The sequence below is a fragment of the Colobus angolensis genome, unplaced genomic scaffold (assembly GCF_000951035.1).
Source record: "Colobus angolensis palliatus isolate OR3802 unplaced genomic scaffold, Cang.pa_1.0 Scaffold99, whole genome shotgun sequence".
NCBI lineage: Eukaryota > Metazoa > Chordata > Mammalia > Primates > Cercopithecidae > Colobus > Colobus angolensis.
This window is the reverse complement of record NW_012123931.1, coordinates 4,181,968-4,252,708: the sequence shown is the minus strand read 5'-3', so window position 1 is coordinate 4,252,708 and position 70,741 is coordinate 4,181,968. Positions and strand designations below refer to the sequence as shown.

At 50.0% G+C, this 70,741-nt stretch overlaps 2 protein-coding genes across 8 annotated transcripts; one reads left to right on the top strand and one right to left on the bottom strand.

Moving 5' to 3' along the window:
* Positions 1-5,434: 5,434 nt before the first annotated feature.
* Positions 5,435-19,129, bottom strand: LOC105505217. Its single transcript, XM_011933012.1, is given in 11 exon segments — positions 5,435-5,534; positions 6,369-6,438; positions 7,022-7,136; positions 7,241-7,341; positions 7,943-8,038; positions 10,189-10,308; positions 16,180-16,308; positions 16,607-16,646; positions 16,872-16,937; positions 17,158-17,229; positions 19,082-19,129. Coding segments are annotated over 11 exon segments (957 nt in total).
* A 27,525-nt stretch (positions 19,130-46,654) lies between these two features.
* On the top strand, positions 46,655-54,468 carry ISLR2 (immunoglobulin superfamily containing leucine-rich repeat 2). 7 transcript variants are annotated; one of them, XM_011932934.1, is made up of 4 exons: positions 46,655-47,618; positions 48,222-48,289; positions 48,875-48,984; positions 50,427-54,468. In XM_011932934.1, the coding sequence occupies exon 4, from the start codon at positions 50,435-50,437 to the stop codon at positions 52,670-52,672; it is 2,238 nt and encodes a 745-aa protein (XP_011788324.1). In that variant the 5' UTR covers positions 46,655-47,618; positions 48,222-48,289; positions 48,875-48,984; positions 50,427-50,434; the 3' UTR covers positions 52,673-54,468. The 7 variants fall into 7 exon arrangements, with proteins under 7 accessions (XP_011788324.1, XP_011788326.1, XP_011788327.1 ...); XM_011932936.1 differs by having other exon boundaries at positions 46,655-47,635; XM_011932937.1 differs by having other exon boundaries at positions 46,655-47,749.
* Positions 54,469-70,741: the final 16,273 nt, after the last annotated feature.

Here is a 70,741-nt window from a genome sequence, read left to right as displayed (position 1 = left end):
CACTGCACTCCCACCTGGGTGACAGAGTGAGACCCTGTCTCAAAAAAAAAAAAAAAGAAAAGAAAAGAAAAGAAAAAAAAGTATAAAGTGGAAGCATCTGTATGCATTATTGAAGCCATGCTTTCCATCTATTTTTTCCACCTTCCCTTTTTTCTCTCTAAAACACTGTATCTTAAGCTTTTCCCAATGTTATCAAGTACTCATAAGCATTATTTGAATGGTTGTATCAGAATCTATTATCTGGACTCATTATCATTTAGCCATCTGCAGTTGCTGGAGATACTGCCCTTTCTGCCACACTCAGTCACCCTTCTGACCTTGCTGTGTCCAGTTATCTACTAATACACATACTGGTCATTTAGGACTTAAAGTTAAGAATAGTTATCATGGTTTCTAACACTTCAAAAACAATGTATCTTCCTAAAAGTAGAATGGCTTGGAGGTTATACTACTAAAGCAAAATAGACAAATCGATGTTGAAATTACTGTTTTACTTTCTTCTTGTGTCTATTTTCACTTCTCTGTCATTTTGATGGATACAGTTTCATTTGGAAGGATTTTTATTTCAAAACAGAAATGGCATATGACATGAGAATGGGAACTCTGAAAGGTTCAACTTTCTAGTTTACTAAGTTTGTCACAAAAGCTACTGATAGTCAGTCATGATTGGCCTGTATTGAAAGTGAGTTCACATTATGTACATCTTAAGCACTATACTTTCTATCAGATATAGAAAAATAGGTGGTGTGTTTGGAAAAGTATTGGGCTAGGAGTCAGGAAGCTTGATTGTTAGTCCCAATCCTGCTTCTTCAGCTGAGTGCCTGTAGGTAATAACTCAGCAGCTATTTCTTAAATACCTAATGAATTTCAGGCTTTGTTGTTGGGCTGGGAATATAGACATAGATACTGCATTCGTGATTCTCCAAGGCTCCCTTCCTCACCCGGCTCACAGTGAGCTTTCTTATGCATTGTGTAAATCTGTCTCCTAACCGGCCCCAACTCTCTTTCCAACCTGCTTCCCAGGGCAGTTGTGAGGATCAAATGAGGTAGAATATGTGTGAAAGCAAATTGAAAATGATTTTAAAATGCAATAAAAATATGATCCATGGAAAATTATTTAAAGATCCTTAGAATTTTAAATAAACAGTACATTAGGCTGGGCACTGTGGCTCACACCTATAATTCCAGCACTTTGGGAGGTCGAGACGGGCAGATCATAAGGTCAGGAGATCGAGACCATCTTGACCAGCATGGTGAAACCCCGTCTCTACTAAAAATACAAAAATTAGCTGGGCATGGTGGTGCGTGCCTGTAATCCAGCTACTCAGGAGGCTGAAGCAGGAGAATCACTTGAACCAAGGAGTCAGAGGCTGTGGTAAGCCATCATGCACTGCACTCCAGCCTGGGTGCAACAAAACAACAACAAAAGTACATTAACCTGAATTTTCTATGGTTTTGATTTTAAATAGATATGAAAATTTTACAATGGACCACTGATATCGTTGAAAATCTTGGCTTGATTATTCTCCAAGAAAATGATACAGTGGTTTGTATGATTAATTTTCTAAAATTGCTAACCAAAAGAAACCAAAGCCTTTTTTGAGTGGAGTGACTGGATCAAAGAAGCGTTGAACTATATAATGGAGAAATGTTTTCTGTGTTCACTAACAGCTTGCCTTTGTTTGATTCCAGCTGCAGCATATCGTGAGTGACGAGATCTGTGAGCAGGTGACTGACCTTTACCTGGCAGAAAATAATAATGGGGCCACCAGAGGCCGGCCAAACACACAGAACTCAAGGAGCCTCCTGGAGTCAATGTATCAGCAGAAAGCTGAGCAGCTAATGTCAGATGAGAATTGCTTTAAGGTGAGAGTGGCTCAGGTAGTCAAACACCTTGCTGGTGACAATGTAAGTTGTTAGGATTCTCTGAACCAGAAGTTAAAGCCGGGGTACTCTGACCCGTTACTTTACTCCTGGAACTTTTTAGAGTTCCCAATGAGTTCACCAGAGAAATACAAAGTGGAAGTAACTATCTTCCTGGACAATCTACTTTGTTTCTTTCTTCCTTTAAAAAAAAAAAAAAAAACTAGTTATGTATGATTTTTACAATTTTGTATTCTTTTTCTCTGAACATTTATCATAGTACACTTTGTAAATATTATTGTTAGAAAAATGGTGCATGAAATCCATGGTCATGGTCATTATAGAAAAGAAAACAGGCCTGGCACACATGGTTCACACTTGTCATCCCAGCACTCTGGGAGGCCGAGGTGGGCGGATCACTTAAGACCAGCTTGAGCAACATAGCAAAACCCCATCTTTGCAAAAAATACAAGAATCCAAAAATTAGCCCGGTATGGTGGCATGTGCCTGTAGTACCAGCTACTCAGGAGACTGAGGTGGGAGGATGGCTTAAGCCTGTGAGGTCAAGGCTGCAGTGATCCCTGATCATGTCACTGCACTCCAGCCTGGGTGACAGAACAAGACCCTATCTCCAAAAAATAAAAGAAAAAAAATGCAGATAACCAAAACAAGTCATCTTAGAATTCTTTCCTGAAATTAACATTGATTACATTTCTAGACTTTTCTATGTTTGAGTATATATTTTGAAAAAGTATATACTGGACAAATGGTTTTTAACTTTTTTTTGAGACAGGGTCACGCTCTGTTGCACAGGCTGGAGTACAGTGGTGAGATCATGGCTCACTGCAACTTCTGCCTCTTGGGTTCAAGTGATCATCATGCCTCAGCCACCCTAGTAGCTGGAATTACAAGCATGTGCCACCACACTGGCTAATTTGTATATTTTTAGTAGGGTGAGATCCCTGTGTCTCTCTGGGCAAGCAGGCTCTTCTCCTCTCTAAACCTCGGTGTTCCCCTTCTAGAGAATGCACAGAATTTCCTTCAGACAATACTTGCTCATCTGTAGGGTCCATAGAGAGGAATGGGGCATAGAGCTTTAGCAAGGAGCTGGACAGAGGCCAGAAGCAGTGAAGATCAGAGGCATCAGAGGGTTCCATCACCTCCCTGATTGCCCAGGACCTCAATGAGTCCTCATATGCATGACAAGATCTGTCCCACCAAGTCAGGGGCAAAAACCCTCAGCTCTGTCCCAGTACTGGGGCTGTAAGAAGCCCATATCTCCTCTTGGGGCCTCCTGATAGGATGGCTTCTCCCAGCTCATGCCATCCTAACAGGGAGAGCTGGTCTACGCCCAAGTTAGGAGAGCACTGGGCAAATCAGTCCCCTCCAGCCACATACAGCCTGAAGCTGCTCTCCAAAGACCCCTCAGTCACAGAAGGCGCTGGTCCTCCTACAGTGCTGCCCCACCCCCACCACCGCAGCCTCCTGGGGGTGCAGTCAGGGGTGCCCTCCTTCAGGCTCTGCCCTCAAAGCCACTCCTACACAACTACTCTCCCTGCCGGCCGCCCCAGAGACCAGATTTGTTTGGGCCTCCACCTCCACAGGCCTGAACCACTATCTCTTCTGCTCCCCAGAAACCCAGCTCCCGGCAGACAGGCAGCATTCCCTCTTCATTCCTCAACACAGAGGGCCCATCACAACCCTCTCAGCAGACGGTAGAGCTCCACACACATCCTCTTAAACAGGCTTCACCTTTGATGGCCACAAGCCCCAACACGACCTCCTCCCAGGGATTGAATTTGGACAAAATAAAACATAAAAGCAGCATCTATTAAATTACCAGCAACATTTCCTACTAGGATTAACTCTAGGAGTGAGCAGTGTATTCCATTAGATGGATCAGTGCAGGGGTTAGCAAGCATTTTCCGTAAAGGGCCAGAAGGAAACTCTTTAAGGCTCTGCAGACCACTGGCTTTTAGTCACCACCTACTCAAACCCTCCCCTGTAGCAAGAAATCAGCCCTAGGCAAGATGTCAACAATTGAGCGTGGCCACATTCCCAGAAAACTTTCTTTATGGACGTGGAAGTTTGCATGTCATGTACTTCTCATGTGTCACAAGATACTATTCTACTTTCCATGTTTTCTACCATTTAAACATATAAAAGCCATTCTTTGCTCGTGGGCCACATAAAAACAGGCAGCAAGAAATTTGACCGTTAGACCAGCGGCAGCTGACCCCTGGATGGAGCATTAGAGCTTGGGTGCATGTCCCACCCCAGGGCTTCCAGGAGAGGGAGTGCAGGCTGATGCCACCTCCACCCCCATCTCTCTAGGGGAGAAGGCGGAGCTGGTGCTGTATGAAGTTTGGCTGCAGATCCTGGGCCAGCACTACACCAAGGCCTTGGAGGACAAAACCAGCCCTGACTTCTGGGAACTTCAGGGGAGCTGACCGGATGGGTGAAGTCGGGGGGTCGGGGAAGAGGCCTCGGGAAGATGGGGGATGACTGGACAAGGCTTTGGTAGAGCTGTGACCCTCTTCATCCTCTCCTGACTCCCCAGCTGACCTTCGTCCTCAGACCTCTGCCAAACTTTGACCAAGTGGTGGTGGAGGAATTCCAGTGGGTCCGGGGTGGCCCTGGGTGACCCAGGGCTCAGACCTGGGTTCTGGGGTTGAGGGCAGGAGGCTGGAAGAGATGACCGCCCTTAGGCCCCCCAGGCTGCCCAGCCCCCTGAAGTCTGTGATAATCCTCCCGCCAGGCTGGACCCACTGACCGCCAGAGTGGGTGCCACCTTCTTCAGCGCGGCGCCAGCTCAGGCTCTTGTGTGGGACTGTGTGTCAGGGTCTGCACACCTGCACACCCTGGGGGAGGCAGAGGGCCTCTTGGTAGAGATGGTCATCCCAGACCTCGGTCAGTAACTCCTTCCCTCTGCAGGCCCCCTCCGTCTGTCCATTGGCCTCCTCCCTTGGGCTCGCTGCCTCCACATGCCCTAATCTGAAACCTGCCTCCCTTCCTCATGGAGCCCTCCAAGATGCTCGTAGCCCCAGCTCCCTGGTCCCACAGCAACTTCTGGGCCCAGCCTCCCTTCTCAGAAGTCTGGGAGGCAGGGCCCCCGCCTGGCCATAGCCTTCTTGGTCTGCTCTAGGCACTCCTAGCCCCAACCTGCCGGACGCCTCCATCCCCGGCTATGCTGTGGCTCTTCTCATTCTAGACCTCCTACTCGTCACATTTGCCCTTGTCCTAGTGAGTGTCTGACTGGGCCCAGACTCCTTCCTGAGGGACAGGCTGAGCCTTTGATGCCTTGAGCCCTTGAGCTAAGCTGAGGGGTGAGCAGACTCCTTTACACCCCTGATTCCCCCACCCAAGCCCAGCATCTCCTCACCCTCCAGCTGGGGCTGCAGGGTTTGGGGTCAGGGAGCTGGGTCTAATCCCAGTGACACTGCCCTTCTTGTCAAGGTGCTAAAGTGGAGGGCCTCCCATGGGGTGTTCAGCCTGGGAGCGTAGACACGCACAGTCAGTACAGAGGACCCTCTCCAGACAGGTAAGTGGTTCTCCCTGACCCCCCCCCACCCTAATTTTGTTCTGCCAGGGCCTTCTGCAAACACTCCCCGGGGGCTACTGTCAGCAGTGCCTTGGTGGTGCAGTCAATGTGCCAGAAAAGCTCCCCACTACTGTGGGAAGTGGCTCAGGCAGTCAAGTAGACTCCCCCAAGCAGGCCCCACCTACCCCTAGCCTGTTCCCAGCTGCCTCCCACCAACCCTAGAAATGATGCTGGGAGATGACAGAGACTGAACTTAGGTGCACGGGGGCCAGGAGACCTGGGACAGAGAACAGGAGGTGTGGGGAGAGAATCTTGCCTCCCCTACTTCCCACTGCATGAGAGCCAGACAGTGGCACCTCCATGTCCTGGAAGGACATGTATGGACCCAGTTCAGTTTCCCCTTTGTCTCATGGCCTTTCTTCTCCCTTGACCAGGGCCAGGTGGATGTGGGAAGAGACGCAGCACCATCCTGGGTGCACTTAGACTCATTCCTCACTCCTGGTCTTCACTCCCTTTCCTCTACACACAGGTAACACCTCATGCTGCTGATCCCTCTGCTGAAACCCAAACTCCAAACCTCTCCTCTCCCCACCTTCACCATGCCCCACGGCTTCCACAGACAGTGCCTCAACCCTGAAGCACTGTCTGGGGTTGAGGGCAGGAGGCTGGAAGAGATTACCTGCCTTAGGTCCCCCAGTTCCAACACCACTGACTTTCCCAGGAACTCAGAGCCAGAGAGGGCCAGGGATCAGCCCAAGGTCACACAGCCAGGGACTTCCTCTCTCCTACACCCCCAAGGACTGGACTTGCAGGGCTGGGACAGAGGTGGGGTAGGGGAAAGCAATGCCTTGTCAACCCACACAGGGAACCCCACTCCCATCCCCAAGGTACATGAAGTCAAGGAACACCCCTGCTCCCACGTCCATGCTCACTCGGGGCCCTGCTCCAAGTGCTTGGCACTCACATCAGCCTTACGCCCTCCATGCCACAGGTATTGGTCTTCTTTACAGAGTGGTAAATGGTGGCCAATACAGCTAGACCACACAGAGGACTTAGGCACAGCTCGGGGGGCCACAGTCTCTGCTGTCCCTCCTGCCACCAAAGTGTGGTCCTGCTCCAGGCAGCAGGAAGGGGACAGAAGCCCGCCCCAAAGAGGGCTGGGACAGGGCACCCTTACGCCTGCCTAGTCTGGCCCAGTAGGGCTGGAGAGATTGTCAGTCCTAAGAGAAACGATGGCCCTTTGGGGGTACGGAAGTCAGGAAGCAATCCAAAGTTGGTATTTAAAATATTGATTTCTAGATACTTAGATAGTCATCTGGTGTGAGGAGCTGGGAGGGTCCCAGGGTACAGCCCACAAGAGGAGGAAGACTGAAAAGGGGTCGGAGTGGGAATGGGAGCTGCTGAGGGCAAGGCCCACCCCCCTCCCTGACTCCCTGAACCCAGCCACAGAGCCAGTCAGCCTCAGGCCAGAGGGTGTGAGTAACGGGGCCCTGGCTGCTCTACAGTGGATCAGAGCCAGTGGGTGTGGGGGGTCTTCCAGGGCAGATGTGGGGTGCAGACCAAGGTAAAGCAGGCTCCCAGGGCAGAGACTGAGGCCGACCCCTGCAGCCCCCCTACTGCAGAGGGGGACACAGGGATAGGCAAGGGTCTTAACCCAGAAAGCCCCAGCAGCTCCTGTGCCCACTGAGGCTTGGCAGTGGTGGAACCCAGGAATGGCCTTTGAACCCATGACCTGGAAGGGGGAGCCAAGGGTAGTACTGGCCTGAAGGCTCCCCTACCTGCAGGCAGTGGGCAGGCCCAGTGAGGGGACCCCAGGAGCCCAGACCATGAGCTTACCTGGCCAAAGACAGCAGCCAGCAGCAAGACATCAAAGAGGGTTGGTGGACAGATCATCACATCAAGGTTGACTGCGGCCGGCACCAGGTTCCTCTGTACTTCTGGAACACACAGGCCTCTCCTTCCCATCCCTGAAGCGCACCTGCCCCCACCCCAGCACCCCAAAGACCAGCCTAATAGATGCATTTGTCCTGGGTCAGCCCTGCTGTCCAAGCAACTACAATTTCTCACTAGAGAGCCAGGGCGGGGCAGGGTGCAGGAGGGGTCCCTGGAAGATGCTCCCCGGGGTGCCCTGAAGCCTAAAACATTCCCCACTGGGCCTTCTCAGGGAGGGAGGGTTATGGCAGCCTGTTCTCTCCAGCCACCTCCATCACCACAGGAGCCCTTACAGGCCTCAGGAGACGATTGGCTCACTGGAGCCAGGACCAGCATAGACACAGCCCTGGGGCTGAGGCTGACTAGGTGGTCTCTCTGTCTTCACTCTGTCACTTTGTGTTCAAGTTTTGGTCTCCTGGCCCACTACAAGCCAGGCTGTTTCAGGCTTTTATGAGGCCTTGCACAGAGACAGAGTTCAAACACAGCTGGTGAACTCAGTGGGCCTTAGGGAGGTGGCACATACTTGGGGGCGGGGGCTGGGTAGCAGGGAAGGGCGGCTCTGGGGGCTAGCATGCCTGTCTGGAGGTGGCACAATGGGACCTGCACCATGTGAGGAGAGAGGGTTCACCTGGAAGAGTGGACCAGCCAGATGGCCACCAAGCTGGATGGCCACCGCCAGAGCCTGCAGGACAGTAGAGGGGGCTGGGAAGGGACAGAGGACAGCTGAGGGGCAGGGAACCTGTATTCATCCATACAGACACGTGAGTCTTCCCTAAGTGGGTTTTCCCCACGGGGGTGAGGGGGCATTCAAGACACACCTCCAGCTCACCTCAAACCATCTCAGGAGGCCACCACCAACTCACACAGGCCAGTTGAATTGTCACAGCAACCCCAGAACAGCACAGCCCTATCCTTCAGATGAATAAACAGAGGGAGAGAATCATCTCACAGCCAGAAGCAGGGACTCAGACCCAGGTCCTGTTGCAGTGCTGCCTTGATGGCTCCGCCTGCACCTCCTCCGGGACTCAGTTCCTGCTAACAAGTGACCACTTGAGTACGGGTGAAATAGGTGCTATTATCCCCATCTGGCTGCTGGGGAAAGGGAAGCAAGGCACAGGTGACTTGACCAAGGCCAACGTGACAGGCCTGGTTCAACCCCATCTGTCTCGGCCAGCACATCCCCATGGCAGAGGCTTTACTGTGATCCAAACCTGGAAGGTGGAACTTCTTCCAATGTCCCACCCAAGACACAGAGCGTGCAGCTCCACATTTGGGGAGGTGACAGTGTGGGAAACTGGCTAGGCAAAGGCCTCATGGAGCCCAGGGTTCTCTAGGGTCAGGACAGCACTGGAGCCCACCCCAACACCCACTGGAAACCTGGAATCTGCACCTGCAGGAGATCAGGAGAGGGGTTCAGCCTCCGATGCACCTGCAGCAAGGTGAGACAGGCACAGGTGGGCGCCCTGCTTCCAACCAGCCTCAGGTGGGCAGGAAGCGGATCTCCTGCCTGACCTTCCTCTCCTGCCTCCCAGAAGCAGAGAAGGGGCAGCCACCCATCAGGCCATTGCCCAAATTGAAGCTGCTGAAGCTAGGTCCTAACAGGACAGTGTGACACCTAGTATCCCAGGCCCGGGCCAAGGCAGTCCAGTCTCTGGTGAGGACCTGGTAGAAAAGAGATGTGATGTCCCCACGTGGCTCTATAAACCTCTTATTGAGGATAATCAAGGAAACGGACAAGACCATCAAGCTCAGCCAACAACACGAGGGGGACCAGGGGCAGGCAAAAGTCAGTTTGGGCCCAGGCCTGGCCGCTGGAAGGATGGTGGATGAGGGGTCAGCCACGGTGGAGGGGAATGGATGGCCACGGGCTGGGTGGTCAGGGCTGTCAGCTCCTGCAGCCCCTGTGGAACATCTGCCCAGGCCTGGCTCTGCACTCAGCCTTCTGCCAGGAGCCACAGGTGCCTGGACACCAGCCTCAAGTAGGGATGGTGGCAGGAAAGGCACTTGTGGCCACATGTGGGCACCTAAGCATGGGACAGAGGGGTATCGTGCCCCAAAAAGATAATACAGGCCAAGAACTTAAGCAGATGTGACACCATCAATAAATCCCCCTGTCCTGGGTCACATCAGTTAAGTCAGCGCCTACCCTGACCCTGAAGCTGCAGCTTAGTCTGGTTGAGACTCACAAAGAGATGTTAGTGCTGGGCAGGGGGCCTGGCCCAGCCTGCGATGTCCAGCAAAGCTGTGGGCTGGACAAGAATCTCTGAAGATTAGTCTAGGACAAGAACAGCTGTGTCTGGGCAGGGAGTGGGGGCAATGCCCAGGGGGCAGGAGGCCTGAGGACCTTTAACTAGGTAGGGTGCCAGGTCAGGATGTGCAGAAGAGAAGGTGGCATGGCAGCATCCTGCCCGAGGCCAGGCTATAAACCTAGGGGCCACCTTGTCTAGCCTAAACCATGCTGCCGCCCAGATGCCATCCTTCAAATGTGAAGCAGGGCTGGGAGAGCCCCTAGATCCCTCATCCCTCCCTCCCCAAGCTGGTTCCCATCCCTCACCAGAAGGAAATGGAACTCTTCTACGGGGCACAGCATGCCAGGTTCTCCATCACCAGGGGAAGGGGCAGGGGGGAGGGGGAGCTGCAGCTAGGTGAGAAAGAACCCAGGTCCCACTCTGTCCTTTTCTTTGCATGGGGCCAAGGAGAGTCACAGGGGAAGGGCCAGGTTAAGAGGGCTCCACCCTGGTGCCCAGAGCTACCCAGAGAGAAAACCCCCCATCTTCCCAATTCTGCTCCCAGCTCACGCTGCTGGGATAACATCCTCCCCATCAGAGAGGCCATGGGAGGCAGAGGCTGACCCTGCTCCTTCAGGCACCTCAGCGGGTTTGGGTCCACCTTCATCATGATCAGGGAGTGGGTCCCAGGGATCACAAATGTGAGGGGCAGCTTCTTGGGCTCCAGGTGCTCCAAGGTAGACCCTGCAGGGCACCAGAGCTAGAAGGGTGTTGGGGAGGCCGGGCACGGTGGCTCACGCTTGTAATCTCAACACTGAAAGGCTGAGATGCGTGGATCACGAGGTCAGGAGATTGAGACCATCCTAGCTAACACGGTCAAACCACATCTCTACTAAAACTACAAAAAATTAGCCAGGCATAGTGGCATGCACCTGTAGTCCCAGCTACTCAGGAGAATCACTTGAACTCAGGAGGCGGAGGTTGAACAGGGCCAGGATCTGAGCTCTGCATGGCCATGGTGACCCTGAGTCAGGTACCCCTACGTTAGTCTCAGTTGTAACTCTGTCTCATGGGGGATGTCAGCATTACCTCTGGAGTCAAAGTAGGTAAGCCAGGGTAACCAGAGTTCCCAGGAGGGACCAAGACCAAAGGATGCAGGGGTCAGGCCTGTCCCGGAAGGTCAGGCTCGATGAGGGGATCTGTGAGACCAGGGTGGCCAAGGGCCTGCCCTTCAGGTTAGAGGCATCTGGGTCCTGGTCTAGACCCTCATATGTCATCCAGAGACCCAACCCTGGGGACAATTCCTCCCAGGCTGGTAGCAGAGAGTCGATCCTTGTACTCACCCCACCAAAAGCTCTGAAATGAGGGGACCTGTGGGTGGGGGAAAGACTCTTCAGGAAAAGGTTCTCAGGGACAGGGAAGGTTTGAGCTGGGTCTTAGGGCAGCCAGAGAGGTAGGTGACAGGCCCTCTCACAAAGCCCGCCAGAGAATGCAGGAGAGACACAGGTGTAGTGCCGGGAATGTTCTGGAAGACAGGAGGCAGCCTCCCACTCACCGATGTGGCCGAGTAGTGAGGTCAGGTCCACACACCAGGAGAAGCTGGTATCCACACACTGGTGCACTTTGTTTCTTGTTTTAGAGACAGGGTCTTGCTCTGTTGCCCAGGCTGGAGTGCAGTGGCTTAATCATAGCTCACTGTAGCCTTGACCTCCTGGGTTCATGCCATCTTCCCACCTCAGCCTCCTAAGCAGCTGGGACTATAGGCGCATGCCACCATGCCTAGTTTTATTTTTTGTAGAGACAAGGTCTCGCTATGTTGCCCAGGCTGGTCTCAAGCGCTTTCCACCTCAGCCTCCCAAAACACTGGGATTACAGGGACAAGCCAGTGCTCCTGGCCATCCTGGTGCATTTTGGTTGCCATGGTGCACAGGAGGTATGAGCTGGGGAGCAGAATCTGCTCCTGGACCTCTACCCAGGCCTGCACCCAGACTGACCCCTGGGCTGCAGGGAGCAGGTGTGGAGAGAATGCAGCAAGCAAAGTCAGTGATGGAGACCCAGGCTGGGACTAGAAGAGATAGGGCTCCAACCCTCAGCCTAGTGGCCCTGCCCAACCCCTTGGGGCCAAGATGACTTCCTAGGAAGCCAGGCATGGAGGCCAGCATGCACCTGAACTGAGGACAGAAGACTCTGATGAGAGGGAGGGGGAGGCCTCTGACATAGTTTGGATACTTTTCCCATCCACATCTCATGTTGAAATGTGATCCCCAATGCTGGAGGTGGGGCCTAGAGTGTGAGGTGTTTGGGTCATGGTGGGTGATCCCTCATGAATGGATTAGTGCCCTCCCCATGGTAATGAGTGAGTTTTCTTATTTTTTTCTTTTTTCTTTTTTTTTTTTTTTTGAGCCAGTGTCTCACTCACAGCCCAGGCTGGAGTGCAGTGGCACGATCTCGGCTCACAGGAACCTCGACCTCCTGGGTTCAAGTGATTCAATGAGTGAGTTTTCTATCAGTTCACAGGAGAGTTGGTCGTTTAAAAGAGCCTGATGCCTCCTCTCTCTTGCTTCCCCTCTCACCATGCAACATGCCTGCTCCCTCTTTGCCTCCCACCAGGAGTAAAAGCTTCCTGAGGCTTCACCAGAAGCCTAGCAGTTGCTTGTACAGCATGCAGAACTGTGAGGCAAATAAACCTCTTTTATAAATTACCCAGTCTCAGGGCCAGGAGTGGTGCTCATGCCTGTAATCCCAGCATTTTGGGAGGCTGAGGCGGGTGAATCACTTAAGGTCAGGAGTTCAAGACCAGCCTGGCCAACCTGGTGAAACCCTGTCTCTACTAAAAATACAAAATTAGCCAAAATTAGTGTATGCCTGTAATCCAAGCTACTTGGGAGGCTGAGGCATGAAAATTGCTTGAACCTGGGAGGCAGAGGTTGGAGTGAGCCGAGATCACACCATTGCACTCTAGCCTGGGTCACAAGAACGAAACTCCATCTCAAAACTCTGTCTCTACTAAAGATACAAAAAATTAGCCAGTCATGGTGGTGCATGCTGTAATTCCAGCTACTCCAGAGGCTGAGGCAGGAGAATAGCCTGAACCCAGGAGGCGGAGGTTGCAGTGACCTGAGATCATGCCACTGTACTCCAGCCTGGGCAACAGAGCTAGACTTCCTCTCAAAAATAAATAAATAAATCAGTTTCAGGTATTCCTCTAGTGCAACGCAAAATGGGCTAATACAGCCTTCACGCTTGGTGTCCACTGGACCTGACACTCAGGGAAGGGCTGGTCTTGACTCTGCCATTAACAGGCAGACTATGACAGAGCAGTTCCCCTGCTCTGCCTCAGTTTGTCCTCTCTCAGCTGAGCAGAGCAGGGATAATTGCTTCTCATGTGGGTCACAGAACAAAACAAAGCCCTGAGTCCCACAGGAAGGTAGGTGGGCTATGTCCAAGGGAAGACAGACCTGGGGCTGGGGCAGTATTTTATGTCTCCAGGGTGGCAGAGGGACATGGAGAAGATGTCTCCTTCGTGGACAAGGGAGAAGGGAAGATAAGTAGAGAGGTGCCAGACACCTGCCTCATCTCCACCTCCCCCACCCCACACCAGGCCCATTCCCACTTAGCCCCCAACTCAGGCTGCACTGTTCTCCTTACGGTCAGTGTGACTTCATGGCCAAGCTGACAGAAGCTGACAGCTTGGATTCATCAGGGACAGCATGTAGTGTAAGTGATATGCAGGACGGAAGTGGGAGGGAACACGGGAACCATGGTGTCAGGTCTGGGGCTGCCAACATGGTACCTGCCTGGCTGTGGGCAGACCATGCTGGCCCACCCTGCCAGATGTGGCCTCTAATTCTAAGGTCTCCGAGTTCCAAGCCAGGACTGGAGCCAGACTCCTTTTGGGGACAGGGGACACAGTCCACATAGACATCACTTGTGCTTTGGGCAAAGCCAGCTGGACAAATGAAGGGGAGGGGCCCTGCTGGAGGGTAAAACTGGGCCTGGACTACTCAGACCTGCCTCTGTGACAGGACAGTCCCATCCTTCCAGTCAGACTCCTGAGCTGGAAGCTCACCCAGCCAGGGAGTGGGGAAGGGGTGGCCTGCAGTCTCCCTTAAGTCTGTAGCCCCTCCCACCCAAGGGAGCTCCATAAAAAAAAGATGCAGAAACACCAAGTGCTCCTCCCAGCTGCTGGCTGCTTCCTGGTGTGGCCTCCAGGACCCTGGATGAGTTAAGATGGGGCTGCCAGCAGCTGGGGGCACGGGGAAAGCTGGGTCCCCAGGGTGGATGCCTAGCAGGAACATGCAGGTATGGCAAGTGATGGGCCCTGAGAGCTGAGCCCCTTCGGCCCAGGGGACCTTGGTGACATACCTGCTGCTGAGCTCAACCCAAGGAGTCAGGGCCTCCTGCCAAGCAGCCTCTCTGCTTCTGAAGAGAGTCTTGGGATCGTTACCCCTCTGCCCAGGGCTCAAGTATCCAGGCTGTGGAAGGGCCAGCAGTCAGAAAGACGAAGGCCGTGGATGTGGGTTCCCTAGCAGCCAGGAGCCTTGGTGGACAAAGCCCCTGTGAGGGGGATGAGGGGGAAGGGAGACTGAGCTGTACCCCCCACCCTGAGATCTGTGGTACCGGGCTCCAGAGGGGGACCTGGAGGGAGATGAGCATGAGACGAACCGCTACTGATGCCTTTGAGCACCTACTCTGCAGGGCTGGGCCAGCCGGCGGTTGGCATCAGAGGAGTAGGCCAGGGGCCACAAGAAATAAGGCTTGGTTTGGTAGAGCTGTGACCCTCTTCATCCTCTCCTGACCCCCCAGCTGACCCTCATCCCCAGACCTCTGCAGAACTTTGACCAAGTGGTGGTAGAGGAATTCTAGGGGGTCCGGGGTGGCCCTGGGTGACCCAGGGCTCAGACCAGGGTTCTGGGGTTGAGGGCAGGAGGCTGGAAGAGATGACCTACCCTAGTCCTGCAAGGTTGCAAAGCCCCTGAAGCCTGTGATGATTCTCCCACCAGTCCAGATCCACTGACCGCTAGAATGGGTGCCACCTTCAGGGTGGCACCAGCCCGGGCCCTCAGGTGGGACTGTGCGTGCCAGTGTCTGCACACCCTGGGGGAGGCAGAGGGCCTCTTGGTAGACACAGCCATCCCACACCTCAGTCAGTACTTCCTTCCCTCTGCAGGCCTCCTCCCTCTGTCCATCTGCCTCCTCCACGTGCCCTGATCTGAAGCCTGCCTCCCCTGCTCATGGAGCCCTCCAAGATGCTCCTAGCCCCACTCTCTGGTCCCGCGGCACCTTCTGAGTGCAGATTCTGCCTTCTCAGAAGTCTGGGAGGCAGGGCCCTGCCTGGTCATAGTCTTCTTGCTCTGCTCTAGGCACTCCTGGCCCCAAAGCCTCCAGCCCGCTGGACACCTTCATCTCCAGCTATGCCGTGGTTCTCCTCATCCCGGGCTTCCTGCTCGTCATAGTTGCCCTTGTCCTGGTGAGTGTCTGGCTGGGCCCAGGCTCCTTCCTGAGGGGCAGGCCGAGCCTTTGACACCTTGAGCCTTTTAGCCAAGCTGAGGAGATTCTCCCACCCAAGCCCAGCATCTCCTCATCCTCCAGCTGGGGCCACAGGATTTGGGGCGGGGGGGTGGGCCTGAACCCAGTGTCCCTGCCCTTCTTGTCAAGGTGCTAAACTGGAGGGCGTGTCTTGGGTGGTGACTTTCCCAGGAACTCAGAGCCAGAGAGGGCCAGGCACCAGCCCAAGGTCACACAGCCAGGGGCTTCTTCCCTCCTAGACCACCAAGGACTGACCTGCAGGGCTGGGACAGAGGTGGGGTGGGGAAAAGCAATGCCTTGGCAAGGCAGGGAGCCCCACTCCCATCCCTAAGGTGCATAAAGTCGAGGAACACCCCTGCTCCCACATCCATGCTCACTCAGGGCCCTGCTCCAAGTGCTTGGCACTCACACCACCCTTGGCACTCACACAGGTATCGGTCTCATTTACAGAGGGGGAAATGGTGGCCAAAAGCCTCCCCAAGCACACACAGCTAGACCACACAGAGGACTTAGGTGCAGCTGAGGGGTCCACAGTCTCTGCTGCCCCTTCTGCTACTCGTGCTGCAAGAGACCACACTTTGGAGAGGGAGGAACGAGAGTGAGCTGGGTGCTCACACATGGGGCATGGGGGACTAGGGAAGGTTCAGCCAGGAGGAAAGAGCAAAGTCTGATCCTGTACATACATATCACAGAGCCCATGGATTCAGAAGACCCAGGGCCAGGTCCCAGTTCTGCGGCTGCTCAGCATGTGACCATGGTTAAATCATCTCCCTGGACTCTCCATGCACTTTGCATTCTGCGTGCACCTTCTAGAATGAGTGCGGACACTGGCTGGCCTCATACTTAGTGGGTAGGTTGCAGACCCCAAGTGCTTCTGCAAGGGGCTTTGCTTCTCCTCATAAGAGTGGCACAGCTGGCCACGTGATCTGGGGGTAGAATGGAGTAGCTCTGGAGGTAGCAGGTGGGGGCTGGGCTTGGGTTGCTGGCCCAGACAGGGCAGGGTACACCATAGGGTCACAGGGCCTGGCCCCCTCTCTAGCAGCCCTTGGCCCACAGGCTGCCCAGCTGCCCACCCACAACCCATACCTTTGGGCAGCCCCAGCTGCTGCAGTTCACTGAACAAGCATCCACCATCGACACTGTGCTTGGCCACACTGGAGAGGATGAAACTCAGCACTGCCACTGTGGCCTTCACATCGCCTGACTCCGAGGGACCTGTGAGTGGGACAGGGGGTGTCACTGTGGGCCCAGTCACCTCCCTGTTTCCCTCTTAACTTCAACTCAAAGCCCCCAGGCCTCCTGCAGCCACAGGCACTGCTACTGCTCTACCAGGAGCTGACAGAGGACAGGAAGGTGGGACTGTCAATGTCTTTCTTTCCCTCATGCTCCTCCACTAGGGAAGGTAGGTTCCCTACCGGGATGCTGCCGGGATGGGGGGTGGGGGCCTCTGTACCAGGCACCAGGCCGAGGTCCCAGGGTTACCTAGGGCCTGTGGACTCAGCGGGGTACTCACCAAACTTGGCATTAGCCGTCAGCTTCAGGATCTTCTCACACTATGGGGAAAGGAGACCTTCAGGGGGTGCCAGGCCCCTGCTCACCAACCCCTCAACCCTAGCCTGGATCCTGCAATAAAGAACAGACGGGCTGAAAAGAAGGAAGGGAGGTTCCCAGAGAGGATGAGAGGCTGATTCACCCATCTCCCTGGACCTAGTGCAGAGTTTCAGGGCACTGGGGGTCATAACGTCATGGAACAATGGGGTGCTGGGTCTTGTACTCACATCAGTCCCCCATCCCAGCAGCTCCTTTAGTACCTGGCTGCAGAGCAGCCACAACTTCACAGAGGACTGGAAGGGAAGTCCTTACATCAGCCAGGCTAGCAAACCTCACCCCTCCTTCCTGGGGACTGGCTCAGAGCAGGCCAGCCACTGATTAAGGCCACAAAGCATGGTAGCACAGGCTGAGAGCACTGAGGCCCTAACCCCAGAGAAACCTCACCAGCCTCTACACCCACAATCCCCAACCCAGCGCCCCTCCTCCACCCAGAGTAGACCCTGTGCACTCAACCATCTTGGCCAGCGTGCTGACCTCAGCCAGGACCCAGTCGGGTCAGTCCAGATCACCACAGAACTGGAACCTCTGCAAGGGAGGGAGGCAGATAATCAGGCTGGAGGGAAGGCTGAGGTGTGGCCAAGATCCGTGTGTCTCCCATACTGCTGCCCAGCAGGGACCCTGGTCCCCGTTGTAGATGGATGCCCTCTGGCCTCTTGTTCTCCCCTATCACCAGGCTGTTGAGTGAACTCTCTCCCTGACCCACCCTGCCACCAAACCCTGCTCTGAGGTCTACTCCAGGCACTCATCTGCTCAGCAAACATCAATCAAGCACCTTCTCTGTGCTAGTTCCCATTCTATGTGCTGGGGGTACAGCAGGGGATAAAACAAAGTCCTGGGCCTCATAGAGACGAGTGACCTCTCTCCCTTCTTCCCCATACCAACACAAGTCCAGCCACTCCAGCTTCCTTGCTGCTGCTCAGGGACACCAGCCTTGCTCCCGCCGCCATGCCTGCTGCACTTTCTGTGTGGCTTGCCATCCTTTATTTCATTCCACTCTCTGCTCAAGTGACACCTCATCAGACCAGCACTACTACTACTTCTTCTTCTTCTTCTTCTTCTTTCTTCTTCTTCTTCTTTTCTTTCTTCTTCTCCTTCTCCTTCTCTTCTCCTTCTTTCTCCTTCTTCTTCTTCTTCTTCTTCAAGACGGAGTCTCCCTCTGTTGCCTATGCTGGAGTGCAATGGCACAATCTTGGCTCACTGAAACCTCCACCTCCCGGGTTCAAGCAGTTCTCCTGCCTCAGTCTCCCAAGTAGCTGGGACTACAGGCATACATCACCACACCCAGCTTTTTTGTATTTTTAGTAAAGACAGGGTTTCACCACGTTGGCCATGCTGATCTCAAACTCCTGACCTCAGGTCATCTGCACACTCTCAAAGTGCTGGGATTACAGGCGTGAATCACTACACCCTGGCAGGCTGGCCCTTCTTGATCATACTTCCTAAGATAGCCCCTCACATAAGGAAATTTTGGGGGCCGGTGGAATGTTCATTATCTTGATTGTGGTGATCCAAGAGCCAGAAAGATTTGGTCTTTACTTGTCCAGCCTCATCTTTCTCTAACCTCCAGATGATACTCTCCCAGCTACAGGAAATGCATTCATTCCTGGGGAGCCATGCTCTCTCTCACCTGAAGTCTCTGCACATGCTGTTTCCTGTCTGAAGATGCAGGCCTCCCACCCTTGCCTCCCAACCCCTCCTACACAAACTCTACTTCAGCCAGCCAGCTCCTGCCATCTGCCTTTAAGGTTGATGGCATCCTCAGGGAGCCCCCTTAGAACTATACACAAGGAGCAGTTAGGTCTCTGCCCTGGGAGCCTTAACTGTGACTGCCAATTCAAGCCTCCGATTTCCCCTTCCCCAGGCAGCTCAAGTCCTCCCAGTGCCTAGCACACTTTATGGTACAGACTAGGCGCTTAGAACGTAAGGATGGATGGATGGATTGGATGGATGGATGGATGGATGGATGGATGGATGGATGGATGGATGGATAAGGCTCAGCCCCAAAACTACTACTTTCTGGGTCTGGAAAGAGCGGAGGGGCTTCCTAACAGTGTGGAAGAGTGAGCCTGAGCCTAAGCACGTTGTTGTACAAGTACCACAGCAGGGCTGGGGAACAGGGTGTCCTTGGGGGCTCCTCCTGGGGCTGGGGAGGACCTGAAAGGACTCCCAGCTCCAGACAAGCCGCATTTCCTGCCCCGGGAGGCAGGAGCCCTTCCTTCCACCAGGGAAGCACGGGGACTCTAAGTCAGGCCTGCCTGCTCTGTCTAACCGCCACACTCCGGAGCAGGATAGCAGTGGGCTTTTCTCTACCAGACAGGCAGCCCTCACGCCCGCACACACTGTTTGCGGAGAGGCCAGTGCATACAACCTCCCCCACCATATCCGGAGCCACTGGCGCCCCCTCATTCCCGCTGCAGCAGCCCATGCCTCGCTTCACCCCTGGTGCCTCATCATCGCACCAGGAAGCCAGGGGCCAGGAATTTCTTTTTCCGGTTCGGCGGGGTCAGCTGAGTCAACGATCACGTGACTGGAACTGAGCCCTCTGGGAGGGCGGGGCCTGCTCCAGTGAGGTTGAGAGCAGACCCCAGCCCACTGCAGGTGCCAAGGAGGAAATGCTGGCGTCTCCCCCGGCTCCCAGAATCCTTCCCTGGAAAAAAACAGCGCCAACCGCCAGTTTAACTGAGGACCGAATTAAGGCATCACAAAAGATAGTGGAAAAAAGTTATAAAGTATTTTTAAATTTTTGTGTTTTTTTATTGTTTTACTTTTTCCACGTATTTTTTATGCACAGTTGGTTAAATCCAAGGATCCAGAACCCGAAGATACAGAGAGCTGATCGTAGTTTGAGCTCTCTCCTCAATTACATGCCTATCCCATGCACCAGGTGCAGGTGGTTTTATTGTTGCAGGCTTTCAAGTTTTCAAAAGACAGAGCTCATGACAAACTGCTCTGTAGAATAGAAATGGAAAGTGTCCCAATTCATGGTAAAATTGAGCTCGTTTCTGAAGAGTTCTTTTACAAATCATAAGCACTATCCTGGTGAAAGCAACAGTATGTTAAGTTACTAGACTATCCCATACTATGTCAAAGAAAAATTTTAAGAACATAAGACCTGTAATCATAGCACTTTGGGAGGCCAAGGCCGGCAGATCACTTGAGCCCAGGAGTTCTAGACCAGCTTGGGCAACATAGGGTGAACTCATTTCTGAAGAGTTATTTTACAAATCATAAGCACTAGCCTGTTGAAAACAACAATAGGTCAAGTTACTAGACTATCCTATAATGTGTCGGAAAAAAATTTTAAGAACATAAGACCTGTAATCATAGCACATTGGGAGGCCAAGACCGGCAGATCACTTGAGCCCAGGAGTTCTAGACCAGCTTGGGCAACATAGGGAGACCCCAGTCTCTACAAAAAAATTAGCTGCTTGTGCTGGTGAACACATGTCTTCCTAGCTACCTAAGAGGCTGAAGTGGGAGGATCTCTTGAGCATGGGAGGTGGTGGCTGCAGTGAGCCATAATGGCGCCACTGTACTCCATCCAGCCTGAGCAGCAGAAGAAGGCCATCTCAAAAAAAGAGGAAAAAAGAAAAAAAGAAAGTCTGGGTTCAGTGGCTCATGCCTGTAATCCTAGCACTTTGGGAGGCCGAGGCAGGCAGATTACCTGAGGTCAGGAGTTGGAGACCAGCCTGACCAACATGGCAAAAACCGTCTCTACAATAAATTAAATAAATAAATAAATAAAAATTAGCTGGGCATGGTGCTGGATGCCTGTAATCCCAGCTACTTGGGAGGCTGAGGAACAAGAATTGCTTGAACCTGGGATGTGGAGGTTGTAGTGAGCTGAGATTGCACCACTGCATTTCAGTCAGCCTGAGCAACAGAGTGAGACTCCATCTCATAAATTAAAAAAAGTAAGAATGGTTCAACTTTTAAAGGTGGGTGGCGTGCCCTTTTAATGTCAAACTGCAGCATTGTTCCACCAATACTTGTTTTACAAATAAAGATTGACTAAAGCAGTGGTTCTCACACATTAGAGTGCATCATAATCCCCTGCAGGGCTTGTGAAACCATTGCTGGGCTCCACACCAGAGTTTCTAACTCAGTAGGACTGAGGTGGGGCCTGACCATTGCATGTCTATGTTCCTAGGTGACACTGATGCTTCCAATTTGAGACCGTGGTTTGAAAACCACTAATATAAGGAAATACACTAGAGAATATGTTATGAATATACTTGAGAATATGTGTATATGTTAACTTACAGATTTCTGTCCAGTAGAAAAGATAACTCCCAAAGAGGACAGTTTTATTTCCCAATACGATTTTTTTTTTTTTTTTTTTGAGTCAGAATCTTGTTCTGTCACCCAGGCCAGAGTGCAGTGGCATAATCTCGGCTCACTGCAGCCTCCACCTCCCGGGTTCAAGCTCTTCTCCTGCCTCAGCCTCCTGAGTAGCTGGGACTAAAAGCGCCCACCACTGCACCTGGCTAATTTTTGTATTTTTAGTGGAGACAGAGTTTACCATGTTGGTCAGGCTGATCTTGAACTCCTGACCTCAGGTGATGTGCCTGCCTCAGCCTCCCAAAGTGCTGGGATTACAGGCGTAAACCACCACGCCCAGCCTCCCTTTAGGGTATTAACGAATTTTGTCTCTATCTCAGAATGCATTTCAGAATGCCCTTCCTGGAGCACTACAGACACTGTCTCTCAAAACACTCCTTGAACTAGCTTCACCGTGTTGCTGGCTCCCTTGTAAATTAAAGAAATATCTTATATGTATTCCTTCATTATTTGTATGAAAGTCAAGCTTTTCACATTGTGAAAATTATACTTCAACCTGGGTGCAGTGGCTCACGCCTGTAATCCCAGCACTTTGGGAGGCCAAAGTGGCAGAATCACTTGAGGCCAGGAGTTTAACACCAGCCTGGCCAATATGTCAAACCCCATGTGTACTAAAAACAAAATCAAAATTGGCTGGGCATGGTGGCATGCACCTGTTCCAGCTACTCGGGAGGCTGAGGCACAAGAATTGCTTGAACCCAGGAGGCCGAGGTTGCCATGAGCTGACATCGTGCCACTGCACTCCAGCCAGAGCCGGAGTGAGACTCTGTCCCAAAGAAAAAAGAAAAAGAAAGAAAGTTCTCCTTTGATACAGTATATGCTAATGTAAAGGATATGATATGGCTTGGCTCTGTGTCCCCATCCAGATCTTGCCTTGAATTGCAATAATCCCCACGTGTCAAGGGTGGGACCAGGTGGAGATAATTGAATCACGGGGGCAGTTTCTCCCATGCTGTTCTCGTGATAGTGAGTGAGTTCTCACGAGATCTGATGGTTTTATTATGGGCTTTCCCCTTTGCTCGGCTCTCCTGTCTCCTGCTGCCCTGTGAAGAGGTGTCTTCTGCCATAATTGTAAGTTTCCTGAGGCCTCCCCAGCCATGCAGAACTGTGAGTCAATTTAAACCTCTTTTCTTTATAAATTACCCAGTCATGGGTATTTCTTCATAGCAGTGTGAGAATGGACTAACACAGTGTACTAATAACAGCCCAGACAGTAGTATACAGGTGCTACTATACTTTGATGCCAGAGGTATTCCCATGAAGGTCAGGAGCGGTCTGTGCTATCATTACCATGATCTAACATTGTTCCAGAGGTTTTTAGGTCAGCAGTTCTCCACTGGAGATGATTTTGCTTCCCTGGGGATATTTGACAATATCTGAAATCATTTTGGCTGTCACACTGAGGAGTGCTACTGGCATGTAGCAGGCAGAGGCTGGGGATGCTGCTAGACATCCTGTGAGGCACAAGCAGCTCCATGACAAAGAATTATTCAGCCCAAAGCACCAATACTGCTGCTATTGAGAAACCCTAGACTAGACAAATAAAACATGGGAAATCCATTAACATAAATGTGGGAAAATAATAAACTAGTATTTTCCAATGACAGTCTAGCTAGGAGGTCCAAAAGAAGCATCTGAAGAACAGTTAGATTTTGCAGGGGCTGCATGGTGGCTCATGCCTGTAACCTCAGTGCATTGTGAGGTCGCATTGGGAGGATCTCTTGAGGCCAGGAGTTCAAGACCAGGCTGGGCAATGTAGTGAGACCGCATCTCTACCAAAAATTTAAAAATTAGCCAGGTGTGGTAGTGCGATCTGACAGTCCCAGCTGTTGAGGTGGGAGTATCACTTGAGCCCAGGAGTTGTAGGCTACGGTGAGCTGTGATCATGCCACTATACTCAAAAAAAAATTTTTTGAGACAGGGTTTTTCTCTGTTGCACGTGGGGTCTTGCTATGTTGCCCAGGCTGGTCTTGAACTCCTGGCCTCAAGCAGTCTTCCTGCCTCAGCCTCCAAAAGTGTTGAGATTACAGGTATGAGCCACTGCCCCTGGCCTTACAAAATAAAAATTAAAAAAAGAAGAAGTTACAGGATGTTATGTGGCCAGTTGAAAGATGTTGGAAAACAGTTGTGCCTGTGACCCTGCTGTAACCAGTTATAAAAGTATCAGGATCATTACGAAATGTACTGCATCTGGCTTTCCCGAGTTTAGGTTTCTGATGAAGAATGAGATGGATCTTTTCTTCCTCCACTCCTCACCTCACTGCAAGAACCAGGAGTGTGCATTTTGATGGGGAGGCTCTTACCTCTGGCAGGCCACAGGGGGCATGCAGAGCCTTTCCGTGTGTGTTTTCTGGGTACTCGGATAAAGACCCCCTGTCCAGGCCTTTGTTTAGGATATTTGGCCCATAGAGCAATGACGGAGGAATCATCTGGGAGGGGCAAAGGTTTCAACTGGAAGGAGGAGTGACCCAAACTCCAGGAACTGGGCCTACACTTTGTTCCTATTTAGTACCCCGTTAGTGGTGCCTGGGGCCTGGAAGTCAGGGGCCTTGCTGTCCAAGTGTTGGGTGGACAGGAGGAGCTGAGAGAGGTGAGGGGCATCTCTCCAGCACTGCCCCCAGCCCCATCCCCGAATCAATGTCCTCTGATGGCTCAGACACAGCCCCGGCCAGCAGCAGTGCAGGTCAGGAAGGGCGAATGCACTCAGCACGGATCTGCTCCACAGTCTCCGCCTCACTTCATCTCGGGTTGAGGGGAGTGAGTCCCCGCAGCACTGATGATATCCTGTCAGCTGAGAACATTCAGCTTGATTTAGAAAGATAAGATGGGACATCTCTTGGGCGTGGCGTGTGGAGCAGTGCCATCCCTCTGTGGCAGCGAGCCAAGCAATAAACCAGAATGTGCAAAACCTGTGTCCGAGAATCACCATTCCTGGAGGGAAAGCCTGTATTGTCAAGATGCCCACAACTAAATTAACCCAAACATTCCACCCAGCCTCGAAAACCAGTAAAATTTTGACATTAATACACTAACCCTCAGTTATATACAGAAATGTGTAAGAATAGCCACATACTGTAACGTGCGGTCATTGAGAGAGAGGAGCCCATCAGAACAAACGGAACCAAGTCCAGAAACATGTCTGTCTAGGCGCAAGATGCCAGCATGTGTGTCAGTCAGGGAAGCAGACCAGGGGGAGATATTTATTAAGATTTAAAACCAGGCTCCATAGCTCAGGCCTATAAGTACAATACTTTGGGAGGCTGAGGTGGGAGGATCACTTGAGCTCAGGAGTTTGAGGCTGCAGTGAGCTATGATCGTGCTACTGAATTGTAGCCTGGATGACAGAGCAAGACCCCGTCTCAAAAGAAAGTGCTCAGATGCGCCCTTACATGAAGCCACCTTGGGTACAGCTTCCAAGACTGGCGAGGCCTTACTGAGGACCAGGGGGCCCAGCCCTAGCTCAGCTTCTACCGCCTGAGTGGCACCTGGAGGTGGCCACAGTGTCCTCAGTCCAGGCTCTGTTGGGTCTCAGATCCCCCAGTCATGTCCCTTGTGCCCAAGCTCTGCCTCATTATGGCCTCCACTGACCACAGCCTCTTGCACCTTCCCAAAGGGACCCCTGCTCATCCTCCCCAGCCTGCAGGAGTGCTCTATGTGTCTCCAGGAAACCCACCCTGCTGGCTCTGGGCTCTATGTAGGAGAGTTGGGCAGGCTGGATCCCACCACTGAGTTCAGTCTCGGGGGTCTCCACCCATGCTAGGCTTCCACTGATGGGACATGAGTGGCCGGGGGGGTCTTTACATCCATACAAGAGCCCCATGGTGACCAGGAGTGGGGTTCTGAGAAGTTAAATGACTTGCCCAAGGCCCCAGAACTGGCTAGAATTCCTGCACTGCCAGATCCAATGCCATGTTTGGGCCTCCCACTCGGGGACCCAGACACACCTCTCCATCTACCAGGCTGGGAAACGCATGGCTGCTGCAGCTTCCTCCCAGTGACTTACAGCACTACAGATTTCTGGGGACCTTCTACAGGACCCATGGCAGCAGGGAGCTGAGAACTCTTACAGAGCCCTGTGTTCTCTCTCCGCCCCTTTCAGCTCCGAACTCATGTACTAGCTGCTCTGGTGTAAGAACAGGCCTTGATGAGGGTGTTGGGGCTCTTGTTAGTAGCCCAGGCCTTCAGGAATCAGGTGATGTCAATCTGGAGAGGAGGTGCCTCCTGGAGGGACTGGGGGGAGAAAGCATGGCCCAGGGCCCTGGCCTCCTTCAGGGTGAGCCCCTCTTCCTTCCCAGGGTCCCCTGAGAATCCAAAGGCATCCAAGATAAAGTGCAGAGTTCCGCTGTGTCCTGGGGTCCAGGAAAGCCAAGAAGAAGTTGTTCCACCCGCTGTCTACCAGGCACCCCAGCAGAGAACAGCCTCAGCCCACCCCAGCCCAACACCAGATCCCAGGGACTGATCCACCTGTAAGAGGGCAGCATGAGGCTGCCCCCATTGTCCCCAGAGAGTCCCCTCAGTCATGGGCTCTGACTAGGACACAGGTGGGCCCAGCAGGCTGGTCCAGTGTGGGTGTGGCTGTACATTGGTCCTCTGAAGAGCCTCAGGTGCTTGTGGCAGCTGGTGTGTGTCTGGGCTTGGAAATAGAGAATGTCCCCCAGTCAGAGGGCAGGGGACACTTGTTTTGCATTGCAGTCCTCTGCAAGTACAGGGAGCCCAGGCTCCGGGCACCCCAGTTCTGCCTGCCCTACCCACAGCCTACCACCATTTGGCCCAGGCAAGTCATCTTGGCTCCCAGAGAGGGAGCCACCCTTCCCACCTCCTGATGTTAGCCTGCACCAGTCAAGTTCCATTCTGGAAAAACCCTCCACATCCTTGGGAAGTCACCTCCTCCTTGGCTCCTTTCCAGAGCTGTCATCCCCACTTCCATTTTCTACCTACCATTCGATGCAGAGACCAGCTTCTTCCCTGGATCAGGGCTGCTCTGGAGGCAGGGAGGTTGTGACCAGGCCATGGGGTATAGCAGAGCACTGGGTATAGACCAGGCTCTCCAGGCACACCTGGGCAGAGAAATCAGAGAGCCACAGGTGAGTGCCCCTCCTTCTGGTCCCACCCACCTCACAGGCAGAAAGAGGGAGGCTTCACAAGGAGGCTGAGGTAAACAGGGGAGCCTGGATCACCTCTCTGATCTCCGGCCCTCCTGGGACAAAGTCAGAGGTTGGAGCTAGGAGGTGCCGAGAGCCCTGGCCCAGTCCTGGTTTCACCGATGAAGTTCAGGGAGGAGCTGGGTCAGCCCAAGTCACTAAGTGCATAAGGGAGGGTTCTGACCGTAACCCAGGACCCTGGAGCTAGCTGAGGCCCTATGCCTTTCCCACATAGACCAAGGTAGGGGCATGAACTGGCTTCTGGCTTCTAAGTCTGAGGCCCAGCACACCTCTCCCTCCCCTTGCCTGCAGCTGTTGTCACACATCAGAAGTGAGTTTTTCACTGAGGGGCTGGAGGCGCAGCTCCTTGGGCTGGACCAGGTGGCCAATCCAAACAAATCCCTGTGTGTCCCCACCAGCCAGGTCTTCTCACACCACGCAGCAGCTGGAGGCACCAGGATACCCTGGGGGATTCCAGGGACGAGACCTCCCCAAAGTTCCCAGAGCAGCACTGCCGTCCCCAGACCCGCCACAAGTGCCATGTCCATCCAGCCTTCAAAAACCTGGCCCCTCACACATACCTGCCCCACTCCTCACACCTGGCTTTCCTGTGAAAAGTGGAACTGGTTCCACCTGGACCAGCTGGAGAAGGGCCTCAGGAAATCACCATTTGGGGGTTTCATTCCAATCATTCATTTATTCACTGTCCACCTTTCTATACCAGGCCAGGGGTGACGGTCAAGCGGAACACATGTCCCAAGGAGCTTTCCTCTCTTTAGAGACAGACAGGCAGACTCTCACACCATGAGGTGCCCTCTGGGTTGGGGGTGCCCAGGGCTGAATGCAAGGGAGGGCCTCGCCCACAGGAGGTGCTGGTGGGTACGGACGTGGAGGCCGCCACGGGGCGAGGATGTCCAGACAGAGGACCTAGCATGTGCGCAGGCCCAGGGTGTGACCTGGGGCAGGTGCGGGGCTGCTCTATCTGGAAGGCTTCCTGACTCTGCCAACAACAGGCCGTGGCTGGATAAGGCTTCATGTCAATTTTTAACATTTAATACATTTTGATTATGTAACTAAACATTATTGTGATAAAAATTATGAAATGTAGAAAAGTTAAAAACACAAAAGACCAGCAAACACCTTCTCTCTCTAAATAACTGCTTCAACAGTATTTTCTGACTTTTTTTCTCATGTATCTGCAGCTATAAACAAGCTGCACAAGATAGTATCCTTCCCCATATTCTGTTTTGGAGCTGGAGCTTTCGCTCAGCAGTGAATAGAGGCAGGCTTTAAACAGGCCAGGCACTGTGAGGACCCTGGGAAAGGAGACTGACCATGTTGCTGGGTGACCTTGGGCAAGTCTCGCCCTCCTCAGGGCCTGGATTTTCTCAGTCCAATGAAAGGCAGGAAGGGCTGTAGTAGGACTGCATCAGTGCTTCCCAAACTCAGAACCGCCATGTGGAGCTGTGTGAGCTGTCACTGCACAGCCCCAGGGGCAGGAGCATTCTTGTCATAGCCTCTCTGAGTGGGACTCCTGCCCGGAAGTGTGGTGTGCGAACCTGGGGCCCACAAGAGGATTTTAGGCAATATGCAGATGCATTTATTTTTACCATTACCTTCTATTTGTAGTAAATGAGACCGATTCTCACCAGGAGGGTTTGTTAAACCACAGATCACTGAACCCACTCCTCAGAGGTTCTGATTCAGGAGGTCTGGGGTGGCACCTGAGAATCTGCATTTTTAACAAGTTCTCAGGTGATGGTGATGCTGATGCTGCTGGCTCAGGGACCACACTTTGAGAACCACTAATCACAAATTTCCTTTCATTCATTTGTTTAACGCATGGTTTTGCTCTGTCTCCCAGGCTGGAGTATAATTGGTGCAATCACGGCTTACGGCAGCCTCGACCTCCCAGGCTCAAGCAATCCTCCTGCCTCACTTCCCAAGTAGCTGAAACCATAGGTGCATGCCACCACACCTGGGGATTTTTTTTTTATTTTTTGTAGAGACGGAGTTTGACCATGTTGCTTAGGTTGGTCTTGAACTCCTGGGCTCGAGCAATTCACCTGTCTTGGTCTCCTAAAGCAAACTTTCCTTTTTAAATACATTTATTTATGCTTTAAAAATGAGTTGACTTAAAGCACATGAATAGATCTTCAACACCAACCACTGGGGGAATGCAAGTTAAAACCACAGTAAGATACCACTACATATCTATTAGAACAGCTCAAATCAAACATAGTGGTAATATCAAATATTGGCAGACACTCTGGAAAATAGTTTTGCAGCTTCTTTAATTAAACATGCACCTCAATATATGAACTAGCAATTGCTTCTGGGCATTTGTACCAGAAAATAAAACTGATGTCTGCACAAAAACTCACACATGATTGTTCATGGCAGATTTATTTGTAATAGCCTCAAACTGGAAACAACCAAATATCCCCCAATAGGTGAATGGTTAAGCAAACTGATAAATCCATTCTATGAAATACTATTCAACAATAAAAAGGGGGCCAGATACAGTGGCTCACACCTGTAATCCCAGCACTTTGGGAGGCCAAGGCAAGCAGATCACTTGAGGTCAGGGGTTCGAGACCAGCCTGGCCAACAGGGTGAAACCCTGTCTCTACTAAAAAAAAAAAAAAAAAAAAAGCCTGGGCATGGTATCTCTCACCTGTAATCCCAGCACTTTAGGAGCCTGAGGCAGGTGGATCGCCTGAGGTCAGGAGTTCAAGACCAGCCTGGCCAACATGGCAATACCCCATCACTACTAAAAATACAAAAACATTAGCTGGGCGTGGTGGTGGGCACCTGTAATCCCAGCTGCTTGGGAGGCCGAGGCAGGAGAATCACTTGAATCCAGGAGGCAGAGGTTGCAGTGAGCCGAGATCAAGACCATGCCATTGCACTTCAGCCTGTCAATGAGAGCACAACTTTGTTTCAAAAAAAAAAAAACACAAAAAACAAAAGCCAGGTGTGTTGCTTTTGTCACAGCTACTCAAGAGGCTGAGGCAGGAGAATCACTTGAACCCAGGAGGTGGAGGTCACAGTCAGCTGAGATCACACCACTGCACTCTAGCCTGGGCGACAGAGCGAGACTCCATCATTCATAAATAAATAAATAAATACAGAAAAGCAATAAAAAGTAACATGCACAACTTGGATGGATCTCAAAGGGTATTTGCTGAGTAGAAAAATAAAAGCCAATCTCAAAAGGCCACATACTGTGTGATTCCATTTATATAATGTTCTTTTTTTTGTTTGATTTTTGTTTGGTTTTTGAGACAAAGTCTCACTCTGGCCTACTGGAGTGCAGTGGCATGATCTCAGCTCACTGCAGCCTTCACCTCTTGGGTTCAAGTGATTCTTGTGCCTCAGCCTCCCGAGTAGCTGGGAGTACAGGCGTGCACCATCATGCCTGGCTAATTTTTGTATTTTTAGTACAGACAGGGTTTTGCCAAGTTGGCCAGGCTGGTCTCGAACTCCTGGCCTCAACTGATCCACCTGCTCGGCCTCCCAAAGTGCTGGGATTATAGCTGTGAGCCACCATGCCAGGCCTTTATTCATTCATTCATTCATTGAGACAGGAATAGTGGAGGGGAAGAGCCAAGAATGAGTGCAGAGGAATAGCAGGAGGGGGATTTTTGTGGTGGTGGAACAGTTCTGTATCTTGATTGTAGCGGTGGTTAAAGGAGTCTACATATGTGATAAAATGGCATAGACCTAGACACATGACATTGTTAGATATTGTCCTATATTTATACAAAATAGAACCTTTGGAGGAAACTGAGTGAGGAGTCCATGAAACCTCTCTATACCATCATTGAAATTTCCTCTGAATCTGTATTTCCGAAAAAAAAAAAGGTTAAAATGTTTAAAGTTGCTTTAAACAAAAATATTAAATAAAAATAATATTGATTGTATGCAGGTCTGGCAAACCTTTGACACATTGAATGACTGGCATCTCTAACCCATCCAATGCACAACTGCCCCTAGCCAGGCCCTGTCCTAGGCTAGGTCACCTGCTGGAAGATAGGACTCTGGACTATGTCCTGCTTGGCTTTGGGGTAGAGATGACAGATAAAATATAGGATGCCCAGTTAAATTTAGATTTCTGATAACAAATAATTATTTGGTAAATATGTACCATGCATATTTAGGACATACTTATACTAAAAATTATTTCTCTAAATTCTCTTTTAACCATCTTCACCAAGCGTTGATATTTCTTTAAATTCTTTAATGTATGTATGTAGTTACTTTAAAGCTCTTGCCTGCTAATTCCAATGTGTGAGTCATTTATGGGTCTGCTTTTTTTTTTTTGAAATGGAGTTTTGCTCTTGTAGCCCAGGCTGGAGTGCAACAGTGCCATCTCAGCTCACTGCAACCTCTGCCTCCCAGGTTCAAGCAATTATCCTACCTCAGCCTCCCGAGCAGATGTAAGAATGTAAGAATGTGGTGGTCACAGTTGAGGGAGGTGATAAATCTCTGTGATTCCACCTGGAATACTGTGTTGCTCCTGGAAGTGGGAAGAGGGAGTTTCAGAGACTTCCCCCAGGCTCTTCCTACTATAGGGGCTCATACCCACAGGTCAGGGAGTAAAGTGAGAGCTCTGTTAGCTGCTAAGCATACTCATATCAATTGCATATTTAGGGACAGAGAAATGACAACCAGATGGGGCTGTGGCCTCTTCGTCCAGGGATCCATTTATTACCTAGCCTTCATGTGTCCTCAGTCTTTTTGGGGAGGGGACATGGTGGCATTGTGGATCTTATGATGTCAGGGGCAGCTCTAATCCTATATAAATGGCCCTCAAATGGTCTGGGTGTGCCCTTTTCATCAGCTACAGTTACTTTCATCAATGACCCCAGACCCTTTTGGAGAATAATTAATGAATATCATGTGGTAATGTTGCAGGATCTTTTTCCAAGAATACCCAACCTCCCCTATAATCCATGAGCTGTAGGTCTCAATTGTCTCAGTCTGAAAACTGGTTAGGAAATTGCAATTTGGTGTTGCAGCCTTCTGCGGGCCAGATCTTGTTGTTGTTGTTTCCTGAATACACAAATCAGGAAATATCCCAGGGCTCACACCTGTAATCCCAATATTTTGGGAGGTCACGGCAGGAGGATTGCTTGAGCTCAGGAGTTTGAGTCCAGTCTAGGCAACATAGCAAGACCTCATCTTCACTAAAAATTAAAAAAAAATAGCCAGGCATGGTGGTGCATGCCTGTAATCCCAGCTACCTGGGAGGCTGAGGTGAGAAGATCACTTGAGCCCAGGAGGTTGAGGCTGCAGAGAGCTATGATTGTGCCACTGCACTCCAGACTGGGCTACAGAGTAAGATCCTGTCTCAAAAAAAATAAAAAATAAATAAAAATACCCTAGTCAACTGCCTATATAACTCTCCCCAGGAATGTCGTCGGTTTTTACCCAATACAACAGATCCCTGGAGGTCAAGGCATCCTGGTTATCATACTAGCCTTCCTACCAATTAAGTTAATTACATCCACCTTGTTGATGATGCTGAATTGCCACCACCTGGCATCTGCTGTTTGCACCTTCCACCATTCCCACTGACACCATGAAGCCTGGTCTCATGGCAGCATCTCCTCTTGTTGATCCTGGCCTACAAAGGATAGTGCCACTGAGTCTCTGAAAGATTCAGGTGCCCTTCTCCCTAGTGCCTTCCTTGTTAGCCTAGAGAGGGGAGTTCCTGTGAGGCCTCCAAGGGCACATAAGCAAGATGGTGGATTCTGAATCTGCTGGCATATAACGAACCATTCCAACATTCCTACCTCCCTGTACTTTCTGGCTTCCTTGATGCTTTATGAATGCAGTTCTATAATCTCCACCTAATTCACTGCAGCAACTGTTCCATCCACATTTCAAAGAGCCATTCCAGCAATGTGTTGGAGCTTCAGGTGTCCTTGCCAAGTCATTAAATCCTGAGAGTGCTCCAAGGTCAGTGTATTCTCGTGTATACAGCCTTTAGTCTACCCCTGGTCCAACACCCTTATGTCCACTCCTCCACCTCCTCTCCCAGATCCTGCCAGTACACACTTGGCAGCTCCTGCAACATTTCTGGCAAAAAAATCATTCTCCCAGAGCAGGTTGTGCTTGTGACCTTGGGCCATGATGAGGAATGACCGTAGCCTGGTGTCAATGTGGGGCAGCAATGACGATACACCTCATCCTGCTGTAAGGCCTTGTTGGAGGCTCTTTGCCTAGTCTCCAGGCAAGGGACAGCTTCCCTTCTCTTAGCAAGGAAAGGGGGCTACTTCTTTTAGCCCAGAGCATTCAGTGGAAACTGGAGGTTCAAGGTTCTCAGATGTATCCACTTAAGTTTCCCCATACCAGATATCAGCATACCATTGCTCCTCTTCTCTCCTCTCCTCTCCTCTCCTCTCCTCTCTTCCTTTTTCTCTTTTCTCCTCTCCTCTCCTCTGTTCTCCTCTCCCCTTCCCCTCCCCTCCTCTCTCCTCCTCTCTTTTCTCTTCTTTTTCTTTTCTCTTCTCTTTCTCTGTCTTTTTCTCTCTTTCTCTTTATTTCTTTTTGAAATGGGATCTCACTCTGTTGCCCAGGCTGGAGTGCAGTGACACGATCTCAGCTCACTGCAACCACCACCTCCCGGGCCCACGGGATCCTCCCACCTCAGTCTCCTGGGTGGCTGGGAACCACAGGCACATGCTACCATATCTGGCTAATTTTCATATTTTTATAGAGATGGGGTTTCACCATGTTGCCCAGGCTGGTCTCGAACTCCAGAGCTCAAGTGATCCTCCTGCCTCAGCCTCCCAAAGTGCTGGGATAACAGGTATGAGCCACTGTGCTTACGTCTCCTTTTCCTTAAGTAATTCTGAATAAAAACAAGACTAAACCATAAAATAAAATTTGTGTTTTTGGGGGAAATGACACAAAACTTCCATGACAGCTGAAATTAAATTAGTTTATTTCTCAATTTTCTGCTGCGTGTGTGTGTGTGTGTGTGTGTGCACGCACATGTCCACACTTGTCCTCGGTTGGTGCTCTATGTGTGTACTTGCTGTAGCTACTGGGTCAGTCTGCACAATGTCTGACTCACAATTTCCAGCAAACAAAAGCTCTACACAGCCTAATTTTCAAGCAGTCGAGACTGAAGCAGCAGTCTCCTTCTGGTTTTGAATTTTTGAATTTTGAATAATTTGAATTAAACTGTCAGGCTGTACTTGTGTGGGAAACTGACAATTTTCAGCAAGAAATTTCCAGGTGAGGCCTGCCCCCCTCCAGTGTAACTCTAGGGCCTGCTTGGCAGGGGGACTGGCTTTGGCTGGAGGCTGGGTCAAGAGGGCTCTCCTGGCATGGTACATTCCCATCCCAAGGAGGGAGCTCTGTTGGGAGCATGAGATGGACCAAGAAGATCCATCCATTAGGAAAGTGGCCCTTGGTCTGTCCAGTTTTAATGGAGGAGGGTGCTTGGTGCAATGACCACTTCTGATGGAGAAACTAGTCAGAGACATGGTCTTTCCCATGTATGCTCCACCGGGACCCAAACTGGAGGAGTGAAAAGTTCCAGAAGACAGATCAAGAGTGGTGTACATGTCATGACTGCCCAGGCTGGGCTTCTCCCACAACCCATCGGTCCTGCTGTCTGGAGCCCTGGGCAGGCTGGTGGAAGCCCTTTTTGTGGTCTGGATTTTCAGCCAGGATGCCTATGGCTTCCTAACACCCACGTGGAGCAGCCTAGTATAAAGATCCTGAAAGTAGAACAGCAGTTGATTAAGTGAACCCAAGATATGACTAAAACTATCTCTGATGGCAAAGCCTTTGATGACAAAAAGTCTGGCTCATAGAAAGATGGCCCTGAGCATGGCACCTCTAACCAAATCCCTCACTCTGACCTACTGAGCATATGTGCCCAGCCTTGCTCACAATCGGGCCTGGAGGAAGACCTCATGGAGTCCACGCGATAACTGCACTTCCTGTGTGCCTGTCACTGCTGATTCCACCCACACCATCCTCTGCCCCAGCCAGCCCAGCCCTGCCATGCCCTGCCGTTGCAGTCAGGGCTCTTTGGGGGTAAGTGACAGAAAATTCACTGGAGTTTTCTTAGGCAAGAAGGGAAGTTCATTGGTCAGTAAATTAGCCACAGGCAGGAGAGGGAACAGTTGGGCCTCAGGAATACCTGGACCCAGAATCACCAGAGCTATTAGGATTTGCAGGCTCCTTCCCTTGTGTCTGTCTCCACCTCAGTCTGCAGATCAGTTTTGTGCCCTCAGAGCAACTTTCCCCACAAGGTTGGAGTCAGGCTGTTGGCAGCATGAGGTTTCCGTCTTCCTGGCTTTGCCTCCAAGAAAGCATGGGACTCCCCTCCATTAGTTCTGATTCAGAAAATTCCAGAAGAAAGTTTCTGCTTGGTCTGGTCTGAGTTGGCTGGGTAGCTGGGACACTAAAACTGCCAAGCCCTCTAGTGTCATGTGGTTGAAGTAGGGCGGGGAGATGTATTAGTTCAGTGTGCCATGCCAAAATACTACAGACTGGGTGGCTTAAACCACAAACATTTATTTCTCACAGTTCTGGAGGCTGGGAAATCCAAGACCAAAGTACCAGCAATGTAGGTTTCATTATGAGGCCTCTTCTCTTGTCCCATAGGTGGCTGCCATATTGTGTGCTTGCATGACCTCTTCTTTGTATTTGTGCAGACAGAGTGAGTGAGTGCACTCTCTGGTGTCTCGTCTTATAAGGACACTAATCCTACTGAATCAGGGCCCCACCCTTAGGACCTCATTTAACCTTAATGACTTCCTGAGAGGCCTCATCTCCAAATACAGCCATGCAGAGGGTTAGGGCTTCAACATATGAATTTGGAGGAGACAGAGACACTCAGTCCATGATGGGAAGAAAAACTATTCACAAAAAAAGAGATGCAGTGGCCAGAAAAGGGGGCAGACAAAATTACAGATGCTCTCCCCATTTCCCCCAATACACAACACACACACACACACACACACACACACACACACACACACACACACGGCCCTGCCTTTGCCCCTTCCCCACAAGGCCACTCCCCACCCCATGATTATTTACCTCCCTCCTATCCTGCTCTGTGGAGCTGCCCCTTCCCCTACGTTGTCCTGTGGCTCACTGATTGCTGCATGCAGGTAGGTGAATGTAAATGTAGCCTGGGGCTGGGGGCCTCCTGGACCATGTGTGTCCTGAGCCCAACCATGCGACTGGGCAGGAAGTGAGCCTCACCCATGTCTATTGTCCTCAGGCAGAGCCTAGCCCTGGGACATGAGCTCAGTGGGTGCTGCAGCTTTGTTGGATTCACCTCAGGCCCCCTTTCTCCCCATCCACTAATAAGGTTCCCAGGGCCTTGATACCTCTGTCCTTGGAAGAAAAGAATGTGATTACCCAGCTCACATGAACCTGCCGGTGACTTCCCACAATAGAAGGACATGATTTTCTAGTTCAAAAGAGTCTACCGAGTGACTAGCACAGTGAATGAAGAAAGACCTACAACAAGCACATCATTGGGAAATTCCAGAAAACTAAGGATAGAGAGAAAATCCTAAAATCTTCCAGAGAGAAGAGACAGGTCAGATGTAAAGAGCCAAGACTCCGCATGACACTGACTTCTTCCCAACAACACTAGGAGCTAGAAAATAATAGAGCAATATTTCTCAATGTGAGGAGAAGTTACGTTTAAATTAGAGCATTATACCCAGCCAAACTAGTAATCAGGAGCTGGGGTAGAACAATGACATTCTAAAATGTGTGAGGATCAGAAAGCTTGGCTTCCATTCACTCTTTTTCAGGAAGCCACTGGAACATGAGAGAGAGTAAACCAAGGAAAAAGAAGATCTGGGGCCAGGGAACAGGAGATGCATACAGAAGAGGCAGCAGGAAATTCACACGATGGTGCAGAGACATGCCAGGATGCCAGCCATGCCTCAGGCTGAGAGCTGAGTCCAGTTTGGAGCAGAAGGATGGAGGGCAAGGGAGAGAGGGAAGCCTCCAGGAAAATAATGGGGCTGATAGAGTATCCAGTGTATCTTAGTTTTTGGATAATTACCACTAGGCATTTGATAGATTGGTTGGAGCATCTGAAAAAACAGGTAGGTAATTGGCAAAAAGATAAATAAGCAAATGAAGGGGGAAAATCTGAAGGAATTATTATTATTATCATTATTATTATTATTTTGAGATGGAGTCTCGCTCTGTCACCCAGGCTGGAGTGCAGTGGCGCAATCTCAGCTCACTGCAAGCTCCGCTTCCTGGGTTCACGCCATTCTCCTGACTCGGCCTCCCGAGGAGCTGGGACTACAGTGCCCGCCACCACACCCAGCTTAATTTTTTGTATTTTTAGTAGAGACAGGGTTTCACCATGTTTGCCAGGATGGTCTCGATCTCCTGACCTCGTGATCCACCTGCCTCGGCCTCCCAAAGTGCTGGGATTACCAGTCTGGGCCACCACGCCTGGCCTGCTTTTATTATTTTTAATCAACACATAATTGTATATATTTATGGGATACATTATAGTATTTTTATACATGTGTAAAATGTGTAATGACCAAATCATAATTAACATATCCACCACCTCAAACATTTATCATTTCTTTGTTCTGGGGGTATTCCAAATCCACTCTTCTAGCTATTTAAAAATATATAACAAATTGTCACTAATTATAGTCACCCAATAGTGCCAAAGACACTAGAACTATTCCTCCTATCTAGCTATACTCTTTTTTTTCCCAGACAGGGTCTTGCTCTGTCCCTAAGGCTGGAATGAAGTGGTAAAATCACAACTCACTGTACCCTCAACCTCGTGGGGCCACACGATCCTTCCACCTCAGCTGCCCAAGTAGCTGGGACCACAGGCGTGCGCCACCATGTCTGGGTAATTTTTAAATTTTTTGTGCAAATGGGATCTACCTGTGTTGCCCAGCCTGGTCTCAAACTCCTGGGCTCAAGTGATCCTACCACACTGCTAGCATTACAGGCGTGCGCCACTGCACTCAGCCATGTACTCTTGTATCTGTTAACCTGTTAGCCAACGTTTGGCTACCCCCTCCCCCTTACCCTTCCTCAACTCTAGTAAACACTATTCTAAGCCAATAGATCTTAAATGTTCTTACCACAAAAATAATAATAATAAAAATATGTGAGGTGATTAAAATGTTAATGAATTTGATTTAATCATTTCAAAATGTATGCATATATCACATTGAACACTGGAAATATACACAATTTTTATTTGTTAATTATACTTTAATAAAGATGAGGGAATAATTGAATATAATGTTAAAACAAAAAACAATTGCAAAACCTAAAGAAAATTAATAATCTAGTTCAAACCAGCCTTTTAAGATGAGGTCACTGAGGTGCAGAGAGGTGAACTGACTTGTGTCATCTTATACAGCAAGTCATTGGCAGAGCTTGACCTGAAACCCAAAGCCAAGTGTTTCCTATTACCTCCAGGTCCTTCAGTCCAGTCCTCCCGGGGCTCTGTCTCGGGAATTTGTATTGGTGACAAAGGGAATAGAGAAGAACATGCATAGAGCTCTCCATTTAGATTGACATATTCACACTGTGCCAGGGCATCGGCAAGAAACAGTGCAAACTCCAAGAGTGCCCGTCCCGTCCCTTTTCCCCCTCCCCATCCTCTTTCATAACCAACTTCAGCTAAAAGGTCTGAGAAGATAAGGGAATCTTAGATGACTCTCACTAGGGTGTAAATGACTCCCACCATGATTTTTATTTTATCAAGACATAACTCTAAAAACAGTTTGATGGATAGGCTGCCAGGCAGTAGGATGAAGACAGATGGGAAAACTGCCTACTTGAGGTCAAAGGAGTTTGAGAACAGCCTGGCCAACATGGTGAAGCTCTATCTCTACTAAAAGTACAAAAATTAGCCGGGTGTGCTGGCGTGTGCCTGTAATCCCAAGCTACTCCAGAGTCTGAGGTGGGAGGATCGCTTGAACCCGGGAGGTGGAGGTTGCAGTGAGTCGAGATTGAACCACTGCAAACCAGCCTGGGCAACAGAGAGAGACTCCATCTCAAAAACAAAAAAAGTCAGACCAACCCATGGAGAGGCAGAGGGTGAGTGAGGGTGGGTGTGGCTGGGCTTATGGTGGTGCACTTACAGAGTCAGCTTGGGAACAGAGCTGTGTGTGTGGAAGTTAAAAGATAGGCTTTGGAGGGACCTGGCTTTAAATCTCAGCTTTGCTGTGTGACCTTGGACAACCTGCTTACCCTTTGTGATCTCATATGCAAGTGGGGGTGATAATGCATACTTCACAAATTGTGAGGATTGCATGAGATAACATATAGAAAGTACTAAATTTAGCAGATTGGCAACACACTAAAAAATAACTCTATACACCCAACACCCTAGACCAGAAGGCATTGTGCTGACTCCCAGAATGCACTAGAAAGCACTGCCTGCTTCTTCCCTTCCTGCCCTTCCTCGCCTCTCTTCTGTTTTCCTCTCCTCTGTTCTCTCCCTTTTTCTCTCCTCCCCTGCCCACCCTATCCCTCTTCCCTTCCCCTTCCTCTCTCACTCTCCTCTCCCCTGATTCCAGCCCATTTAGTATCTAGGTGACTCTTTCCCAAGCTGCTTCTCCTGGTGCCTTTGTCCCCATCTCTCCAAGCCACCTTGATTGTCTCCTCTACCTGACAGGGTCACCCTGCCGGCTGCAGGCTGGAGGGATTTATAGCAATCCCCTCCCTCCTTGCCTGCACAGGGCTACCAGACAGCCGGCAGATATGTGGGTTGGACACAGTGGGGACCTGGGAGAGGCAAATAAATACATCAAGTTCCCAGCTGGGACTGGAGATAAGGATGCAGGAAGATGGGGCTGCAGGATTCACAGATGCTGCACTGCACGGGGTCACTCTTCATAGCCTGATTCCTCTGGCTTCCCCGGGAAAGTCTATTTGGGGCACTTTGAAGAGGACACAGAAGAGGATGGCACCTGAGCGATCTTTTCCTGGGATGCACTGCACTGAGGCGCCCTTCCTCAGCTTGGATTTGGTAGGGACAGGCCTGAGGAGTGAGAATGTGACGGACCCAACCCCAAGATGAGGCAGACAGGAGGGACATTGAGCCCCACAGCACAGGAGGGGAAACTGAGGCCCAGAAGGGAGACAGATTTCCAAAGTCTCACAGGAAGTCAGTGAAGTACTGATACAGTCCCCTGACCCCTGATCTACTGCTCTAGACCCCCTTACACTGACTTGTGCCTGGTTTCCCCCAGACGTAGCCATTTGAAGTGGCCTTGCCTGGGTACAGAATTCCAGGTATCTCTGCAACATGCCAGGATCCACCTCAGGGAGTGTTCTCCTCCCTCCAGATCTCTGCCCCAGCCAGCTGCCTGATGAGATGCCCTCTCTACGGGGCCTGATTCGGGGTCAGCATCCTATTATAGATAACTCGAGGGTGCAACCTCAGTCTCTCCCACATGTGGATGGGATTCTGTTCTAGTGCCCGTGGGCAATGGAGTGGGGGAACGGGGACTAACCAGGAGACCTGAAGTGGGGGGGCCTGTCCCATCCACCCCAGAGACAGTTACCCTTGCCACTGTCGAGGCCACACCTGCCCAAGAGCCTCAAGGTCCTCCTAATCAGCAAGCTCACCCACAACCACCAGGCTTGGCACACCCTTAACCCAGACTGCCCGGGTAGGCTGGGGACATTTCCCATCCCCACCTGCTCTATGACCTCTCTTTCGACCTCTGTCTCCCTCCCAGTAAAGTGAAAGGGATGGGGACCTCCGGGCCCCAAACTCTGATGCTGGGTGACTCTGCAATCCTTTAAGGCTGTCATTGCGTCTCCCTAAGATGGGTGCAGACTTCACAGCATCTTTCCAGGCCACTAGAGCTGATTGCCTACAGGCCCAGAGAGGGGGAAGTGCTTGGGAGTCCCATCCCCGAGGGGCAGCCCTTGGCCAATGTCTGACTGCTGTGCGTCTGTGGAAGTGAGCTTCCCTGCCTCTCACTGGGACAAACAGGATTCATTTTCACTCTGGAGCTTCCTGGGATCAGTCCAAGGCTGAGACTGTGCCTGAAATCACACCTTTGCTTAGCTTCTTCCTCTTCCTTTCCTACTTCCCCTTCTCTCTTCTGGTTGTTTTTTGCTTTTACTTGGGCAGTTTTTTAAACAACCACCTGCACACAAAACATTGTCTCAGCTCTGCTTCTGGGAAGCCACTTCCAAGAGCAAACGAAAACAGCCTATTGATAGCAAGAGACTGAAGTTCTCCGAGTGAAAAGTCAGTTTTATTTCAGCCCACTGAGTGCCCTCCCTGTGCTGTTCTGGGCTTTGACGGGGACAGTGGAGGGGAAGGCCCTGGGCAGCCCCCACACCCCAGGAGCTTTGAGTCTGGAGGATGGAGGAGGAGGAGGAGACTCTGGGCCCGGCCCTCCTGCAGTCTGCAGGAGGCCACAGGAGGTGCGGGGCGGGTTGAGGGGGGACATTTCTCTGAATGTGTGTTTATTGTGGCCTTTCTATGTCCTGTGATGTCCCCAGGGAATGGAGGACTGAGGGTTGCAGAGCAGGGAGGGGTGGCAGCCTTGTTCTTCCCCGGTTGATGTGCCAGGCTCCTGAAATATTCAGTGATCAGATTTTAACCTCAAACAACAGCGCCCCAACCGCCCCTGAGTCCTGCTATGGAAAGAGCCTTTGGTAAGTGTTTTGAAGCAGGAAGACTCCCTCTGCCCACAGAGCAGTGCACAGCGGTTTGGGGGAGGGGCTAGCTCCTGGGGCCCAAATGGGCCTCAAGAGATGAAGTGGGTTGCAGTGTGATGGGAGGGGAGACACAGAAACTGCCAAGGGCCATGAGGAAGAGGGGAAGCCACAGCCCCCAGACACCCAAGGAGGGTGTCTTCCTGCAGGAAGCCCTCTCAGATGGCAGCCTGCGGCCCAGAAGCCCCAACTCAACTGGCAAACTGACTTCTTCTAAGGCCACAGCACCCCAAGGGCCTCAAGACACGTCTAGCCCATTCCCCTACCATTGCATAGGTGGAAACCTAGAAGGAGAGAGGGCAAGAGTTGCTCAAGACCACTTAGAGAGTTTGTGAAGCTGGAGTGAGGTTTCAGGTTGTGGAGCTCCAAGCCCAGTGTGGTCTCCCCTGCTTTGCACTGCCCCATGTTTTTCCAAGGACCAAGGTAGAATTCTTCCTCCTGTTTTCCACCTCGACAGTAAAAGTGCCTCTCTTCTCTGCCATGGGACTGGGAGACATGTTCAGGATGTGAAGTCATACAGGGACATCTTTGAGTTCATAAACATCTTCTGTTCATAAATATCCGACTAAAGACTGAAGCTTCCACTGCTCCAAAAATAGCTTTGGATCCCAGCACAGGCATTTCCAAGAACAGATTTTTATCCTTTCAAGAATTCCGTGAAAGAGCCGGGTGAGATGTGTGCCTCTAGGCACAGCTACTTGGGAGGATGAGGCAGGAGGATCACTTGAGCCCAGGATTTGAGGCCAGCTGGACAACACAGTTTGATCCTCAACCCAAATAAATAAAGAAAGAAACAGTAAATATAAAAATAATCAATCCAAGAATTCTGTGAAAGCAACGAATCCTCTGGTTTGTATGCCTACCAGAGTTTCCTGAACCTGGTCACACACACTGCCCTGACCCTGTGATCTCAGACTGTGGATATAGATTGGTCTAAACTCCAGATAAGGAAGTATCTAGTATGGTCCATTATAATCCTGGTCATTCTCATTTCAATTCATTTTAATACAATATTAGGCTACTCTGAACATGCAATTTCCCAATCCTTCTATTTAAAAGGGACTTCTTGCTTGTAGTGAGCCTTGGAATTGACTACTCCATAGCCATATCAAGGTTAGATGATTATTCTGAACCAATCAATTTCAACCCCTTCACCAGTGACTGGTTCAGAGATAAATAGTCCTATGCCAATAGGTGTCGAGAACCAAGGGAGAGGCTGTGGCTTCAAAAAAGAGAAACCTGTCTTTCTAACCCACTAGTCTGTTAACATTACGTTTGTGACTGGGCACAGTGGCTTACACCTGTAATTTTCAGCACTTTGGGAGGCTGAGGTGGAAGGATCACTTGAGATCAAGAGTTTGAGACCAGCCTGGCCAACATGGCAAAACCCCGTCTCTACTAAAAATACAAAAACTAGCCGGGTGTGGTGGCGTGCACCTGTAATCCAAGCGACTCGGGAGGCTAAGGCAGGAGAATAACTTGAACCCAGGAGGTGAAGGTTGCAGTGAGCCAAAACTGTGCCACCTCACTTCAGCCTGGGTAACAAGAGTAAGACTCCATCTAAAAACAAACAAAAAAACACACAATAGGTATGTTTCCTTGGTGGCTCCGGAAGCCCTCCAGTGACACCAAGGCACCAAGGGACCCAGTCGTTGGGCTGGAAGCCCTATTAAGGGTGGCAGAGGGGAGAGATGAAAGAACTTGTGACTGCTGATGTCATTGAGCCGCTGAATCAACAGCCAGGAAGCCAGCCTTTCTTCCTGCTTTGTGAGATGATACACTTAATACTTTCCATCCTTGGAGGTGGGTATCTTGTTATTTGCCGATGGAAATATTACACATCATCTCCAGCCCCCACTCCCCTGCCTCACCCGGCCCTACCCTTTACCAGGGCAAGTCCTGCCACAGAGGAGCTAGCTGCCTCAGAACATCTCTTGCGAAAAACAGTCCTGCCTGAACTGGGGTGGAACTGCCAAGCATTTTGCACCTCGCCCCCCTTACTTTTTTGGGGGGGTTTTATGGTTTTTTGTTTGTTTGTTTGTTTGAGACAGGGTCTCACTCTGTTGCCCAGACTGGAGTGCAGTGGTGTGATCATGGCTCATGGCTGCCTCAACCTCCTGGGCTCAAGCAATCTTCTGGTCTCAGTCTCCCTCCAGAGTAGCTGGGACCACAGCTGTGCATCACCATGCCCAACTAATTAAAAAAAAAATGTAGAGATGAGGTCTCACTATGTTGCCCAAGCTGGTCTTAAACTCCTGGGCTCAAATACTCCTCCTACCTTGGCATCCCAAAGTGCTGGGATTACAGGCATGAGCCATCTTGCTAGGCCATGTTCCCCCTTGAATGCAGGAGTATTGCCTCTTCCAGGAAGGAGTTCCTCTTATTCACTGAGACAAGCACTGACCCAGATAATTACATGAGCTGCCACTGGAAGAGCTGTTGTTAATTTTGATGGCAATAAAAGGCCTTGCCAGTACGTTAAGCTAATTTCATGAAAATGCTGGGAGGAGGGTCATGGGCTGGATCCCAGCTTCATTAGAACCATTCAGAAAATTCCTCTCAGTTGCCTCTAGCAAACTGCCATGGGTTGCTACTTTCCTCTGAAATCAACAGTCTTCTCATAGGCAAATGTGGATTTTTTTTCCCCTAGAAAATAATTAAAGTCACAAAGTCCAATAAACGCTTAAACAGAATATAGTTTTAATTAAAAACCTTCCACCAAGTCTACAGTTGCAGGTCTCTCTTCACAAACAGGCATGCTGGTGGCAGCCACAAGCATCAGTCTAAGTATCTGAAACTAGAAACCTTTACAAATAATAATAGTGAATCTCGTTGCTACATATACCCATGGTGTGTGTGTGTGCACAAAGGGGGTGGTGGTGGTGAAGAGAGACGTCTGGGGGCAGAGCCAAGGTTCTCCCCTATGGGGGAGGCAGGACACAAGCCTGTAGGGGTGTGTGCAGCAGAACATTTTATCAAACCTGTGTCCAACTCTGCAAGGCAATAATAATGGCTAATTCAGCTATTATATTTAAAAAGTAGCCAAGTACTGAGCACTAAGTGCCAGGTACTAAGTGCTTTGCATACATTGATTCATTTAATCCTCAAGGTGACCCAAAAGCATAGGTATTTTTTTTTTTTCTAAAGATGGAGTCTCACTCTGTCACCCAGGCTGGAATGCAGTGGCACGATCTCGGCTCACTGCAATTTTTGCCTCCCAGGTTCAAGTGATTCTCCTGCCTCAGCCTCCTGAGTAGCTGGGATTACAGGCACGCACCACCACACCAGGCTAATTTTTGTAATTTTAGTAGAGACGGGGTTTCACCATGTTGGTCAGGCTAGTCTCAAACTCCTGACCTCGTGATCTGCCCGCCTTGGCCTCCCAAAGTGCTGGGATTACAGGCGTGAGCCACCGCGCCTGGCCAGTACTCTTATTTATGCCTTTTTTTCTTGAGGCACAGAGAGGTTAAATAATTTGGCTAAGGACACACAGTCAGTACATAATAGAGTCTGATGCTAGAACCTGCCCTCCTGACGACTACATAGAGCCTGTACAAGGAAAGGCCAGAGGGGGAAGTATAAACTGGGCCTGGCTTCCCTGAGGAGTGATCTTTCGACTGGAAATTAGAAAAGGAAAGCAGCTTCTTGGAGGTGAGGGACTGGAGAGAACGTGCGCGCGCGCGCGCGCGTGTGTGTGTGCGCGCGCAGAAGCTGAAAGATAGAAAACAGTGAGTGTTCAAGAGCTTCTGGCTGGAGGGCAGCCGTGGGGAAGGTCTCCGCAGCCTTAACCGGCTGCTATGCTGGGGATGTTTGCTGCCCATCTGGGCCCCGGCTTTCTTATTCTCAGAGGCCCTTCCCACATCTTTAGGCAAGTCCATTAAATCCTCCGCGTGCCACATTAAAATACAAGGGCATATATACAACTCTGAGTGCAGTTGCAACAGAATCGTTTACACAATATTGCATGTCCTAAACATTCAAACATCGATTTCTTCCAACTTTGCAGTTTCCTTTGCCCCTCTTAGCGCCAACAGATTTTTTTTCAGATCTCAGATATTTATTTTAATAGGCCCCTGACAGAGTCATAAGACTCAGAGAGAAGGGAGAATGGGAGAGGTGTATAAGCAGCTTTCGTGCCAAGGACTAGTCGTTCAAGAATTAGGCGACGCCGCGGGCACTGGAAACACTACGCAGAGCGAAGTAGGGACCGCGCCTGTGTTGTGTAGCGGACCAGAGGTTGCTGATACCTGGGACATAGACTGGGTGGGCACGGGAAGTAGAGCCTCGCGACTTTGGTAAAGCGCGCCCCATGGAGTATCGCGCCTCAGGACTGCAGAGCTCGCTTTGGTGCAGGGTTCCAGCCACAACTTCCTTGCCCAGCCGGCACCCTCCGCCATTGATCCGCCTCTGCGCCCGGCAAGCGGTGTCCAGCAGGGGGCGCGCGCGGAGCAGGCTTGGGCCCCAGGAACAGCGCGCGGACGGAGTCGCTGCAGCAAGTCCCCAGATCCAACGGGTTTCAGTCCTCCCCACCCTCCCGACGCTCCGGATTCACAACGTTGAAGTTAAGGGTCGATCCGCAAAAAGCGGCCAGGGGCTCCAGCTCTCCATTCCTGGGTCTATCTGGGGTCGGCCCCAGCCTGGTTAGAAGCCTTAGTCTGGATTTGGCAGATTCTTAATCTGGGACCCTCTGCGCTCCCGGCTTGGAACCTTGTCTCCCTCCCCTCCCCCACCCCTACTTCCACACACCTGATTAGTTGTCTGTTTCTTTAACGATCAAAGACGTGGGCGGCGGCGGGGTGAGGTCTTGGTTCCCGGCTCCCCAGCCCTCCCGTAACTGTGTCTTTATTAACGTTATAAACATTAGACCCGCTTCTGCGCGCCGGGCGGCGCCGGACGAGGTGCGCGCAGTCTTCTAGCTGAGCTCAGAGGCAGATCCAGAAGTCGCCGCTCCCACCCCAGGCCTCGGCGGACTCTGCCTGGGGCGACTCGGGCTCCAGCCCTGCCCAGGCGGGCACTGGGCTCTCTAGGCTCGAAGGCAGGGGGTAAGGGGCGTCTTTCCCCCAGGGCAGCCTCCTGGAACAAAAGCATTTGCTGTAGAGTGAGCTAGAGCCTCTGGGGCCCGCGGGAGTCAGCTCCCGCGCAGGGGTGGTCACTGCGTCCTTAACCACCCCAGGTCTCCCTGCCGAACTCCTTGGCTTCTGCAACTCTGTCAAGACAGCAAGGAAAGGGGGTCTTCCCTGGTCCTGGGGCCCCGAGGTTTCCGGGTTGCTTATAGGACGGGTTCCTGCAGTCCCGGGAAGCTCCGGGCAAATAGCGAGCCCATTCTCCCTTCCACTACCCAGATTCTGCCTCCCTGCGGAAGGCAAAAAAGAAAGAAAATAGGTAAAAACTGGGGGAGGGCCCAAAGGCCTTGAGTCTCCCCACCTGACGCCCCTCACTCAGTCCCGAAAAGTCCCCTGGACACGCCATCCCGGACCGGACTCAGCTCCAGCTGCTGGGCCCCTGCCTCCTAAGATCCTTCCCTGGCGTAGGCTCCCAAGACCGCCCCCTCAGGGATCCCAAGACCCGGACAACTGCCCAGGACGCAGCTCCCCGTCCCCACCCCCACCTTGTTCGGCAGACAAAGAAGGGTGTGCTGGTCCCGCTGTCTGCGTCCGTCCCCCGACCCCGCAAGGCCTAGAAACCTCAGGGACTCACTCCCAGGCTAGGGACCCAATCCTGGCTGTCCCACCAAAGGGTCCCCGGCAGGGACGGGTCACAGTGCTCTCACCCCTCGATCCTTCTCGAAGAAACCTTCCCTGAAAGGCGCCTTGCGCCCTCCCCATGGGTGGGCTGGGGGGATCCCAGGCCGGAGCAGGTTGTGTGAAGTTCTGTGTTCTGAACTGGGGCTAAGCGAGATGCGATGGTCCCAGCCCGCTGGGCCGCCTGTAGCGACGGCAGGAGTAGGAGAGAGGGAGCGACGCTTGGAGCGTGAGCGCACCAGTCTGTTCATATTTAATTTACAAAGCAGCCTCGGAACCCCGGGCCAGGTGGTCTCTTTAGATGCTGCGCTCTTTGCCTGTCTCTCTTCCCCACCCCCTCCCATAGCTCATTAAGATGCTCAACACTCAAATCGGGGTATTGATCTCCACGGAAGCCCCAAACCCGCGCCATCGACCCACCACGAGAGACCCCCATGGCCCAGGGTGATGGCTGTGGGACTTGGTGCGCCCGGAGAGCTCAGTGGTTACAGAAGGGGTGGGGATTCTGCGTGTCTCCCGGAGCCTGAACCCCTTTCCTGGTTCTGGCCGGTAGCCGTCTCCAGGGCTAACGTGGGCAGCGCAGGGGGGCGGAAACCGGGTTTTAGCCAAATGCCTCGACATCGCCGCGCCTCCGCCTCCTCGTCGCTGAAAGAAATGTCGGGGTTTCATCAGAACTAGGGAGCGAGAGTCGGGAACAGCGAGTCTGCTGAAGCCGGCTGTTGAGTGAGGGTGTGAGACGGCGGGGCGGTGGGGGGCCACCGCGGCTTGGGGGATAGTGCGTGTGGGGTTGACCGAGTGTCTGCTTGAGAGGCTGGGAAGATATGGGGGGCAGGGATGGGAGAAATGCTCAGGCCTGAAGTCCCCAGCCCACCGTGCTCAAGAGTAGCGGACGTTTTGACACCATCCTTATCTGTGCTACTGTCTGCTGCAGCTTCCGTGCCCCGTTCTCCTGGAGCAGGCAAGACCTGGAGTGAGGTGCTTGGGTGAGCTCGGGAGAGCTTCCCCCTGCTCCACCTGTCCCGCGGTGCGCTTAGGCCAACGAGTCGGGCAGTGGGCTTCAAGCGCTGGTTTAGCCACAAAAGACCAGATGTAAAGAGTTCCGGTTTAAGAGGTTGGGCAGGGCTACGGTGGGCTGGGGAGGGGGGCGTCCCTTCCCAGCACGCCCTGCAGGGCTGTGCGTTCTGGTCTCGGGTTAGACTAGCAGGCGGGGCGGAGGGGGGTTGGGGCGGCGGCAGCGGGGGGAGACTAGGGCTTATATCAGCCCAGATCCAGGCAAAAATGGTAGGGAGGGCGCGGCGCTCTGCTAACACTATCAATTATGCATCGTGTTGAACGTGGCTTCGGGGAGGAGGCGGCTAGCAGCGGGGGGTGCGGGAGGGAAGGGTCCGCGCGAGCTCTGCTGCGCGCAGCTCCGCGGGTCCGGCTCGAGGTCTGTCGGTGCCACCGCCTGCATTTGCAAAAAGAGTTTAAAGGCAAAGACACTCCTTCCCCCACCCCACTTCAGCCGCGCGGCTTTCCTTCCCCCAAATTCCTCAAAGATGGTTTGTCTCACGTGTTGCAGGGCGTAAAAGCGGCTTGCATTCAATTAGCAGTGAAGCTCGCGGGCGCTGGCGGGACAGGCGCGTGAGGGTGAGTTCGCGTGAATGTGTGTATGCGTGTGCGAGAGGAGAACGGTAAGTGTCCCGTATGCAGGTGTGCCCGTGAAAATGCGTGTGAATGTAGCAGGGACTGAACACATTGATGCGATTATTACCTGACCATGGATGATTGTAACGTGCCAAGGTCGACTCTGGGGAGGGTGTGAGGGACTGTGTGTGCGCGAATGTGTTTGAACGTTGAGGGGGGAGGTGGTGTGATGAGGGACAGTAACAACGTCAGCGGCTGTGTAAATGTGGGGGTACGTGGGTTATGGGGGGTGTAGTAGGCTGCGAAGAGCACAGCCGGGACGGTGGGCGTGGGATGCCCCTTATGACCGACTTGTCGTGGCCTTGGGGAGGGTCTCCGTGGCTTTAACAAAAGTAGACCAAGCAGGAGGCGGGAGAGGCTATGCGCGTCCCCGCCAGGCCCTGGAGCGCGCAAGGACTTTCTCCAACCTGCAGCCAGAGAGGTGGGGGGAACGGACGCAAAAGGAAAAACTGAAGTGGTACTTTGGGGCCACCGAGTCCCCAAACTTACCTGTCCCTTTCTTTGCCCCCGCCCCCCGTTTTCCCCCAGCCACAACACATGCGAGTATCTTCCTTGGGCTATCTTTCCTGCTCTGCCACACCGGGTCTGGAGAAGGGGTTTCAGCCCTAGGACATTTACTGAGAGTCGGCGAATATTGGGTAAGCAATGGGGGCCACCCCACAACCTTGACCCAGGTGAGGGTAGGTCCAGCCTAGAGCACCCCATGGGGTGCGGGGCTGGGGGGGGGTGCTGTCTGGGAGGAACTGAGAAGGGAGGGAAGGGAACCTCCCAGAAGAGCAAAGGCAGAGTGAAGGAGCAGGTTCCCAAAGGCAGGGTGTGGGAGGGGCTCTGCCAAACCTGACAGGCGCTCCAGAGGGGGCAGGGAGTCTGTGCAAGTTCATTTGTGTGACCGGGCTTAAGGTTTTATGGAGAGGGGGACCTTAGGCACCGCAGAGCTGTGGAGAAAGGCGCAGAATCTTTCACCTTCTCCAGCTTCATTAGCTAGTGGCAGCCCCATGACCTGTTGGCTGAGGACGCCTCTGCCCAATGGGAGCCGCCTGGGGGACCTGAGAGGAAGGTCTAGTGACCACTCTCCCAACACACCTGGTCCAAACATGGGGGAAGGACCTCCTTCCCCATAAGGAAGGTTGGCAGAGCAACCGTCTTCTCCCCTCACAGGAGCTGCAGCCCCGGGCAGGTGACTTCGGCCTTAGATGCAGAAGGGCATGGGGATGGGCTTCCCCAGATCCCACATCTCAAGCCGTGCAGTGCAGGTCCTCCTATTGCTTCTCTGCTGGGTTTTTATCACAGTGGAGGGCTGTTTGCACACACGGGCGCATGCCTGCGTTCTTGTGGATGGGTCGGTTCGTGTGAGGACTTGTGTCCTTGTGTCTGTTAATTCTCACAATGGACAGGAAAGCGCTTTGTACCGTGGTGGAAAACGCTGTACAAATGCCGGTTCAGTTAAGAGAACAATAAGGTCTCCAGGGTCTATTGTATCCGTGTCTGGGTGCATATGTGTTTGTGAGTTTAGGAAATGTGTTGTGAGCCTCCTAATTGAGCATCAGGTCCTCCAAACGCCTGCAGAAGTTGGCGGTTTGATGATGAAGCCTCGCATCTGTTTGTATTGTTGTGCGCCTGAATGGGCGTGTGTGCGAGTGCTGTATGTGGGACAAAGGTTCCAGGGAGGACAGCCAGTCTCCGACAAAAATGTCCTTCCTGGGTAGGATCCATTTCACCGGGTTAAACTAAGGCTTAGAAACACAGAGAGGGGTCCGTGAGGAGCCCGCTGGAGATGGACGAGCTGCGGAGCCTACGGAGGGGCCAGCTCCAGCGTGAAGGAAGGAGTAGGAAGGGAAAAAAGAGCGATGTACCGGGCCGCCGGAAAAGGAAATTAGAGCCCTGGGAGGGAGTATCCGTTGAACCTCCAGATTTTTATTGACCTTCACTTCTGGCCAAGAGAGGCTCCTGGCCATAGAGGAGGTTACCTGAGTCCTGGAACTTGTGCTAGACGGGTTTGAGGAGGCAGAGCTTGATAGGGGAGGTAAGCTAGGGTTCAGTGAGTCACCTTCTTTCCTTTTCCCCTGGCTTCCATCTGCAGGAGCCGTGATGTTCCCCCTTCGGGCCCTGTGGTTGGTCTGGGCGCTTCTAGGAGGGGCTGGAGCATGCCCTGAGCCGTGCGCCTGCGTGGACAAGTACGCTCACCAGTTCGCGGACTGCGCTTACAAAGAGTTGCGCGAGGTGCCAGAAGGACTGCCTGCCAACGTGACCACGCTTAGTCTGTCCGCGAACAAGATCACCGTTCTGCGGCGCGGGGCCTTCGCCGACGTCACACAGGTCACGTCGCTGTGGCTGGCGCACAATGAGGTGCGCACCGTGGAGCCAGGCGCACTGGCAGTGCTGAGTCAGCTCAAGAACCTCGACCTGAGCCACAACTTCATATCCAGCTTTCCGTGGAGCGACCTGCGCAACCTGAGCGCGCTGCAGCTGCTCAAAATGAACCACAACCGCCTGGGCTCTCTGCCCCGGGACGCACTGGGTGCGCTACCCGACCTGCGTTCCCTGCGCATCAACAACAACCGGCTGCGTACACTGGCCCCCGGCACCTTCGACGCGCTCAGCGCGCTGTCGCACCTGCAACTCTATCACAATCCCTTCCACTGCGGCTGTGGCCTTGTGTGGCTGCAGGCCTGGGCCGCGAGCACCCGGGTGTCCTTACCCGAGCCCGACTCCATTGCTTGTGCGTCGCCTCCCGCGCTGCAGGGGGTGCCGGTGCACCGCCTGCCCGCCCTGCCCTGTGCACCGCCCAGCGTGCATCTGAGTGCCGAGCCACCGCTTGAGGCACCCGGCACCCCACTGCGCGCAGGACTGGCGTTCATGTTACACTGCATCGCCGACGGCCACCCCACACCCCGCCTGCAATGGCAACTTCAGATCCCCGGTGGCACCGTAATCTTAGAGCCACCAGTTCTGAGCGGGGAGGACGATGGGGTTGGGACGGAGGAAGGAGAGGGAGATGGAGATGGGGACTTGCTGACGCAGACCCAAGCCCCAACGCCGATTCCCGCACCCGCTTGGCCCGCGCCCCCAGCCACACCGCGCTTCCTGGCCCTCGCAAACGGCTCCCTGTTGGTCCCCCTCCTGAGTGCCAAGGAGGCGGGCGTCTACACTTGCCGTGCACACAATGAGCTGGGCACCAATTCTACGTCAGTACGTGTGGCGGTGGCAGCAACGGGGCCCCCAAAACACGCGCCTGGCGCCGGGGGAGAACCCGACGGGCAGGCCCCGACCTCTGAGCGCAAGTCCACAGGCAAGGGCCGGGGCAACAGCGTCCTGCCTTCCAAACCCGAGGGCAAAATCAAAGGCCAAGGCCTAGCCAAGGTCAGCATTCTTGGGGAGACCGAGACGGAACCGGAGGAGGACACAGGTGAGGGAGAGGAGGCCGAAGACCAGATCCTCGCGGACCCGGCGGAGGAGCAGCGCTGTGGCAACGGGGATCCTTCTCGGTACGTTTCTAACCACGCGTTCAACCAGAGCGCAGAGCTCAAACCGCACGTCTTCGAGCTGGGCGTCATCGCGCTGGATGTGGCAGAGCGCGAGGCGCGGGTGCAGCTGACGCCGCTGGCTGCGCGCTGGGGCCCTGGGCCCGGCGGGGCTGGCGGAGACCGGCGACTCGGGCGGCGACCCCTGCGCCTACTCTATCTGTGTCCAGCGGAGGGCGGGGCGGCAGTGCAGTGGTCCCGCGTAGAGGAAGGCGTCAACGCCTACTGGTTCCGAGGCCTGCGGCCGGGTACCAACTACTCCGTCTGCCTGGCGCTGGCGGGCGAAGCCTGCCACGTGCAAGTGGTGTTTTCCACCAAGAAGGAGCTCCCATCGCTGCTGGTCATCGTGGCAGTGAGCGTATTCCTCCTGGTGCTGGCCACAGTGCCCCTTCTGGGCGCCGCCTGCTGCCATCTGCTGGCTAAACACCCGGGCAAGCCCTACCGTCTGATCCTGCGGCCTCAGGCCCCTGATCCTATGGAGAAGCGCATCGCCGCGGACTTCGACCCGCGTGCTTCCTACCTCGAGTCCGAGAAAAGCTACCCGGCAGGCGGCGAGGCGGGCGGCGAGGAACCAGAGGACGCACAGGGGGAGGGCCTTGATGAAGACGCGGAGCCGGGAGACCCAAGTGGGGACCTGCAGAGAGAAGAGAGCCTGGCGGCCTGCTCACTGGTGGAGTCCCGGTCCAAGGCCAACCAAGAGGAGTTCGAGGCGGGCTCTGAGTACAGCGATCGGCTGCCCCTGGGCGCCGAGGCGGTCAACATCGCCCAGGAGATTAATGGCAACTACAGGCAGACGGCAGGCTGAACCTCGGCCCGTCCGGCCCGCCCATTCCCGACCTCCACCTAGGGTGCCTGGGAGCAGCAGTCTAGGGCTGGCAGGACTTATGTCCCCCGTCCCCAACCTTCACCTAGTCCTCCCCCTTACCACTTCGCAACCTTGACTACTAGGGACTTCTAGTAGGGAGTGGGCCGATTTCACCAGTCCCCGCTACACACGGCTGCCATTCTCCCTGCGGGCTGAATCCCCTTACCCGCCAAGCACAGTGTTTCTCTTACTCCATGCAAGACTCCACCCGCAGACGATGGGCAATATCTATGTCCCTCCATTCCCAACGCGATTATCTGCGAAATCTGCCCCGCAGTCCGCCCCACCGTGGGCTCTGGAGCCACAAGAAACGAGCGAAGACGTTGGAAACCTCGCGGTAACGCCGTGGTTTCGGGGTCAGCCCCTGCCAGTGGAGTGCTGTGGGGTCGCACTTCGACCCCTCCCTTCCCCCTTCCTTTCTTTCTTTGTTTTTCCTTTTTTTTTTTTTTTTTTTGACGGAGTCTCGGTCTGTCGCCAGGCTAGAGTGCAGTGGCGCAATCTCGGCTCACTGCAACCTCCGCCTCCCAGGTTCAAGCGATTCTCTTGTCTCAGCCTGCCCAGTAGCTGGGACTACAGGCGCGCGCCACCACGCCCAGATAATTTTTTCTATGTTTAGTAGAGACGGGGTTTCACCATGTTGGCCAGGATGCTCTGCATCTCTTGACCTCAGGTGATCCATCCGCCTCGGCCTCTCAAAGTGCTGGGATTACAGGCGTTAGCCACTGCGTCCGGCCCCTCCTCCCTTTCAATCCCTACTCCCAGAAGCCGGGATTCGTGGCAACCCCTAATTTTTAGTTCCAAAGCCACCTCCCAGCAGGCAACCAAATCCTTCTGTCCTCCCACCCCCACCCCACTTCTGGCCTGTTGGAGTCCAGCCCGGTGCCTGGGGCACCTTTCAGCTCCGCGCTCAGATTTTCCTGTTTTCGTTGTTTTCAAAGACAGCGACATTTCGGGTCTGGTGCTAACACCCCATTCCCAGCCTCTGGGAAAATCGGGTGTGTGTGTCGGGGGGTAGGGAGGGAATGCGTTTTCTGTTGTCTCTCTCCTAACTTAAAGCGCCGCAGGACCGCGCGCCTCTTGGCGGCTGAGCGCGTGGACTTGGTCCCGGGCCAATTTCGTCGTCCGTGTGTTGGGCTTTCCGGAGGTCTGTGCGCCCAACAGCGCCGCTCCCGCGGATCCACCCAACCCAGACCCAGCTGGAAAGCGCCGGAGGCGGAGGAAGCTGACTGTGGCCTCCCCGGCCACAGCTCTCGGGAGCGCTCGCGCCCTAGTTCGCACAAAGCCTGCGCGTGACTGTGCGACTGTGCGGTGGGATCCGGATGCAGCCGAGCCCCTCTGTCCTCGTGTCTCAGTCCTCGCGTCGCCCCGCCCCACCCGCCCCTGCTTCGGCGGGAATCGTTGTTTGCCCGGCGTGTAGTCCCTGACAAGCGTGCCCTGTAGGAGAAAAGTCTGTGTCCTGTAAAGTGTGACGGTGTAGTGTAGGGGGGCGGGCGGGGGTGCAGATGGGCGGGGAGGGAGGGAAGGGGAGGGGCGCGGCGCGGCGACTCGGGGCGGGGTTCTTTTTTCCATTTTGAAAGAAAGCGTCGGGGTTGGGGTGGGGGGAGTTTCAGTCCTCGGGATCTGCCGTCTTCGCGAAGCGCAGCACAAGCGCGGGCCTGGGACGGAGTAGCCCCCGGAGCCCGTGCCCTTTTCTAAACGTGTCTGTATGCAAACAGTCAATAAAACAATCGATTTGAGCTGGGCCCGATGACTTTTTGCCAGGGGACAGAGGGAGGAGGCCTGGGCGATGAAGGAGGAAACCACGGAAGGAAGGAGCGCACCCCCCCCCCAACCTCCCGTTGGTATCTTTTGAGTGATTTCGTGTTTGTGTGACCATCCCGTGATTTTTTGCCAGGTGTTTGCACCCAACCCTTCTCTTGGTGTCTCCAGCTCCAGGGTGGGGTGACAAAAAATGAGGGCAGGCTGGAAGTGAGTAGGGGGGAGGTTGCAAGAAAGGAGGGCGGGTGTCTGCAGACCCTAAACACAGGGAGTCTGAGTGTGCGTCCACGTACGTTTGCACTCGAGAGTGTGCGGCACCCTCTTTCACTTGAGACTGTCGGTGTAGTGGGGTGTGGCTGTGTGTGGTGTCACACTGCCCACTTTCTGTGTCTCCACATCAGCCTTTGAGTTCCCTGAGAAGCCGATGGGAAGAGAATGGGATTCATAGGGACAAGACTGCTGTGGCTTGCACAGGAGAAGTCACAAATAACACAAAGTACAGAGCGGGCAAACGATGTAAAGCAGGAAAAGGGGAGAACCTGGCCAGGCTGATTGCCCAGAGCAAGTGGGCACGTTTGGCCTGGGAGCCAAGTGTGTGTGTTGTGTGGGTGGGTAGGGAGCACTCAGTGAATGATGCATGGACAACCGTCAGGGTGTGCTAAGGGGGTGCACCTGTGGAATCAGGGTTGAAAACACACTGATTTCATAGTCCTAGAAAGGGGGTTTCTTGGGTGAGGAACAGGAGAGACAGGGGGATCAAGAAGAGAGGCTGTGGTCCTGCCCAGCCTAAAACACAGGGGTTGGGCTGCTGTGTGTTTCAGCTGAATCCCCCTAAGATAGGAAGAGGCAGGGAAGAGAGGTGGAAGAAGAAAGCAACAGAAATGGGAAGCAGAAAAAGATTCTACCTCCCCCCTCCCTTCTTCCTGCTTCCAATTTCTTGCCCTCTTTTGCTGTCTCTGTGGGTCTTCCTAATTGGAGCAGTCCAGGCTGGGAACAGGCCCAAGTTCCAATGCTCGGCATCCTATCCCAGCCTCAGGTCTGTCCTCTGGCATAGGTGGTGGCTGTGACACTTCTTGGGGCCTGAGCCCAGGTTCCCTTCCCAGACCAGCAAAGCTGTTTTCAAGAAAAATTCCCTCTGAGGGCCACAGCCTGAGCCCTGCCCCTGGTCACAGCCCAACACTGCAGTCCACCCCACTGCCTGGGACACAACCCAGGAATATTATCTTTTAGGAAGACGCCTGCTTTGTTCTACCTGCAAATCCTACCTCTGAGCAGGGGACAAGGACTGGCCCAATTCCTAAGGCCTAGTTAGGAATCCAATGACATGATTGCTTCTGGGAACAGGCCTGTCTGGGGCCAGTGAGTGCTCAGCAGTTTTGATGCAACCCAATCATCTGGTCATGGGTCTCTAGTGGGAAGACAGGCCCCTTCCTTTCCCTGCCTGCCCTAGGAATTGGTGGCCCTCCTCGAGACCCTCTAGGATCCTGAGTGTCACTAGGGCAGGTGGAGGGGAGCTGAAAGCTCTGCCCCTCTTTGTCTGGAGCCACACATCCTAATGTATTAGCAAACACTACTCAGCTAGACCTTGTGCCTTCTGGGTGTGGCCAGGCCCAAAGGCTCCATTCACAGGCAGGAATGAATAGTGTTGGAGGCCAAGGACCAGGGTGCTGGGACACTCTGCCAACTGCCCACTGAGATCCCAGCCCTCTCAGGAACACTCTAGTTTCTTTCCAAAGGTTGGGCACATGCACAGAACGGTCCCCAGCCTCTGGCCTTCCTTCCTACCTCTTTTTAAATGTAACTAATTTAACTTATTTAATTACATTAACATAAAATGTCTTCCTTTCATTTCCTCTCCCTCATTCCTCTCTGTTCTAAGTTGTTCCAATTTAACTACCAATTTGAGGTTGAATTCTTTTTCACAGTATCCCCATCAGGTAGTTGTACAACTTTGGCTTATACTTGTCCAGGGATGGGGAGCTCACATCTCGCTCCCCTCTTCCAGGGAATCAGTTGTTTAGCAGTTTAAAATGTGTCTCTGCCTGGGTTCCACCCCTCAGGCCTGACTGCCAGTGGCAAGTGCTCTGGGAGAACCTGCCAGGTGTGGAGGTGTAATCTCCACCTCCGACCCTCTGTCCCTGGCTCCAAGGCTTTCCATTCAGTACAACTTTTTTGAGCGTTTCCTGTATGCTTCATGTGCTGTGCTAGCTTCACTCTCTCCAGTGTATCTTGCTGTAAAACTTATTTGGATACCACATGGAAATGGAGTCTAACGGCTTGAGGAGTGTGTGTGTGTGTGTGTGTGTGTGTGTGTGTGTCTTGGGAGACCTGGTAAATGGTTGGAGAATGCAATATGACAGCAGTAGCTTCAGAACTCAGAGCAATTTATCAGGAGCAGTAATTCTCTGAGCTACAGAAACCAGATGGCCGGGATGTGGCCTTGAATAGGATCAGAAACCTGTCTAAAGAAAGGTGATATGAAAAGAGTGCCTCCTCCCCCAACATGTTTCCTAAAGATCAGCTGAAATGAGAACCATCTTGAAGATCATTAAAGTCCATTACTATAAAAGAACAAAGGAAGGCAGGGCTTCTTTGAGAAAGAAGCAGCTGGGGTAGGGTCCTCTAGTCCCAGATCTTGTGTCTGGAATGCAGCCCTCCATCCATGACATCCAAATAACAACCACAACTAAAGCGAACATCTCCAAAGATTCGTTGTCAGTACACATATGGCTTGTGACTCCCTGATGGTCATCTCAGTTTTTCCTCCTGGATCTCAGTGGAATGCATTTTGAGGAAACATCTCAGAGGGAATGGAGTGGCATCTTGCCATGACAACCCTGCCCCACATTTGTTAACAGAGCCCCAGTTATGAGACACTCCATAGGGGAAAAGGGACCTGCTGACTGCACAACAGGAGGCGTCACCTGCAAAGAAGGGACCATGACTGTGTAAGCACAGAGCAAGAAAAACTGGGGAATCTCCTTTCTCTGCAGAAATCCAAGCCTGTACTCTGCAGAAAGCCAAGCCCTAGTACCAGGACATAAGAAAGGCCCCTTGTTGAGGCCATAAATTGCCAAGTCTGATCTAACAGATACCTTTACCTTATAAGTTTCCAACATAAAGGTATCGACAAGAGAAATTCTGCTGGACAGTTGGGAGGAAGCAAGTGGAGCCATTTCAGTTGTAATGTGTCAATTAATTGATTGCATTTGAAATGTAGCTACTCACACCTATCTGTTCAATGATAAGATTTTGCCTTAGGATTCAATAGAGAATAACATTATATTGAAAATGAAAGATCTGCTGTGACTGGCATATAGAAGAGATTAAATTTAAAAATGTTTTGCAATATTAGTGTTTTGTTCAAAATATGACCAGTGTTCCTAATGAGACTTGATATGGATTTTTTAAAAAGCCATCCAAAGTCCCCATGATGAGGACAAAAATAAAACCAACTTGTTGGGTTAAATTAGTTGGAAAGACTTTGTATCATTCCATGGTTGAATAAGTAATTTATGGGATTTAAAGACAGTATGATTTTGAAAATTGTGCTAATTGTGTGTGCTTTGTTTGGACATGTGAATGTAAATTTAATAATTAAGTTTAAGTCCACATGGAACAAGGAGAGAAAAAGTGTTTATATTTTTATCAACTGTTTACTGCTTACATGTATTCCCTCGTGTATTAGGAGTTAATTTGGTTTTGGCAAATTAAATGCATTTTCTCCCAGCAACATTCACAAACTGTTTCTTAAATTGAGTCTAAAAGCCATTCAAGGCATCCAACCATTTGAGAGAAAAATTTCTATGATTATATAAATTACCAAGGAACTTCATAAGAATTGATCAGTGTCGAAATGGGGAGAGAATGGGAATGGAGAATTAATTACCAAATGCTTTTTAATAATAGAGGCTTGCCACACGTCTAGACTAAGAATGCTAATAGTCACCACCTAATATTAGTATAAATACTAATCATACCAATAGTAGCTAACATTTATTGGACTCTTACTATATTTCAGGCACATTCTATGGATCTTACAAGCTTTATTTTGTCATTCCTTATAGTGATCCTGTGAGGTAATGTTATTATTATAATGTACAGACAAAGAAACGAAAGAGCACAGAGGGTTAGTAGTTTGTTGAAGATCACACGGCTGGCAATTTGCAGGGTTGAAGTTTGTCCTTTTGTTATCTGACTCCAATGCCAGAGCTCTTAGTCGCCAAGCCAAACCTCCTCCTGAAGCCTCTACAAACCAGTGAAGTGTAGAATAATATATTTTCTACATGTTTAAATTTGCTGCTAATTATAGAGTTTGTCTAGAAAAAGGATTTCTCTTGCTGTTTCTCTTATTTCTCAAAATAGCATTTATCTTTTTCTGATTATAAAAGTAATGCAGGCCGGGTGCAGTGGCTCGTGCCTATAATCCCAGCACTTTGGGAGGCCAAGGTGGGCAGGTCACTTGTGATCAGGAGTTTGAGACCAGCTTGGCCAACATGGTGAAACCCTGTCTCTACTAAAAATACAAAAAAATTAGACAGGCGTGGTGGCATGCGCCTGTAATCCCAGCTACTCCAGAGGTTGAGGCAGGAGAATTGCTTGAACCTGGGAGTCGGAGGCTATAGTGAGCCGAGATCACACCACTGCATGTTTCAACTAGAATTGTCTTTGGTTGCCGTTGGGAATGTAAGTGGGTATAGCCACTTTGGAGAAATATTTGGAAATCTAGGAATATTAAAGATACACATACCTCTGACTCAGTAATCTCACTCTTGGCTATATACCCAATAGAAATGAGTGTTTACATCCATCAAAAGACAGAAGAGTCCTTTGCTGGTTGCAAGTACAATGATGTTCATAGCAGTTTTATTTGTAATAGCCCCAAATTGGAAACAACCTAAATATCCAAGAGTAGAATGGAGGAAGTAACCTGTGGTATATTCATACCCTGGAATACTGCAGAGCAATGAAGAACAAACTGCAGTTACACACAACATGGACGTCATCACAGTGAGCGAAAGAAGAAAGACACAAAAGATTATGGAATGAGTGATTTAATTTATAGGAAGTTCAATACAGGCAAGACTAATTTTTGTTGGAAAAAGTTGGAAGGTACTGCAAGAACAGAAAACCAAATACCGCATGTTCTCACTTATAGGTGGGAATTGAACAATGAGATCACTTGGACACAGGAAGGGAAGCATCACACACGGGGTCCTATTGTGGGGAGGGAGTAGGGGGGAGGGATAGCATTAGGAGATATACCTAATGTAAACGACGAGTTAATGGGTGCAGTGCACCAACATGGCACGTGTGTACATATGTAACAAAGCTGCACGTTGTGCACATGTACCCTAGAACTTAAAGTATAATTAAAAAAAAAAAGTTGGAAGGTACTAACTGGGATTAGGAGAGCGCTCAAAGGAGCTTTCTGAGATGCTAGAAATGTTCTATATCTTGATCTGGGTGGTGGCTACATGGGTGTATGCATATGTAGAAATCCACCAGCTACACACTTGAGTTGTGTACTTTATTGAATTTGTTATACCTCAATGTGTGTGTGTGTGTGTGTGTGTGTGTGTGACGGAGTGTCACTCTTGTCACCCAGGCTGGAGTGCAATGGCACTATCTCAGCCCACTGCAACCTCTGCCTCCCGGGTTCAAGCGATCTTCCTGCCTCAGCTCCTGAGTAGTTGGGATTACAGGCATGCGCCACCAAGCCTAGCTAATTTTTTTGTATTTTTAGTAGAAACGGGTTTTCTCCATGTTGGTCAGCTGGTCTCAAACTCCCAACCTCAGATGATCCGCTCACCTCGGCCTCCCAAAGTGCTGGGATTACAGGTGTGAGCCACCATGCCCCGCCTGATACCATGTATCTTTTCAGATCATTTTCTGCATGTACTTATAAACATGCATGTCTGTGTATGGAAATATGCAGCAGTGCCATTAACATCACCCTGACTCAAGGAGCTTCCACCTGGTTCAGTTCAGTCTCCCCAGTTGCACAGGAAGGGTGTTATCCCCATCATCCACATCCCACCCGGTGTCTAGGGCTCACTTCCTGTTCATCTTGAGCTGCGGTGGTCCTGGGATATTGTGAGAGGGGACGTCACGTGGGGCAAGTCAGATGGTCACTAGGTACAGTCTCACTGCAGAACTGGCAATGCCACTCCTGTTGGGTGTTCCTAGGACAAGGTGTAACTGTAAATCCAGGGGAGCCATCACTCCACACTGTCTGCATGAAGAGCTAGCCTGTGGAGCAGCTCTCCAGCCTGAAGGTGGTGCTTCCTAGGGTAGAGTCTAGGAGGTCTGCAGGCATGACTCAGCTCCCACTGGGTGCTCGCGCAGAGGTCCTTTGCTGCTTTCATGAATGCCACACTGGAGCATGGAACCCTTTTGTGAAGCTGCCCCAGATCCCCTTGGTACCAACATCATCATTTTCTCTCTGGTGCCACTGCAGTGGCATAAGGCACAGACTCCGTCTGACTCAGAACAATAAACCTCTCAGTGTTTACCTTTTGAGTTCAGTTCTGAATTCATGAATTTTTAAACTTTCTTCATTTTAAGGTATGCATTTACAGCTATTAATGTTCTCCTAAGTACTGCTTTAACAGCATTCCCCAAGTTTTGATGGGTAGTGTTTACATTGCCGTTTAGTTTTAAATATTTTATTTCCATGAGATTTGTTCCTTGACTCATGAATTATTTAGACATGGGCTTTTACATTTTCAAATGTATGTGTTTTTTTTCTGACACTTTTGTTTTTGATACCACTTGCCTTACATCATTGTCAGAATACAGACTGGGTGATGCTGATTATTTGGTAATTATTAAAACTTGCTTGGAGGAATAGGATGTAGTCAATTTTTTGTAAATGTTTATATAAGTTTGAGAAGAATATTTATTCTTGAGTTATTGGGTTATGATTTTTATATCTTCATTAGATCAGGCATGTTAATTTTATTGATTACATATTCTCTCTTTCCTCACTTAATTTTTTGTTTGCTTGTTTTATTAATTTCTGAGAGAGGCATGTTAAAAATCTCTTATGATTTCAGACTTGTCAATTATTTCTTGTAATTCTGTTCATATTGCATTGTATATTTTTGAGGCCATGTCATAAGGTGTATACCTTTTTGGTTAAATTTTTGTTGAAGTCTAACATACATTCAGGAAAGTACTTTCATAAAGAGAAAATACCTCTTATGACCAGTACCTGTATCAAGAAAAGAAAATTACCAGCACTCCTGCAGCGTCTTCATGCTCCCTCGTAGTCACTCTTCCATCCCCACTCTCATGACTTCTAATACCATAGATTAGTTTTGCCTGCATTGGAACCTCTTGTATTCCAGGAGTCTTCAAAATGTACATGAAAAATGCATATTATGAAAAAACTAACCATGATTTCAAAATGTTTTCACTAACTTGTACTAACTTGTTATAACATGTCTGAACAGGATCTAGTTTGAGGCTCTAAGAAGGATAAGATATGAGTTTGAAAAGAGCCTCCATTACAGCAACATGAGTTCTGCTAAAATCAAAGCAAGAACGAAAATCAAATTTATGGTGAAGTTTGTGTGGAAGAATGATGAAATCATTGATGCCTTAGGAAAAGCTTATGGAGAAAATGCCCCAAAGAAATCAGTAGTTTACAAATGGATAACTTTTCTTAAGAAGGAATAAGAATATGTTGAGGATGAAGCCCACAGCAGCAGACCATTCATGTCAATTTTTGGAGAAAAAAATCTTCTTTTTTTGAGACAGAGTCTCACTCCTATTGTCCAGACTGGAGTGCAATAATGTGATCTCAACTCACTGCTCCCTCAACTTCCCAAGCTCAGGTGATCTTCCCACCTCAGCCTCCAAGTAGCTGGGACTGCAGGTGCACGCCACCATGCCTGGCTAATGTTTTGCATTTTTAGTAGAGATGGGATTTCACCATGTTGCGCAGCCTGGTCTCAACTTCATGGGCTCAAGTGATCCATCTGCATCAGCCTCCCAAGGTGCTAGGATTACAGGCATGAGTCACTGTGCTGGCCAAAAATTAATCTTGTTTGTTCTCTAATTGAAGAGGACTCACAATAGCACAAAAAATAGCCAATACCATAGACATGTCAATTGATTCAGTTTATTATACACTTCTTACTGAAAAATTTAATTTGAGCAGACTTTCCGCTCAATGGATGCTGAAACCATTGCTCCTAGATCAGCTGCAGACAAAAGCAGAGCTTTCATTGGAAATTTTAAACAAGTGGGATTAAGATTCCTGTTGCATTTCTTCAAAGAATTGCAACAGGAGATGAAACATGGCTTTACCAGTACCATCCTGAAGACAAAGCACAATCAAAGCAATGGCTACCAAGAGGTGGAAGTGGTCCAGTCAGTGGCAACAGTTTTTTGCAATGCTCAAGGTATTTTGCTTGTTGACTTTCTGGAGGGCCAAAGAACAATAACATCTGCTTATTAAAAGAGTGTTTTTAGAAAGTTGGTCAAAGCTTTGGCAGAAAAATGCCCAGGAAAGCCTCACCAGAGAGTCCTTCTCCACCACAATGCTCCTGCTCATTCCCCTCATCACAGTGGGCAATTTGCAAGAGTTTCAATGGGAAATCATTAGCCATCTACCTTACAGTTCTGATTTGGCTCTTTCTGACTTCTTTTTGTTTCCTAACCTTAAGAAAAATATTTTTAAAACACCCATTTTTCTTTAGTTAACAATATTTAAAAGACAGCATTGACATGGTTAAATTCCCAGGACCCTCAGTTCTTTAGGGGTGGACTAAATAGCTGGTATCATCACTTACAAAAGTGTCTTGAACTTCATGGAGCTTATGTTGAGAAATAAAGTTTATATTTTTTATTTTTATCTTTTAATTCCATTTTTCCACAAATGGTTTGAAGTCTTGTCATATGCTCAGCTTTGGTAGATACTGCCAAACAGTTTTTCAATATGTACCAATTTACACTTGCGCCAGCCGTGAGAGTCCTCATCAAACTCAGTATTGTCTGCTTTTGGTTTTAGACATTCTGTTGGGTGTGTAGTGGTATTGCATTGTGTTTTTAATTGGCATTACCCTGACAATTAATTAAATTGAATACTATTGTTTCCTGTCCATTTGAAAACCCTCTTACATAAACTGTCTTTCTCTCTTTTTCATTGGGTTGTCTTTGTCTTATTGATTTGTAGAAATTCTTCATATATTCTGGGTATGAGCTTTCTGTACAGAATGTCTTCCCTCTCTCTTCAGCTTCTCTTTTCACACTTTTTGTATCTTTTTATGAAGAGCTGTTTTTAGTTTTAATGTGCTCCAATTTATCAATTTTTTCTTTATGGTTAGAACTCTTTGGGACCATATTTAAGAAATCTTTGCCCACCCCAAGATGATGAAAATATTCTCCTATGATTTCTTGTAAAAACATTATTATTTTATCTTTTTTATTTAGATCTACAAAGCATGTGGAAGTTACTTTTGTAATAAGGAGTGAGGTGGGGTCAAGATTCATTTTCTTCCCATGTGGATATTCAATTGACCTAACACCTTTTATTGAAAAGATTATCTTTTCCCCCACTATAAGTCAGACCTTAGCACCTTTGTTATCAGTGAGGTGACCATATATGTATGCATTGTTTTTCCCCTTGCACTCCGGACTTGGCTTCTGTCATTACATCTCTTTGTCTCTCTTTGCTGTGTCTCTCTTCCACTTTTAAGGATCCTGGTGATCACAATGAGTTCACCCAGATAAGCCAGGGTAATTTCCCCATTTTAAAGCCAGCTAAATAACAACTTTAATTCTGTCTGAAGCCTGAATTCCCTTTTGCCATGTAATCTAACATATTCTCAGGTTTGGGGGATTTTTTTTACTGTTGATTTTTGAGAGTTCTTTATGTATTCCAGATACTAGAGAGTTCTTTATATATTCTTCTTCTTCTTCTTTTTTTTTCACTCTTGTTGCCCAGGCTGGAGTGCAATGGCACAATCTTGGCTCACTGCAACCTCCACCTCCCAGGTTCAAGCAATTCTCCTGCCTCAGCCTCCCGAGTAGCTGGGATTATAGGTGCAGGCCACCACGCCTGGCTAATTTTGTATTTTTAGTAGAGATGGGGTCTCACCATATTGGTTGGGCTGATCTCAAACTTCTGACCTCAGGTGCCTGCCTCAGCCCCCACAGAGTGCTGGAATTACAGGCATGAGCCACTGTGCCTGGCCGAGAGTTCTTTTTTTCTTTTTTTGAGATGGAGTCTCGCTCTGTCGCCCAGGCTGGAGTGCAGTGGCCGGATCTCAGCTCACTGCAAGCTCTGCCTCCCGGGTTTATGCCATACTTTACAGGCTTGAGCCACCGCGACCGGCCGAGAGTTCTTTATTCATTCTAGATACTAGTCCTTTGCTGGATATGTGATTCGCAAATATTTTCTTCCATTCTGTAGCCTGTATTTTCATCCTCTTAGCAGGGTCTTTCACAGGGGAAGACTTTTTAAAACTTTTTGATGACGTCAAATTTATCAAGTTTTCCTTTTATGGATCATACATTTGATGTCAAGTCTAAGAACTCTTAGCCTAGTTCTAGATCCTGGAGATTTTCCACTATGTTTTCATCTAAAAGTTTTATAGTTGCAAGTTATACTTTTCCAGTTAATGTTTATATAAGGTGTGAGGTTTAGATGGAGAACCCATTGTCTGTGGATGTCCAGTCTTTCCAGCACCATTTGTTAAGACTATCCTTCCTTTGCTGAACTGCTATTGCACCTTCGTTAAAAAATCAGTTTGAAATATTTGGGTGGGTCTATTTCTGGGTTCTCTATTCAATTCCATTGATTTTTGTATCTGTGCCTCCACCACTGTGTTGATTATTGTAACCACATAGTAGGGCTTAATATCAGGTAGAGTGGTTCTGCCCACTTTAGATTTTTTTTTTTTTTGTAAGATTGTTTTAGTTATTCTAGGGGCTATGTCTTTCCATATAAATTTTAGAATAAACAAATATGTGTTTACAAAAGAAAGACAAAGACATTGCTGGGATTTTGATAGAAATTGCATTAAACCCATAAACATATTTACAATGAATACATGATATTGTCTCTCTACTTCTTTAGGTTGTCTTTGACTTTTTTAATCACCATTTTGTAATTTTCAGCTTGCAGATCTGTACAAATTTTGTTATGTTTGGCTGGGTATGGTGGCTCACGCCTGTCATCCCAGCACTTTAGAAGGCCGAGCTAGGCAGGTGGATCATGAGGTCAGGAGATTGAGACCATCCTGGCTAACACGGTGAAACCCCGTCTCTACTAAAAATACAAAAAAATTAGCCGGGCGTGGTACCTGTAATCCCAGCTACTCAGGAGGCTGAGGCAGGAGAATAGTGTGAACCCGGGAGATGGAGCTTGCAGTGAGCTGAGATCGCGCCACTGCACTCCAGCGTGGGAGAGTGAGACTCCGTCTCAAAAAAAAAAAAAAAAAATTATGTCCCAACTTCTTTGGGGGTGTTCATTATTAGTATATAAAAAGTGATAATTTTTGTGTTGATCTTATATTCTGCAATCTTGCTGAACAAGCTATTGATTGTAAGAAATTGTAGTATTTTCCTTGGGATTCTCCAGGTAGAATTATTTTATTTTATTTTATTTTATTTTATTTTATTAGACACAGGATCTCACTATGTTGAGACCACACTGGTCTCGAGCTCCTGGGCTCAAGTGATCCTCCCACTTTGGCCTCCCAAAGTGCTGGCATTACAAGTGAGAGGCACCACACCAAGTTAGATGTTTTAAATGTTATTTTTATAACCAGTCCTTATTTTTATTTATTCACATGATCATGTCCTCATTTTCACTCCTAATGTTGTTATTTATGTCTCCTGTCTTTTTTTCTGTTAGGATTCCCAAGCTGTGGTCTTTTCAAAAAACACCTAGCTTTTATTTTTATTAATCAACTCTACATCTTTTTGTGTCTAGGTCATTAAATTTTTTTTTTTTTTTTTTTTTTTGAGACGAGTCTTGCTCTGTCACCCAGGCTGGAGTGCAGTGGCACAATCGCGGCTCACTGCAACCTCCGCCTCCCAGGTTCAAGTGATTCTCCTGCCTCACTCAGCCTTCTAAGTACCTAGGATTACAGGTGCGCACCTCTACATCCAGTTAATTTTTGTATTTTTAGTAGAGACGAGGTTTTACCTTGTTGGCCAGGCTGGTCTTGAACTCCCAACCTCAATTTATCCAATTGCCTCAGCCTCCCAAAGTGCCGGGATTATGGGTGTGAGCCACTGCATCCAGTCTAGTTCATTAATTTCTGATTTTTACCTTTACCAGTATTTTTCTTTCTACTTTCTTTGGATTTATCTATTTTTCTTTTTTCTAGCTTTTTGAGTTGAGATCTTAGTTAATTTTTTAAATATTTATTGTTTTTGAGTGAATTCATTGGTTATAGATCCTCTGCATATTGTTTTGGATAAATACTGCAAGTTTTACTATGTAATGTTTTAAGTGTTCTTGTAAAAGTTTGCATCTCAGTATGCAATGATGAAAAAGTTCTAGAGATGGATGGATGGATGATTACCCTACAATATGAATGAACGTAATGCCACTGAACTGTACACTTAAAAGTCGTGAAAATGTCATGTTACGTGTATTTCACCACAATAAAAAGTTTGTAATTCTTGTCTGAATTTTCTCTTTAACCCAAGAATATTTATATATATATTTAAAACTTTTCAGGATCATTTTGTGGTTGCTGTTGCTGTTGTTTTATTTGAATATTCTTTTTTTGTTTTGTTTTGTTTTTGTTGTTGTTGTTGTTTGATGGAGTCTCGCTCTGTTGCTCAGGCTGGAGTGCAATGGCATGATTTCGGCTCACTGCAACCTCCACCTCCTGGGTTCAAGCAATTCTTCTGCCTCAGCCCCCCGAGTAGCTGGGAGTAGTGCAGGAGCATGCCACCATGACCAGCTAATTTTTGTATTTCTAGTAGAGATGTGGTTTCACTCTGTTGGCCAGGCTGGTCTCGAACTCCTGACCTCATGATCCACCCTCCTCAACCTCCCAAAGTGCTGGGATTATAGACGTGAGCCCCCGCGCCTGGCCTATTCTTCTTTATTTTTTTTTAGCCCTAATTTTGTTACATGTGGTTTGTGAAGATGTCGTGCATGACTTCAGTTTTTTGAGTTTTATTGATTTCTTTTGTGAGCTAGTACGTGTTTAATTTTTTCTGAAAATTTTATGTGTGCTTGAAGAGAATATGTATTTTCCAATTATTGGGTAAGATATTTTATATTACTTTTAAGATCAATATACTTAATTTTTATCAAACCATTCACATGCTTACTTATTTTCTATCTGACCTGTGGACTTCTGAGAGGTGTATTAGAAATCTCCTACTTTGATTGTAGATTTGTTTTCTCTTTATATTTCTGTCAAAGCTGTATTAGTAGATGCATGAATGTTTGTGCCTATTGTATCTTCTTGGTGAACTATCGTATCTTTTAATATGAGTAGCCTCCTTGTTCTTGTTCTTTTTATTGTGTTTCGCATTGACTTTCTCTTTTTTCCTTCCTTTCTTTCTCTCTTTTTTCTTTTTTTTTTTTTTGAAAGAGGGTCTCACTCTGTCACCCAGGCTGGAGTGCAGTGGCACAATCTCTGTTCGCTACAACCTCTGCCCTCCAGGCTCATTTGATCCTCCTGCCTCAACCTCTCAAGTAGTTAGGACTACAGACATGCACCACCATGCCTGGCTAAATTTTGTTGTGGTTTTTGTAGAGATGAGGTTTCACCGTGTTGCCCAGGATGGTCTTGGACTCAAGTGATCCTCCCGCCTCAGTCTCCCAAAGTGCTGGGATTACAGGCCTAAGCCACCACACCTGGCCCTGAATTTATTTTTCTAATATTAATATGCTCACTCCCAGTTTCTTTTTTAAAATATATTCCTAATATATGTTTTCCTAGTGTTAGAATTCATTTTAATTAATAACTCTCTAAGGTTTATAATAAGAAAACAGTCCCATACTTTATCCCAGATTCCAGTTCCTAGTGCTTTCCCTTCCACTTTCAACATTTTCAGTTTTTTCTGCTATTTCCTACCATATTCAAAAATAGCATGCTTTCATGTTATTTTTTCAATTTTGTGTATTACCTATTGACTTCCTATGGAGGTTGAATAAATTAGTTCTCTCACAAAGACACACATACACTCAACTCTCCTTTCATCCTTCCAATATGGTTAAATTGCAACTTTTGCTGAAATGATTTTTCCAATGTTTACATTGTAACAATTATGCAAACACAGTTCACAGCTGATCCATGTATTGAATTCTGTTTTTATTTCTTTTCTCATACAACCTTTGTTCTCCCTGAGGTTGATAATTACCTTGGTTTTTTTTGTTTGTTTGTTTCATGTGTTTATTTTCTTAGTTTCTATTATGATATCCCAAAATTTATTGCAGAAGTATTTTCCTCTCAATCTATTTTAAAAATTATCTATTTGATCAGTTTCTCTTTCTTTCTTGGAGACACTCCCAGAGCCCCCCATCCTTCTGCTCCCATCCTAGTTGCTGAAGGCCTGATGCACAGCTGTCATCTTCAGACTTCCGTGCACCATCATCCCTGATTCTGGATCCTCTATCTTCCCCTTCTTGGTTTATTCTCTCTTTTTGATGGAGCACATTCTCTAGAGAAGCAGGAGAGGATCCTGATCCTGAGGCCTAAAATTATGCAATTATACAGAAGCACAAATGGAAAATTAGACATCAAAGAAATGTGAGAAAAGAAATCACAGCAAATTGCAGTTTTTGAAAATGGTAACAATTACCACAAACGACAAAATCCAGGAAAGCAGTCTAACACTAAACTGCATGACATTGCTTTATAGTAATTTTCTCCTGAACTTTTAGTTGTATCTCTGAAGACCTTTGTATCAGCTGACCTTTAATCAAAAGCAGAAGCAGATCCTCCTGGAAGGATATGTTTCTCTCTCTCTCTCTCTCTCTCTCTCTGTCTATCTCTCTCTCAATGGATTTGCTATAGGGCTTCAACCTTACACAATTGTGGAAGCTGACTAAGCATGCTTTGTAAGGCTGTTACCTTGTATCTGATGCTGGAGTTTGAAATCTGCAGGGCAGGCAGGGTGGAAAGGAAGATGGAAATAAAACTCCATGGAGAGCAAGAACAAGCTAGAGTCCAAGAACATGAGGTGGAACCTATAAGGACAGAGCAGAACTGTCTCCAACTTTGATGATGTGGGTGTCTTGTGGGAGAAGCTGGTGGCCTGCCTCGCAGAGCTTAACACACACCTGGGCCAGGAGTCAGAGAAACTGAAAGAGGATCGGGAGAAGTTGGAGGATGTACAAGCCCAGCTGCTGCCCCATGCCCAGAAGGTCAGCCAGCAGGTAAGCAACCAAACGGCTGCTGCCTCTCTTCCACCCTCCAAATCACCTTCAAAAATGTCTCTGTGGCTGCGCACAGTGGCTCACGCCTGTAATTCTGGCATCTTGGGAGGCCGAGGAGGGCAGATTGCTTAAGGTCAGGAGTTTGAGACCAGCCTGGCCAACATGGCGAAACCTCAACTCTGCTAAAAATACAAAAATTAGCCAGGCATGGTGATGCGCACCTGTGGTCCCAGCTACTCAGGAGGGTGAGGCATGAGAATTGCTCAAACTTGGGAGGCAGAGGTTGCAGTGAGCCAAGATCAAGCCCTGCACTCCAGCCTGAGCGACAGGATCAGACTCCGGCTAAAAATAATAATAATAAAAATAAAAAATAAATCTTGTGGCCAGCCTACTTGGAAACATTCCAGAAAGGGAATTCTGAAAAACAGTTCAGCCTAGCCAAATTAACATAGTACAAAGCCACTGTGCTTCTTAATGGTAATGGTTTGTAATAATTTCCAGAGAGAAAAATAAAAAGACAATTCAGTCTTTTCTTCAGCATGTTTGATCAAAATTTGTTTTTTATTATCGGTGATCTTGAAGTTATAATACTATTGCAGTTTTGTGTCCCACAGACATAGGGATTCTGATAAATTCAATGTCATGTGATTCTCATTCAAAAATTTTAAAAAAAGTCCCCTGACAATTAATTAATAGTTTTGCTGGACATAAAATTCTAGGTTTGAAACTATTTTCTCTTAGAATTTTGAAAGTGTTGGTCAATTTTGCAATGTTGAATGTATTCTTGACAGGAGAGACTGCTGGCTTTGACCAAACTTTAATGAGAACTGAGTACTGTCCTCACAAATTTCTTTTTTTTTTTTTTTTTTGAGATGGAGTCTCGCTCT

What these genes read in the sequence shown, in the direction of transcription:
- ISLR2 (XM_011932934.1), top strand. Translation starts at nt 50,435, where the DNA reads ATGTTCCCCCTTCGGGCCCTGTGGTTGGTCTGGGCGCTTCTAGGAGGG.